Raw genomic sequence first — 72089 nt, forward strand, 5'->3', positions numbered from 1 at the left:
GGTAACAGGAAGGCAGACCTGCCCTATTGGGATAGTGGAACCGTCGGTGACTCCTCAGAAAGGCTTGGTTGGCTGAAGCTGATTGTATGGCACTTGGAGATTGTTGAATGTCTCAATGGACAGGACATTGAGCCCTGCTCCACCATCGATGAGGGTCCTGGTGACTTGCACATTGTTGATGATTGGGGAGCAAAGCATCGGGAGGACTCCGGCTATGGCCGTGCACTTGAGCTGATCCACTGACCACCTGAGAGGGCGTGTGGCTTCAAGCTTGGGGAGGACTGCATTCACCTCGCGAGCAAACTGCTTGAAGATGCGCTGAGAGGCCGGGGCCTGAGCGCCGCCCAAGATACAAGCGATCGCGCACGGCTCCTGGAAGCCCCCAGCCCCCTCGTCCTGATGGGGGTCTTCATTCCTCCTCGGCTGTGGTGGAAGAGGAGGGAGGCCTGCATTTCCTTGTGGGCGATCCTCGCAAGGCTGATCCCTCCAACCTCCCTCGCGAGGCTGGTCCCGTCAGCGGTCCTCGCAAGGTCGGTCACGCCACCCTTGGCGAGGGCCATAGTCTTCCCATCGTCCTCCACTTCTTCCTCCTCCTTGGACATAGCCCGGTCACTGCGCTCGGGGCGTCGTCCGGCACGCACGTCTCGCACGGCCCTGAGCTCTTGGCATTCATTGGTGTTGTGGGTGTGGAGGTCATGGTACACGCAGTACCGGCTGCCCTTGGATGACTTAGGCTGATCCCTTCCTCGCTTGGTATCCGGCTCTGCTGCAAGCACGGCAGCCCCCTTGCACTTCACGTCCTTGACCTTGGGCTTCTACTCCTCTGGGTCGGCAGCCGGCAGTTCAAGGAGGGAAAGGCGTCCTTCCTCAGCCCTGGCACACTTGGTCGCCAAATTGAACAGCTCCAGGGAGGTGCACAGGTCTTCATGGATCGCAAGCTCCTCTTTCATCTTGACGTCACGCACGCCGTCGGAGAAGGCTGATATGATGGCCTCCTCAGACACCCTGGGGATCTTGAGGCGAGCGTTGTTGAAACGCTGGATGAACTTCTGCAGGGTTTCTCCTGGCTGCTGCTTGATGCGGTGCAAGTCTCTCATGGCCAGGGGCCAGTCGCGGGTGCCTTGGAAGTTGGCGATAAAGCGGGTGCGCATCTCGTCCCAGGAGGAAATCGTGCTGGGAGCCAGGTTCAGGAGCCAGGTGCGGGCACCGTCCTTGAACGTCGTAGGAAACCAGTTCGCCATGACCTTCTCGTCCCCGTTGGTGGCTTCAATGCCCAGCTCATAGAGCTGGAGGAACTCCGCAGGGTTAGCCGTGCCATCGTAGCGCGGGGGTATATCTGGCTTGAACTTTCCCGGCCAGGCCACGCTGCGCAGCTGGGTGGTGAAGGCACGGCATCCTGCAGTGGCCACGGGAGGCCTTTGGCGACGGAGAGCTTGATCTTGGAAGTCTCTGTGCGCTGCCGCCAGGAGCAGCGCGGGGTCTTGACATGCTGGAGCAGGAGCGCGGTCATGATGGGCCGGTGCGGGGATCACACGGGCAGCTTCTTGGGGACGAGGGATCTATTGGCAGCTCTTCTTTTGCTGTGCTGGCAGCTCTTCTCTTGCTGTGCTGGCGCCGGACGGAGCGGGTCCCGTCCAGGGGCCACGCGCCTTGGGGCCAAGGCGCCTTCTTGAGGGGGAGGCGGCTGAGGCGCCCCCGGAGCTTCATTGCCCGCGCAGGGTGGGGCGCGGTGCAGTGAGAGGGATGGCGCAGGGGAGACCCCAGCGGCGCTGACGAGCTCGGTGATGCGGGCGAGCCACTCGTCGTAGAGTTCGTCGACGGGACGGTAGTGCAGGAGCTCCCACACCAGGAGCAGCGCGGCGTGCGCGTCCGCCGGAGCGCGACGGGCGTGGGACGAGGAACCGGCCAGAGTCAGCGACGGGGTGGCGGTGCGGCCTTCTCGCCGCCCCGAAGGATGCAGGGACGACGCCTGCTGCTCGTTCCCCGCTGGGCCGGTGGGCGCGCTGACGGCAGGCGACGGGGAACGGCGGGGGCATCCGCCGACGGGGGCCGTCTGGGCGACGCAAGTGGCGAGAGCGGCCCAGCGCTCGGCGCGTGCTCGACGAGCAACTGACATGGATGCAACGGACGGCGAAACACAAGGCGGCGGAAGGCGGATTCCGGCGCACCCCTACCTGGCACGCCAAATGTCGGATTTTGGGTTCCGGCAGACCCTCAAGGTTCGAACTCTGGGGTGTGCATGGAGATCTCACCTCCTACCTACTCAAGTCTCGTCGTCTTGCAAGTATCTAAACTACACGAAGAACAACACAAGGGACACGAAGTTTATATTAGTTCGGGCCACCATTGTGGTGTAATACCCTACTCTAGTTTGTGGCGTGGTGGATGGACTCAAGGGCTGATGATGAACAATACAAGGGAAGAACTGCCTCGTGAGGGGAGGAGTTCTTGTGTTGGTGGTTCTGGCTAAGGTTCGATTGGTCGATCTTCGGATGAGATGATCCAATGTCGTCCCCTGCCTTGAGAGTGGCCAGTCCTATTTATAGAGAGAGGCCTTGGTCCTCTTCCCAAATATTGAGCGGGAAGGGCGCCAACAATTGGCCATTTTGAAGGGGAACATCTAGTACACTTATCCTGGCTAAAGTCGGTCCTCTCCTGCCAAGGACTCTGACGGTGACGCCGGCTTGGGCTCCACGATGACCTCCATCCTGCCGTTCTGCTGGTCTTGGTCTTGTTGCACCGAAATGGTTGCCTTTGCTTGATACTCTCGCCTGCGCTTGCCCCCTTTGCACCAAAGAGGAAACAAGGACTCTGCGCAGGCCGGTGCCCGCCTGGCGCCCGCCTGGCTTCGGTCCTCATGGCTTACGTCACGGGCACCTCGTGAGGTACCCTGCCTTGATCTCTCCGCCTCCTCGCGAGCCAGCCTGACGAGGCTATGCCCGAGGAAGCTTTCTGTCATCCGCCCCGCGAGGCTTGGCCCCTCACGAGGGTCTTGAGCTTGCGTCGATGAAGATGGGCCGTACTGGGCCACTCCTTGAGCCACGCCGCAGGCCGGAGGCAGTCAAGTCTGGGTACCCCCATTCCCAGAACGCCGACAAATCCCTTCATGGTTACTTGCAAAAGTGAGATGTGATAGAGATAGATATTAGTAAAGTAAATATTCTTGGTATTTTTGGTTTATAGATTGGAAAGTAAAAGATTGCAAAATATTAGATCGGAAACTAATAAGATGGAAAAGAGAACTTGTATGATGGAAAATAGAACTTATATGATGGAAAAGATATCAGGGGCCATAGGTTTCACTAGTGGCTTCTCTCAAGATAGCAAATAATACGGTGGGTGAACAAATTACTGCCAAGCAATTGATAGAAGAGCGCATAATTATGACGATATCTAAGGCAATGATCATGAACATAGGTATCACGTCCTTCTCAAGTGGACTGAAAAGATTCTGCATCTACTACTATTACTCCACACATCAACCGCTATCCAACATGCATCTAGAGTATTAAGTTCATAAAGAATGGAGTAACTCATTAAGTGAGATGACATGATGTAGAGGAATTAACTCAAGCAATATGATGAAAACCCCATCTTTTTATCCTCGATGGCAACAATACAATACGTGCCTTGCTGCCCCTACTATCACTGGGAAAGGACACCGCAAGATTGGACCCAAAGCTAAGCACTTCTCCGGTTGCAAGAAAAAACAATCTTGGAGGCCAAAATAAATCGATAATTCAAAGAGACTTGCAAAGATATCAAATCATGTATAAAAGAATTCAGAGAAGATTCAAATAATATTCATAGATAATCTGATCATAAATCCACAATTCATTGGATCTCGGCAAACACACCGCAAAAAGAATATTACATGGAATAGGTCTCCAAAAACATCGAGGAGAACATGATATTGAGAATCAAAGAGAGAGATGTAACGCACCGAGACCAATGCGCCAGGTGTCTTCCAGTTATTCGCTGTCATTGCCTTGTCATTTGCTTGCGTGTTGCATCTTGCCATGTCATCATGTGCATTTCATCTGCATGTTTTTCAAAACTTGCATCCGTCTGGATCCTCCCAGTTCTCTCCGTTGTCCGTTCTGAGCACAGACACACTCGCACGCACCCGTCACACCTCCCAGATCTTGTTTTGTGAGCCGCAGAAAAATGTTCTCGTAATGGGCCGAGAGTTGACGAGTGGTCTGGGTACATCACCGGTAGACCGCCTGTCAAATTTCGTTCCATTTGGACGTCGTTTGATGCCCTAACAGTTATCCACATTAACCGTCCGACCACTTCCTCTTTGCAGCCCAGCACCCCTCCACACAGCTCACCTAGCCCATCTAAACCACCTCCATGTCCTTCGCCGTTGGATCACTATCATGTGGGCAAAAACCGCACCTCATTTGGACTCTCCTAACTCCCTCTACCTCTATAAACGTCCTCCCCCTCCATTTTTCGGACCAAAACCCTAGCCTCTCTCGCTCTCAGCCGCTGAACGTGTCCGCCCACCATCGAACATGCCCGTGTCGCCGCCTGCAGCCACTCCCGCGCCGCTACTTGTCCTCCCCGCGCCTCCCACCACCGCGGCCCGCCGAAGCCCACAGCGGGCCCACGCGGCCCGTCCGCCCCTCCGTCGCGAGCCCGCAACATGTCCCGAGCCGCCCGCGTCCCTGCGCCGCTCTTCTCTGCAGCCACCGCTGCTGCGCCGGACCTCGCCTCCCACTAGCAAACCATCGCCGCGCGCCACCGCCCACACTGACCTCGCCTCACCGCCGCCCGTCGCCGACACCCCTCCGCCCGAGCTCCTCCCGAGCCTCGTCGGGCCCTGCTCCCCCCGCTGCCGCATCACCGGGCACCGCCGATCCGCATCCGGCCAGCCTCCACCACGCGACGTGCCGCCACCACTTCCCCCCTCGTCGTCGGCCTCCGCCGCCATCGCGTCCAGTCACCGTCGCCGTCTCCGGCGAGATCCGGCCAGGGTTCAATCAGATCCACCAACCCTGCAGACCAAACGCCCCCGCTGTCCCGGATCTCTCGTCCTGGGACCTCCTCATCCCAAGTTTCACGAGGTGGTTTTTTCACCAAGTCCCTGGCGTTTTAAATATTATGTGTGCATCTTGCCATGATCATAACTTTGTGCATTTTGATCCGTTTTGCTTGTATGATATGTCAAAATGTTCATATCTTGATGATCTTCTTGAGGGTTGTATTTGCATTCATGTTACTGTTCATCTTGATGTCTTAATATTTGTTGCAAAACTGCTAAGTGATATAAACTACTGAAAACTACTGCATGTGAACATCATGTATGCATTTTGTGGGTGTTGTAACTTTGTCTCTGTTGATCCTATGATGATGATCTTGATATGGGCATGTTCTGGTCTTCGTGCTCTAGATGCTGATCTCATTAGCTTGATTGTTTGAGTTCATGTAGATATCTTAATCCCTGTTGCAAAAGTGCATGTTGCTGTTAACTGCTGAAAATTGTTATAACTTGTCATTTTGTAATTTTTATATCTTTTTGTGCGATTTTGTTTTGAGCATTATGTCTACATGCTTTAGGAGCCCAATCATGCCATATTTATAGTGGTGCAATCCAGGTATTTTTATATGCTCTGTGGTGAGTGAAACAAGGTTGTGAAGTGGGCTACTTGCTGTTAATGTTCTGCCTAGTCTGAATCTGTCATATCATGTTGCTATGTTTGCTTGATGCTACCAATTAATCCATGCATAATACGGAGATGATTAGTGACATGTTTTGATGTACTTGTTATTCTCTAACATGCCACGCCTTTTAATGCGTCTTATATGTCCTGTAGCATATGTTTTAACTGCCATGAACATGCCTATATAATGTTCTAGTTTTCTGTTAACTTCAAGATGCCATGTTGTGAGCTTGTTATTAATTGATCCATGCCACTTTTGGAGATACTCCAGTCATATGTTTTGAAGTATGCTATGATCACTTTGTTCGCATGCCATGTTTGATAATTTTGGACTTTATATGCCTCTGTTCCATGCTTTCAAACATGCTATCATAATGTTGTTGTTTTACACTTGTTGAAACTGTTTCAACATTCAATCTTGTCTTGTTGGTTCCTACTAATCCATGAGCCATATGCATATGATTCCTTGATGTTATTTGCTCTTTGTTATGTGTACGATGATGCAATTCCATTGGTTGCTATGTATAGTGATGTATCGTCTTTGTTTCATGCCTCCAACATGCCATCATATTAACTCTGCTCATGTATATGCTCCTGTGTTATAAAGCTGCATTTTGCATTGATCATATTGGTTTAATCTTGATGCCTATGAACCTGAACCTTAATGATATTTGAAGTATGTTATATTTAATTGAAGCACATGTCAAGTTTGTGCTCATATGATTTATGTAGCATGTTGGTTTGATGATTGCAAAGTGCCTAGTTGCTGTTTTGGGCAGATTGTTGTTATATCTTGTTTGGAGTGTATGTGTTGCACCGTTGCTCTATTTTGAGCATGCTCTATATGAAAATTTCTTAGAATTGCATGTAGTTTCATATTATCTTATTTAATACATGCTTTGAGTGTGTTTTCTTGATGTTTGAATGCATTTTGCATCAATGCCATGTTTAACTTGTTTTGCTCATATCTTCTAGGCCGTAGCTCCGAATTAAATGAACTTCATGTGTAACTTGACCATATTTTCACGTAGATCATCTTCGTGCATCTTAACTTGCTGTTTAACAACTCTAACATAAGGTTTATTAAGATCTGGATAAATTTTGAAATTTGCATATGAGGACTTACCGGAATTGTTATATGTTGTTTCCAACCTCATTTAAACTTCCTTTGATGTGTTGATCTTGTATGCATCATCTCTTTCCATGAGTAGCATCATGTAGCCTTGTCATGCATCATACTTGGTTGTGCATCATGCCATGTTTATGTGTTGTGTGTTTACCTTGTTGTTTGCTTCTTTCCGATTGTGCTCCTTCTGGATAGTTCCTGTTTCGTTGCGATCGTGAGGATTCGTTCGACTATGCTTGGTTCGTCTTCGCTCGTTCATCTTCTTCATGGACTCGATCTTCTTCATAGAGGGAATTCAGGCAAGATGACCCTTACCCTAGATCTCACGACTATCATTGCTATGCTAGTTGTCTCAATGCTATTGCTATGCCCCGCTACCTACCACTTGTTTATCGAGCCTCCCAAATCGCCATGACCGCCTCTAACCTTTTTCAACCTTCCTAGAAAACCATTGTTTGGCTATGTTACCGCTTTCCTCAGCCCCTCTTATAGCCTTGCTAGTTGCAGGTGCAGTTGCGGGTTGTTCCATGTTGGGACATGGATATCTTGGGATATCACAATATCTCTTATTTTAATTAATGCATCTATATACTTGTTAAAGGGTGGAAGGCTCGGCCTTTTGCCTGGTATTTTGTTCCACTCTTGCTGCCCTAGTTTCCGTCTACCGGTGTTATGTTCCTTGATTTTGTGTCCCTAACACGGTGAGGGGTATGGGGCCCTCTTGACAGTTTGCTTTGAATAAAACTCCTCCAGCAAGGCCCAACCTTGGTTTTACCATTTGCCTAATAACAACTAAAACGTAAATAGGGGATTTTCTCTGGACCCCTAGTATTTCTTAACCCCCCCCCCCCCCCGCGCCATTGCTCCTCTGAGTGTTGGTCCGAACTGAGAAGCCTGCGGGGCCACCTCGGGGAAACTTGAGGGCTAATTTTACTCATAGCGTGTCTCATCCGGTGTGCCCTGAGAACAAGATATGCGCGGCTCCTATCAGGATTTATCGGCACATTCGGGTGGTCTTGCTGGTTTTGTTTTACCATTGTCGAAATGTCTTGTGCATCTGGATCCTGAGACTGGTCGGATGTCCCGCGATGGAGGATTGTATCCGCGGATCGTGAGCTTGTAATCTGCTAAGTTGGGACACCCTTGCAGGGTTTGATCTTTCGAAAGTCGTGCACACGGTTATGTGGTAGATGGGAGTTTTTAATATCTGGTTGTAGCGAACTTGACACTAGATTCGAATTAAAATACCCAACCACGTGTGTAACCATGATGGTCTCTTTTCGAGTGGGTCGAGAAGAGAACACGGTGGGGTTATGTTTGAACGTAAATAGTTGAAGATCACTTCTTGATCATTACTAGTTTGCAACCGTTCGCGTAGCTTCTCATCTCATTCTTGTACTTGTAAGTTAGCCACCATACATTGCTTAGTCGCTGCTGCAACCTCACTACTTTTCCATTTTCCATACCCACTAAGCTTTGCTAGTCTTGATACCCATGATAATGGGATTGCTGAGTCCTCGTGGCTCACAGCTTACTACAACAACAGTTGCAGGTACAGGTAATGCGATGATCATGACGTGAGAGCGATGCTTTCTTGTTTTGGAGTTCTTCTTCTGCTTCTTCTTCGTTTAGGGAATAGGTTCCTGGTCGGCAGCCTGGGCTAGCAGGGTGGATGTCATTGGAGTTTCTGTTTGTGTTTCATCCGTAGTTGGATGTTGCTCTTATGTATGATGTTGTTGTACTCATGTGGCATTGTATGCCTTTTGTATGTATCCCCAACTATTATGTGATGGTACGATGTAATGATATCCACCTTGCAAAAGCGTCTTCAATATGCACTTCTCTCCTTGGTTGGACCTTCAAGTTCCTTTAGGATAGGGTCGCATATTGGGCGTGACAAGAGAACAAGCCATCTAGCTACTAGCTATGAACCCGTAGGTCTGCGGTAAACTACGCACGCTTCATCAGAAGGGCAATGGTGTTGATGTAGAAGCCCTCCGTGATCGAATGCCCCTCTGGCAGGACGCCGAAAAAGGCCCCTAGATGGGATCTCACAGGTACAGAAGGTTGAGGCGGTGGAAAAGTGTTTTCGTAGCTCCCCCTGATGGTTTTGGGGTATAAGAGTATATATGGGCGAAATAATTAGGTCAGGAGACCCAGGAGGGGCCCACGGGGTAGGGAGCCTGCCCTCCACCCTCGTGGCTGCCTCGTAGCTCCTCCGACTCCATCTCCAAGTCTCCTAGTTTGCTTCTGGTCCAAGAAAGATCATCGTGAAAGTTTTATTCCGTTTGGTAATTCTTTTCTGCGAAACTCTAAAACAGGCAAAAAACAGAAACTGTAACTGGGCTCTAGGTTAATAGGTTAGTCCCAAAAATAATATAAAATAGCATATTAATGCATATAAAACATCCAAAATAGATAATATGATAACATGGAACAACCAAAAATTATAGATGCATTGGATACGTATCACTTATCTCCATTTTCTTGCATGACACGTCCACCTTGATGCTAGATGTCCCGCGTGTTGGCAAAAGGATGAACAAATCTCATGTCTGAAACAAAAGAGTGGAAGAACATAGATTCCCAATGACCGAGAAGGAGCAAGGAACCTTGCGGTGGAGCGTGTGCACTCATAATATTTTAAATTATTCAGCGATATCAAATCAACAAAATATCTCCATCTTCAACTGAAAGAGTATGAAACACATCATAATGGCCCACCTCACGCATTCACCATATTCCTTGGCCTCCGTGCGACACCTACTTATAGTATATCCAGCAGTCCGTCGCTTCTTGCTCCTTGTCCTGATATCCCGTGCGACACCTAGTTACAGTATAACTGAAAGAGTACTTGACTTTGAGCAAAGGGTCTCCCTAAGCACGCATTAATTTCCTGGGCATGCTTCTTTGTACTCAATGTTGCGTGCACTTTGAGCATGTTGGCAACTCCACTGCTAGCTTGGTGGCTCATCTTGCAATTGACGCTAACCCATTGCAGCACACCTGCAAGGCCTAGAGATTAATTTGAGAACAGGTACCTCATGGTTTAATTTGACAGACATGACTTATAAGTTGACAGAGGTCATATCACTTCTTTTGGAAACATGTCGTAAAGTAACGCGATAGACCTTCGATTAACATGTCTTCAAAAAACAAAAAATGTCAAAAATTACAAAACAAAAGACCTCGAGGTTCAACTAATATGACGGATGACAGAGGTCATATCACTTTTTTTAGAAACATGTCGTAAAGTAATGCAATAGACCTTCGATTAACATGTGTTCAAAAAACAAAAAATGTCGAAAATTACAAAACAAAGGCCTCAAGGTTCAACTAATAGGATGGAACACTGTAATGGTTTATTTAAACCTTTATAGTGAACCATCCAACTATTTAATATCGAGTCCACTTCCCATCTGATCACCCATCTGATGACTACTCCAGCCTCAGCACAGTTAACTTCAGAGTTCTGTTAGATGAGCTAGCGGTAGGGAAGTTGGTCCTTGCTGATATAGAATGCCTCTTTGTATGCTTTATGGCCCACCCAGATGGCCTCCTGTTACCACCCAATGGCCAACCACTTCCCCCATGAATGTAGAAGCTTCCCTCCCTCATTTAGCTGCTTCCCGCATTTTCCCATGTTTTTTGACACCTGCCCCCCTATAGAACCACCTCGCGCCGACCAATTCCTCTCCAAACACCTAGCGAGGCGGTTGAGCCGAACAAGTCTAGATTTGTTTCCAGTGGATTCGTTGATGTGGCACCGTAAGGTGTGATAGGTGACTATGGCAAAATAATTGACTACCATGTTGGCATAAATTAACATGGGGCCCACTTTGTCAGCATGCTAGATGGATGAAGTAACGCAAGACAACACTACAAAAAAGACATATCCGTGACATTTTGGGCCAAAAAAAAATTTGTCATGCTTATGACACTTCTATGACGATAATTATGACAAAACCCGGTATCATCATAGATGTGGTGGGCTCCTACTTCTATGACAAAAAATCATGACAAAAATGGGGTTTTCGTCCTGGGCGGGCCGGAGAGTAGCTGCATGGCATTATTTGGGCCGTCCATGATGCAAAAAATTGTGGTAGAAGCGAGGGCGAGGAAAATATCGGGGAGTTCCCGGTTACGGTGGGTGGTCGGGGCCGAGTGATGCATGGAGGTTTCCGCTTTTCTCTTGTGTATGCGCATATGTGCGAGGTGTTGGCTAACTGAGCCCGAGCAATCGCACGTTACTGAACCCGAGCGATCGATCCCTTGGCTGTTAACTAAACCCGAGCGATTCATTCGCTGCTGACTGAACCCGAGCGAGTCCTTCGCTGCTGCTGCTAACTGATCCCGAGCGACCGATCACTGCTGCTGCTTACTGAAGCGGACCGAGCCCCCGGGCGAGACGTAGTCAGCCGGTGTTGGGTTGCCTCTCGATGAACAATGACTGTTGCTACCGTGCACGCGGTACGTAGAACGAGTCGAGACATGGTGAATGAAGCTGGTTGGTTGGCTGTGGATGAACAATTCCAGGGGGTGTTGGATGAATAGGAACCCGTGGTAGTAGGCCATTGCCGCTAGATGAATAGGACCCCGAGGAGGCCGCCGCACGCCACCGGTTGGGTGTGGATGAATAGGACCCCGTGGAGGCTCTATGAGCAGCAGCCTGTGGAGGCTCGATGAACAGTAATCATGGATGAATATTAGCCCGTGGAGGCTGGAGGAGATCGATGGTGGATGAACAGTAGCCCGTGGAGGCTGGGGCGAGGAACTAGATGGTGGATGAATAAGAGCCCTTTTCGACTGTAGGCGCTCCAACACAAGTCCGTTTCCTCCATTTTGCGGTACGCCACACCCTTCCCGGTCAACAGGACCCCGTTTCGACCGTAGGCACTCCAACACAAGTCTGTTTCCTCCGTTTTGTGGTACGCCAGATCCTTCCTGACAAACGGAACCCAGTTTTAACCGTACGCAATCGAACAGAAGGCCCGTTTCCTCCGTCCTGCGGTACGCTAGACCACATTTTGGTAGTTTCGCCCAAGCCGGTTAGCTCCTGATGAAAATGACGCCGTTGCTACCATTCGCTGCCTCTCCATGTACACGAGCCCTGGTCGTATGTATGCGCGAGTAGGCGTTCGAGACCCTGCCCATATGTATGTACGTTGTCATATTTTTTCGCATCTGGTTGTACGTACGTGTAACAAGTTTAGAAGGGACTGCTTGAACTTCTACGTCGGGGGCATGCTGAGTCTTCCTCTGCCGCCAACTCGATGCCATCTACTACTACACGTGTTGCTACTTCCTCGACCACGATTCATCATTGCAGAGAGATAGAACGACCAGTATGTACGTACACGTTCACGACAATGATACATACGCTTCGACCGGGTGTGTCCCAGCTCTCAGGGAAGAAAAGGATGCACTTCCTTCCATGCGAAGATATAGCTGGTGGGTCCCAACTGTCAAGGGGAGGAATCATTTTTATTTTGCGAGTAATAAGGAGGCACTTCCTTTGTTTCGAAGATGTAGCTGGTGGGTCTAGCTGTCAGCCTCACAGCCTAAAGTCCACTTTTGATGGTTGTCATTCGTTGACCTTGTTGATCACGAGGTGGCGAGAGCATCAAGGCGGTGGACGATGGCGAGGCCTAGGAAGAGAAGGACAAGGAGCCAGAGAAGATGAGGTGGGTGGATGCCCACGCGGAGGGGGTATGAGGGTCACTGGTTCGGCTGTGACGTAAGTCCGCCATAGCCGGAGAATAACAGGGGGTATGGGTTAGTAGAGGGAAGGTCTGGCTAGTCGTAGTATGGTCAGTCCGTGAGGCCTGCGCGGTAGCACAACCGGCCACGGGAGGCTGGAGCAGGTGGGACGGCGGGCCTGGTTTGGGTGGCTGGAGCAAGAAGACCAGAGGTTGAAGACGCAGCACGGCCGTTGATTTAACATCCAATGGTCAGTGCAACTAGAATCGTTTTGACTAAGTTGACAAAGCCCGTACGCGTCAACTTAGTTGGCCCACAAGTCAACCTCAAATCTGGTGGGTCCCAGCTAGCAGGCGGGAATCATTTTCTTGCTTGTAATAAGGTGGCACTTCCTTGTGTGTGACGATTTCTTCTGGGTTTTTTAATTTCTTCTTTTTTCAGATAGAATAAAACGAAAACAATTTAGCATCTTTGGTACAATCTATATTTTCGCAAAATGGATCATAATAAAGCTGGTGGGTCCCAGCTGTCAGGGAGAGGTAACTTTTTATCCACATAATAAAGGAAACACTTACCTGCGTGCGAAGATGTAGCTCGTGGCTCAAACCTGCCAGGGGGAGAAATCATCTGTTTTCACATAATATGGAGGGACCTACTCGCGTGCGGCCATGGGCCATGCGGATCCCTACTGTCACCCACTCCACGTTCATGCCTCTTCCGATGGCTGTCGTTTGTTGACAAAGTTGACCACACCGCGCCGAGAGAACCAACGCGGTGGATGGTGGCGAGGCCTAGGAAGGGAACGACCCGGAGCCGGCGAAGACACTACAGTGGATGCCCATGCGGAGGGGAGTACGAGGGTTCACTGGTTCGGTTGTGGTGTGAGGCTGTCGTCGCTGGAGAATAACATGAGGTGTTGGTAAGTAGAGGAACGGCCTGGATGGTGATGGGAGTAGGGTGAACCGGTGAGGCCTGCGCGGCAGCACAACCGACCACAGGAGGCAGTACCGCCGGCGGTGGTTTGGGCGGCTGAAGCATGAATATCTGAGATTGAAGAAGCACCACAGCCGTTAGATGGACATCCAATGGCCACTGCTAATAGAACCGTGTGTTGACTATAAGTTGACAAAGCCTTACGTATGCGTCAACTTAGTGGACCCACAATTGACCATAACATCTATGGCAGAGAACATATAGCCCATTTGTGATTTTTTATAATGTACGTCCCATTTTCTAATTCTAATGGAATTTACTCAGCCCATTTACCGTTTGTTAAAATTACAGCCCATTTTCTAGCCAGGACTTTGTTAATAATTTCAGCCAACTGCTGAAAAAAAATTCAACAAAATTGCCAACATTTTGATGGGATCCGAAATATTTTTTTAACCCGAAATTTATAGTCAGATTAAATATAGTTTCAAAATAAATTTGTATTAGGTAAAAAAATGCAATGAAATTTTGCGTGCAAGAAGTAATGAAATTAAAAAATATACCTTTTTTGAGAAGAATAAAAAAATGTACCTGTTCGGTGCACTTTTTATATTTACAACCAACTTTTTTAATTGCAGCCCATTTACTTGGCAAGTCTAATGCGGCCCTGAGAATAACAAGTTGACTGGGGTTGGGTATTTTGCAAAAAAAGAATAGCTGGTCTAGCCATTTTCACATTTAAATATTAATATTTGGGCTGGATATTTGGTCGACATAAAATAATAGCCTGGGCCCGACGGGCCACAACCCGCCTAGTTGATACCCTGCTCCTCTGAACAACAACAAAAACATCGCTCAGGAAAAACTCTGCTCACACCTCAAAAACACAAATACTACTCGAGCTGCTGGGTCCCAGCTGTCGGCCGCTCCTCGTGCAATTCTCTCGTTAATTGACTATAGCGGTTGACACTGGTGTGGGACCGTGATGTCAGGAATCTAGGAGGAAGCAAAAAAAATTATAGTTGTATATATTAATAAGGAGGCACTTGTGTACATGCGATTATGGCCCTGGTGGGATCCACTGTCATCCTCTCCAATTAAAGTCATCTCCTGATTCCTCGTGTTTGTTGACCATGTTCACAACGCGAGGCGGCAGCGCCACGGTGAGTGCAATAACTCGAAGGACGACGGAGAGAGCCTTGCGGGCCCTACGGATGGTCTGATATAGCGTCGTTGCTCATTCAGGAAGCCAGGATCATAGGGCCACATGTCCGCAATGGCATTGTCGTTTGCTTGTTCAGTGGTGATTCATCCTTCCATGAGTCGGTGCTTGTTGAGGAAACGGAGGTCGCAACACAGGTCCTCCTGCGCTAGTAGCTCTTCCGCCATTAGGGCGCTGAAGTGCAGCCGCACCTACTCTATGGTGAACACGACATGAACCGGCTTGGGCGGTCGCACCAGCTCCTGGTCGGAATCCACGTTCATCGTCTAATTGTCGTCGCTCAGCTCGGCGAGCTTGCTCGCGAGCCAGCATGTCCGGCTGCTAGACCAAACCGCTGCCGAAAACAAGTCTGACCGCCCTGGCCCACCCAGACTGCCTCCCTCACCCGCGCGCGCTTTCCTCCCAAAACGGTCAACGCCACCAGTATCGCTTCTCGGTGCATGCGGTTGCTCTGTGTTAAACCGACACAACTGTCATCCGTCCGTCCATCTACTGCCCACATTCATGATAGGCGGTTGCCGAGGCAGCTACTCTGGCGCCACCCGTCTGTCCCTCTGCCGCCCACCATTGCTATATAGACTGTTGCGACGGCCATAACCGTAGTTTGCATATAAGTTTTGTCTGAAGTCAAAGTATCTCTACTTTGACCAATCTTATAGAAAAAGTTTCAACATTCACAATGCAAAATCAACTGACTTGAAATATATCTAATATGCGAAGTAAAAAAGGAATAGAGGGAGTACAAAAAGTTTGAGAAGCTTTTTAGCGTTCCTATACATTGCAATCAAACACACATGCCTGACAATTCATAGAGAACACTCAAAACAATCAATGATGATGCATCTCAGCGATCCACATGTCAGAGCCAATATTTACTTCACAACTAAATAATAAAGAAAAATCGATCAATGTTGCTGACAGCAAAGGGCATCCCATTCAAAAATATCAAATACATGTCTTCTTGCTAACATCAATGAGCAAAGCTTGACCAGGTTGCCCCATTCCAAAATGTCAAATGCACTTTGTTTTGCGTACATCAATGAGCAAACTTTGACAAGGTTTTCCCATTCCTAAATATCAAATGCCTACGATTTTTCAATGGGCAGGGTTTGCCATCAGTTCGGACATTGACATGGCACCGCGTGCTAAATAAACCAGTTGTTCTTTTTGTGCAGTTCCACCAAAATCAACCAAATTCGCGTGTAGCTTGTATGATTTCGCCTTTATATGTTGCAATGCCTTGAACATATCGACGCCTCCTTTCTTGTGATGGAAATGAATGATTCAAGAATATTTGATGTATTCAAGAACATTTTGTGCGGTTCCCATTGAAATCAAGATGAGCACCCCTGTTTGCATAAATACAAAAAAGTGATTAGTATAAAGCAAACTGTATTATGAATTGACAGTTTAAATAGGCAACCTACATGATCCATGCAGAGCACACATTTAAAACAACATTGTATTGGCCATCACAGCAACAAAGCTGGAGATCCGTGAGTCCTTCTAAGTTGGAGTTAGTTTGTTCTTGTGGGCAATAATGTAACCATCCATCAACTGCTTCCTTCTGATAAGAAGATAGGCTTGGTTTCTTCATCCTGGCATAATCGGAACTAGGCACTTCACGTACTCCATATTCTTCTTCAGAAGAGGATGATCCTGTTGTGCAAAGACAAGAGGACAACTAAATGATAGCATCCCTGTTTGCTCGAACAAAAGGAAAGGAAATATTTAAAACAGCACACATGAAGCACTTCATGACAATAGCTAAATAGTAGCACAACAAAAATAGAGATGACAAAGCTCAATCATATGGATGAAATCCGTGGGCCAGTACCATCCTTTGTCAGGAGGATTATTGTGTAGAGCATATAGATGAAGCACTTCTCGAAAACCATCTGTTGTTATATATTGTGGTTGCCATGCTTACTATATACTCCTCGATTTGTTTAATATTTCCAACATCTTCTTGTGCACTTCCACTAAAATATATGCCATCTTCAAATAAGATCCATGTTTACACAAGTAGACATAATTACATAGGAGTATTACATTAAGAGTGGCTCCAGATCAATGGCAAAACAATTGCTCGTTCCAGCCATAGCAATAAATTAAGATGCAAAACTATATCATTACTTGTGTCATCACAGTTCCAGTGCTTCATTACAGCACCATGAGTTGATTTTTGTTTTTCTTCCGCTTGTTCTTCCCCTTCATAACTTGGTTCAATAACACACAAGCTTCGCCTTCAATGTAAGATTTCGCATGTCAATTAGGGAGCACAAGTATAGCACTAAACAACGATATTAATTTTTTGATGATAGTAGCAAAATATAGGCCAACAGTTGTGAAATATCATTATCTTACCTCAATGGGATATTACGGTGCACATACAGATTGGAAGTCTTGTCTCCATTTGTGCAGTTCACTAAAATCAAGCAACATTACCGTATAAGTATCACAACATATGAAAGCACACTGCACAATCATGTGAAAGAAGGCTAGTACTGACCTCTCATGATGCGGAATTCAAACTCACAAGAAGATCTGAAACAAATTTGCCAACATGGATAGGAAGTCAGATCTCCCCTTGTGCAGTTCCACTCAGATCAAGCAATCAACCAATGTTTTCGGTGTGACATTTTGGTTGAACTGCACAAAACACTCTTAAAAAAGTGTTTTGTGCAGCGCAACAAAAGGTCGCAATAGCAACAAGGAGAAGTAGATAACCTTGTTTACACAGAGGTGCAAAGGAAACAACTAATGGTCAATAGCGGTGGATGACATAGAAGCCCCCAAAAAGAAGCATCTAACTTATCTAAACGGGAAAGAAATTAATACAGTAGCATTTCTCAAACAGTGGCATTGATTCATATTAACAGATGGATTATAATAACAATAAAATTTGTTAAACATGTAATTTGCTTTTAACTATGGCATTGCTTCAATTTTCCAGCGGCATTATTAGAGGGTGTTTGTTTACAGGGACTTTTTGGTGTAGGGACTAAAAAAGTCCCTTTTAGTCCCATCTAAAGCAAACATGAGGGACTTTTAGGGACTAGAAGTGGGCATTTGGGACTGAAGAAAGAAGACCCAGAGGGACAGTCCTTTTGTGAGTTTTTCCAATAGTTACCCCTGCTCCGCATCGCACCTTATCTCTATTAATTCGTTACTAGGGGTAACATGGTCTTTTAGCAAGTAATTTAATATTCTCTAGTACATGTTTAGTCCCTGGAACCAAACAGGTAGGGACAAGGGACTTTTTAGTTGGGACTAAAAAAATTCCTAGGACTCTTTAACCAAACAGGGCCTTAGATTAACAACAGCTAAAGAGTTGTATGGCACAGTGGATGCACCAGCGCCATGTGCATCTATCGATGTACAAAGGGGTGATGCACAGTCTGTTGCAACAAAGAACAAACAACCAAGGAGAATATTTGTGTTGGTCCCTGTTTTGTTATCTTTAGACACCTTTCCCTATGTGAGGGCTGCAAATCTAGTCCTACTCATACTCAACAGCCTTGTCCCCCACCAACAGAAAGATCAGTTTGTTACAAATGTGTGTACTGCATTTTTCATTGTTTTTCCTTTTCGATAGAAGTAGGTGCTGGATAGCCAGTCTGTACTACTTTTCCCCTTCCTTTCTTCTTTCAACCATGTCCTAGATTCATGCTATACAACTTTCCCCACTCATTTCATGTTTGACCCAACACCTAGTTTCGAGTGCAGAAGAGGAAAAAGCCCACATGCAGCTAGAGCAATGCATGTGGAATAAGTAAATTATACCTTAAGGTTCTCGGGGTGTGGCTCACATGGTGGCGGGAGGCCGATCTGTCCACACTATGTACGACAGCTAGGGAGAAGGGGTCGGAGGCCCTCCCACGCCGCCGCTGGGTGAAAGAGAACAGCTGCGCCGGTAGTGGATTCCCTCCCTCGACGACAACGACAACATTAAGCCTCCTTCCCTTCCCGGTGGACGGATCCTGCTGGCTCTTTGACCAGCAGTGAGGGGAGAGAGAGAGAGAGAGAGAGAGAGGCCAACCAAGTCTTATTTAGATCTTGAGAGGGTGAGAGTGTGAAGAGAGCAACTACAAATGCTCAGTCTCCAGCATGTATATATATATAGTGGAGAGAGAGTGTGAAGAGAGCAAACCCTAGAAAACAAGCACCGAGGCTGCAGTGTATATAGATGGAGTGGTTTCCTATTTAAATTGTGCATGAAACAGAACTCTTTATTTAACGTATTGAAGAAAAATACTAGTGGCAGTGCTAATACGTGAAGAAAATTTAACGCTCGAAGGAGTCAACTCGCAATTAACGTTGCACGCCTCTTGGTCGCGCTTACTAACGTTCACATGTGGTACACGACCCTCTGAAGTGAACAACAACTGAACCACACACGGTCAAAATATCGGAAAGGTGGGCTGCACCATCCTCCAATTTTAAATATATTGGGCACTTGTATTCGGCCTAAGTCAGTGTGCCACTGTATGTACTAAGGGTTACAACGGGTGCTAAGAAACTAGGGCGTATTGAGGGTAATTGACATGCCATTTATTTGTAGGGTCACTTGCAAATTGTGGAACTCTATTCTCCTCTTATTTAGTGGATGAGGCAAATCTTTTGCCTCCATTTCAGAAACAAACGAGAAATTCAATTTTAATTATTTAGTTTGTACACTTTGCTCTCTTCCAATAATTTTGGGCACTTGTATTCGACCTAAGTCAGTGTGCCACCGTATCACGTACTACTCCCTCCATCTAGGTGTAAATCACATTAGAAGGTGTAGCGGGACCAAGCTGCAAGTAGATTGGAGGAGAAGGAGAAACTTGACAGGTCCTTCCTCCAATCAAAGCCTTGATTTCTGTCTCTAAACGCAACAATTAATCACAACAATTAAGAGATGTCGTTTTAGCTACCATGCAGGGCCACGTATTAACTCGCATGCAAGACGACTTTGATTCCTCTACTGATCAACGCATAGTTGTGCTCCATGCATTGGGTTTCAAGGGGAGATAACAAGGCAGAGTAAGTAACACTGCTCGCTAACAATGAGGCTCGGAGGGGATTGAGATGCGAAGTTAATGGACGATGCCTAAACATTTTTGGAATATGTGATTTTTTTAAGATGACGTAACACCTAGACGGAGGGATTACTACTCCTTAGTCCAGGTTTGATGGAATATTCGTCACCTCTTCTCTTCTTATACGTACTCCATTTATCTCACTTCCTGTGGCTTCCCACTCGCACGATATTCCTATTCTATGAACATGTTTGTGTGTGTGTGTGTTTTAAGAATGTGTGTGTGTTAGAGAGAGAGACAGATCGACCTACTCCTATAGAGAGATGGTGGGTAGTGTATGATTTAGTCACGAGAGTCGGTGCATCCTCTCGTTTCCGGGCATCCGGTCGAGACAGCTGCCATGCCAGCTCCTGACCAGCCTAGCCCACCCAAAGCCTCTCCATCGCCCGCGTGTGCAGACCATTTGTTTCCGGGCATCCTGTCAGGACAGCTGCCATGCTCGCTCCTGACCAACCTGGCCCACCCAAAGCCCCTCCATCGCCCACACACGCTTCCCGCCTGAAATGGTCAGCGCTACTCCAGAGAATCGTTGCCACATTCATGCCCGGGCAGAGTGGACGCGACCTCTCACTAGCGCCTGCATTGAAAGGAGAAGCAGATTCAAGAGTGATGGTTGCTTCGTCCGTCCAACTTACTACTGGGTCTATGTGATTTGACGACCCATTATTCATTATTACTGAGGTGGTACGACTACTGGATGTCCCACATTTCGGAGAAAGGAGGTAGATTACATTTTTCTCCATTCTTACAACAGAGGAGTGCAAAAGTAGTGAAAACACGCAAGCTCAGTGATTACATGGCCCACCTCACACTATCACCATATTTTGTGGACACCGTGCGCCACCTATCTCTTTACATAGTAGTATAGTACATACTGTAATTTCTCAGCAAGATAAATTTGTACAATGCTATGAAGATTCCAGCTTCTGTTTCATGTATCTTGCGTCCAAGGTTGCCCCGTTGCAACATTTCATCAAATACAAAGGAGGCTAACATGCATTCTATTGCATCTCAATGATTGACAGATCATAGCCAATATGTACTCCCTCCGTTCCAAAATAAGTGTCTCAACTTTATGCAAACTTTAGTACAAAGTTGTACTGATACTAAATTTGACACTTATTTTGGAACAGAGACAACTAAAGAAAAATGATCCATGCATTCCCTAGCCCTTGAACCCTAAACCCTAATCAGCCTTCAATTTGCTGGTGACGTTGAACCTTCTGAAGAAATGAAGTTTGCAACCCTTTGACCATTGAATCATTTTGTGTAGTTTCACTAAAATCGAGATGAGCATCCCTGTGGCAAAGAAATTGAAGAAGTGTGATTAGAATAAGATTACTGGGACTAGTTGATGAGACATAAACTCATCACAAATACAGTAGAAGTCAGTAGAGGTACGTGCGGGGCAAAGAAGTGCAGAAATATCCACCTGCAGCGATATAGGCAGGTGGGGAAGTGCGGCAAGCCGACCATAAAGGAAGTTGTACCTGAGGGATGTCGGGATGTAGCTCAACCTAGAGGAGGACGGCGGGAGGCGGCAACTTCCCAAGTTGCGGCAGTGAGCAAGGGATGAAGGCAACCGCACCGACTTTGTGACAGAGAACGGCGGGGACCCCTGATCGGGATGTGCCGATAGTGGGTTTTCACCATCGGCGACGGCGACCGCATCTACACAAAGCACCCCTTCCCCCGGCGGACGTCATCCTCCTGGATGTTAGAGATGTGGCCATAGTCATTTTGTGCAAGAGAGTGTGAGGAGAGCAACCCCAACAAGCAACCGTGTAGGCTCGTCCTGGCTATGTATATAGTGGAGCAGTTTCTTTGTCTCTCCATGTGAACCTATTTATATTGCGTACATGCCACTGAAGAAAAAACTTTATTTATAAATGATGCGGCACTGTTCATGCGTGGTTCCCCACCCTCCATTATTTATAAGTGAGTAACTACTACTAGACGCGTCAAATTATCACGTGGGCTGCATCATTGTACAGAAATGAGCTCCACCGTATCACGTGTGTGGTTGGGGAAGATGCAAAAGACGCAAAGGGTGATACTAGTACTACGTGTGTGGGTGAGTGCACCTCTTCTCTTCGAGCATGGTTATTAAAAGTATAGCCCACTACTCTACCACGCAGTTATTATATGGGCAAAGAGTATGGGCAGTAATAGTGACTAATAAGCCATCAAATCACGATGCCCACCTTTCTCTATGTTTGACCGAGGAAGCACCCATCATTTCACTTCTCGTCTAATATCCATCCGCTGCTACCTCCGCAAATAAATAAAAATCCGCTTCTACCTTCGCAGCATGGTTAATAAAATAGCCATGTCAATCACGACATAGAAATATCATTCACTAATACAATAGGGCTCGCTCTAAGGCTGGTGATTTTTTTTACTTTGTCTCTATCTCTTTTTGTCTCATTTACTCATTTTACATAGGAGCATGTGTGGAGGATGGCTATTACTTTCGATGGGACTTCTTCATGGGGTTTAAGACTAAGAAGCTCTGAATTATTACCGATGCCCACCACTCTGAATCATGCCATCTATGATAGTACTCCCATTGCAACAATGAGGTCCAGTAGGTCTAGCACGTCCTATAAGAATAGTCTATCACACAAAACATACATCTTGTTGCCTGCTTCGTCATATAGTACGTATCACTGGTATGTACTACTAGTACTGGTATTACTCGTTCTCCTATAAACCTTGCACTTGGCATCTCAAAAATATTAACCTTGCGCTTTGCTCTTCGCCTCTTCGGGAAGTCAAGCAATAATGGTACTACTGTTTATTGTTCTGGCTATCTGATATCGAGTGAATTGCTGCAGGTCCACCACATGGGTGAGGGTCGAGCGAGGATTGAGGGGCGAGGGAGAGTGCGTACTAGTACGTCCATTTCAATATGGACTACATACGGAGCAAAATGAGTGAATCTACACTCTAAAATACGTCTATATACTTCAATGGAGTATGTACTACTAGTTCATACTGAAATCTACTAAAAGACATATACTTCAAACAATATGATAATTTCTCTAACCAAGGTAGGGACAAGGAGTAACAGAGGGAGTAGTAAAATTTTCTCCTCGTCCTGCGAGCCACCACGCACATGGGCGAGGGTGCAGGCGTAGGCGTAGTAACCAAGCTTCTCCTCGTCCTGCGACTCTGCGAGCCACCGCGCCCGTGGGCGGGGGAGACGGCGTACTAAGCAAGCTTCTCCTCGTTCTACGAGTTGATGGGACACATCAAAAGTAATACGTACAAAGCATCTCCTGTGTATAGAGCATTGTCTCTAAGGTAGGCCCCATTGCCTCTTTTTTAATATAACACGTCAAGTCGCAATTTGTTTCACCCATGGTACACGATTCTCCATCAAGTGGACAACCAGTACACGTGTCAAATTACCACGTGGGCTGCCTTTTCATACAGAAATGAGCTCCACCGTGTCCCGCGCGGGTGTGGTTGGGAAAGAGATAGGAGTACGTGCGCCGTGTGTGCACCTCTTCTCTTCGTGCACGCCCCCCACCTACGTGGGTTTGTGTGAGAGAGATACAAACCTAGACAGATGGCATGTGTGTTCGTGAGTGTTTGTTGGGGGCGATTTCGTGAATGTATTTGTGGGAATATGTGTCAATGATATCTCAAACAAAAATTTGACACATGCAATGTGTGTAAAATAGAGGCCTCTCTATATCATATATAGAGGGGGCGATCCACGAGAAGAGAGGGAGGGGCCATAGATATCGATAGAGTCGAAGATAGGATCAAGTGGGTGGGTGTGGGATTGATGAAGAGAGCCATCAAAATTGTGTGTGTGCAAGTCAAAGATATAGGGCGACTGACCTACCGAAATGTGAGAGAGCATGGGGCAAGTTTGTGTGTGGTAGGGAGACATGACTAGAGCGCTCGATGTATTGGTGTGTGTGTGTGAGGGGGGCATGCAGAGACCTAACTAGAGAGGTAGATCGACTCGTATATGTGTTGAGAAGGAGCGACCCATCTATTTCCTGAGGGAGATCGGTCGGCATACATGCATAAGTGAAGGACGGGAAATAGGTTGGGACAGAGAGAGAGAGAGAGAGAGAGGATAGAGAGAGGGAGAGGGGTAGAGTGTTGTATGGGTGGTGGAGTTGGTTCTCGAAGATGGTGGGATAGGCCTACTAGACAAACTGAGGGTAGAACTACAATATTATCAATGAGTTGGGATGTGTTTTTGTGTGTGCGTGTGCGTGATAGATGTGCCAGGAGGCATCAATGGATGAAGAAGGGAGACCATGTGTTTGGTAAATAGACCTAACTAGATCGGTAGATCAATTGTTGTGTGTCGGAGGAAGGGAGACACATAACTAATGAGGTAGATCGATTGGTGTGTGGGGAAAACGAGTTATAATGACCTAGCTAGCTATATGTATAGCGGGAGATCGATTGGTGTACATCCATTTGTTAGAGGCAAATAAGAGCCAGCGAGATGGATAGATAGAGAGAATGGAGCTAGGAGGTGGTTCGAGAGGCCTACTAGCTAGATAGGGGGAGGAGTGTGTGATTGTGAGATCAATAAAAAGGTGGGCGAGAGTTTACACGTGTGTGGGACCGTATGAGAGACACGAGGCATGGACACAGAAAGGAGCAGATGGATGGTGCGTGTGTATGTGGTAGGCAGACATCGCTAGAGAGGTTTATCGATCGGTGTGTGTCGGAAAGGAGTTGTGGAGACCGTGGGAGAACGACCTAAAGAAAAAATGTCTATGCACGATGGACAGAATGTTGAGGGAGGAGAAGGGCGAGGAGGGCGTGTGCATGCACGAGAGAAAGTTAGTGCCAGCTACAAAGGTTAGAGGATTGTGTGGGTGTAACAGACTAACAAAGATCATAATTTGATATCAAAGTGAATTCATATATTTGAATAAGAGATCATAGTGTTATAAACCTATGTGTGCATGAATATAGCCGTGATACGTGTGGTGTGGTTTTGGACATGTTATACTATAATGTGATAATGCGTGGGGTTTGCAACTCACAGCTAAATATCGAACAATCTAAACCATACTATATATCGAACAATCTCACATTTTATTAGAATTTGAGATAATGTGTGGTGTTTGTAGCTCACAACTAAAATGTCAAACAATCTAAACCATGCTATATATTGAAAAATCTCACATTTTATTTGAATTTGTGATGATGTGTGGCGTTTGTAACTCAAGCTAAATACGTAGGCATGGGGGGCGGGGCACCATACATTATGTGATAAACACATTATACGTATGAGACATGGTTTAGATTATGAAGATCTAGATAGAGCTTGAAATGTACTGTGATTTGAAATCAGCATAAAGTGGATTCAAAAAATGGAGTTCAAGTTCATATAGTACACATAGTTCATATCTAACTTGACAGTAATCATGTGGTGTGCTGTGAAGATAATATACAAATGATGGTTTAACTTGACAATAATGATGATTGTAGATCTTATTAAACTAGAGTAACGAATTCAAATGGTTTAACTTGACAACAATCATGATTGTAGATCTTATTCAAATAGAAAAACGAATTAAAATTTAGTTCATATTGAAGCGATAGTATATACGTTTGGAATGCACTAAAACATTCATTTGAGTAGTAGGTTGCATTTATTATACACATAGCGAAATATATTAATTGAACATAACATGAATTCAAAGTTTTGAACTGCATTTGTAGTGCGAATTGATTTGGTACAGTACACGGGACTAGACTCTCTTGCGTGGTGCGAATTGATTTCTTTTTGTTTTTGCATCGAGGGAAGTGCGAATTGATTTGGTACAGTACACATTAGGCTTGTGCGGAAATTTCAACCTACGTCTTGTTACCCCAAAATATTTAAGACATGTCTTTGTCTCGTTGTGCTCCAAAAACTCCCTCCATCTAAACCATCACATTGCTATCCCAAAATTACACCGTGCGCAAAAACTCCCACCTCCTGCGAAATCCTGACATGTGAAATGCCCATGATACCCCTGAAACAAAAGAACCGCCTAGCTCAAATCGGTGGGGGTACTTTCATAACTGACCCCACATTTTGGACAAGCGCGTCCCTAAGCCATGGTTCTCCCTCCCTTCCCATCCGCCCACCCATTCATACACCGAGGCCACAAAAACCCGTGAAGCCCCACACCCTCCGTTCACCACCCAGCGGGAGCCTCTTCCCCGACGATGTCATCCATAGCAACACCTCGACGTCCCTCATCCACCGCATCGGTTCAGCCACCCCGTCCTCCACCCCCAAGGAGTTGCCCCGATGTTCCCCTCATCTTTCTCTCCACCTCCATTCCCACACCACCGTCTTCACCTGCACCACTGGAAGAGCAACATCATCACTGATTCCTCAGATGAAGCTGAGGCCTAATATGCGCCACGAAAGAGGTTCTACACTAATCACCGCATTTTCTTCTTGATTCAATCTCACGGTGTTATCGATGGTCGGTCCTGAGCCAACATGGCACGGCTCCATCCACGGCGGCGTCGCCGGCCACATCCTCCATGGCGTCGATCCCTCGGCGGCGAGTCCACATCGGTAGGAGCTGCTGCTGCTTTGGCTCTCGCTCGCACTGCTACTCTACTCTTGCTCTCAATCCCCTGCCTGGTTTGCTCTTGCTCTTGCTCTTGCTCGCGCTGCTGCTCTCGCTCTTGCTCTTGCTTGCGTTGCTGCTCTCGCTCTTGCTTGCATTGTTGCTCTCGCTCTTGCTCTTTCTTGCGTTCCTGCTCTACTCTTGCATGCATTGTTGCTGCACGAGCAGCAGATATTGCTCTTGCTCGAGCCCCTGCAGCTGCTACCCGAGATGCTGCTACACGACCAGCTGCCCCGACTCTCGCACGTGCTGCTGCTCCGGGCGTTGCTACTACTACTGCTTTTCTGCTACTAGTGCGTTTGGTTTCGACAGTAAAATTCAGTTTCGACAGCAAAATTTAGTTTCAACAGTTAAATTCAATTTCGACAGTTAAATTCAGTTTTGGCAGTTAAGTTCATAGATGAGCGGCTGATGTATTTTACATCTAACACTTCGTGGTTATGTATTTTACGTCATCTATTGGAGATGCTATTAGATTTCCACTCAGGTTAATGTTGTCTCTCTTGTCTTGTTTCAGTCTCGCCGTCGTACAACTCACTGGAGCTGCTCCAACGACGAAACCCTCACTACTGGAAACTGGGAATTTGCCATCAGCCAGCTCTTTGCCATCTGCCAGCTGATGGCAAAGAACGTCTTTACCATCTGCTTATAAAAAACAGATGGCAAAGAACTGACAGACGGCAAAGAACATGGTTGCCATCAGCCAATTCTTTGCCATCTGCTAGTGGATGGCAAATAATCTTTGCCATCTGCCAGCAGATGGCAAAGAGGTGGGTAGGGGTCCAGTGCTGTAGCGGCCTATCAACCCACCTCTTTGCCATCTGCCAGCAGATGGCAAAGAATCTTTTCCGTTTGTTGACAGATGGCAAAGAAGTGGGTGGGGGCCCAATGGATAACGGCGCTGTAACGGCCAGTAGCCCCACCTCTTTGCCATCTGCCAGCCGCTGGCTAATGGCAAAGATATGGGCCTTTGCCATCCGCTGGCTGATGGCAAAGAGGCCTCTTCTTCTAAAAAAAATTCTCCTCCCCTCTCTCCCAGCCCGGCCCCACCCCTCTCTCTCTCTCTCCCAGCCCGGCCCCACCCCTCTCTCTCTACCCACCTCACCCACCCCACCACCTTGCCTAAAAAACACCCACCACCGCAGCTGCGCGCCCCAGCCGTCGGACGACGTGCAGCACCGCCGCCGGCCCGCCACCGCCCAGCACCGCCGCCGGCCCGCCCCTCCCCGCCACCGCAGCCCTCCCCGCCCCTCCCCGCCACCACATCCCGCCCCTGCGCCCGTCCCTCCACCGTTCCAGGCGCGGCGCCGCCCCCGGCCACCGCGGCCCTCCCGGCCACCGCGGCGTGCCCCCTTCCCGCAGCCCTCCCATCCACCAAGCCAGGCCATGGCGCCGCCCCCTTCCCGCGGCCCTCCCTGCCACGGTGCCCTGGTACGTTTCCTCAATTTGTGCGTGTTTCGGCCGGTTGAAATCCATGAGCAACCCTGGAGCACGGCGCGCGGTTCGATTTGGTTCGGTTGTGTTAGGGGCGCTAACAGGTTGGTCGATTGGCGCGCCATGTTGGGGCTCCGATAGATTCCAACATTAGGGGCGCTGTTTTGGTCTTCTGAAGACGGAGATCAGCAGGGAGTATTTCTGAGATGGATGAGTTGCTTCTACTTTCAGAAGATAAGGATTTGCTCTGTAGTTTGTGCTGGCGTTCTAGTTCCCAAATGTTGATTGTAAATTTTTACTATGGATTCTCTACTAGATAGCATGGGGAAAATGTTTCTGGACAATTTGATCCCGAGTATACTTGCATCCGAACAAACATTTTGACTTAATCATACTTGAACAAAAACACCACTGATTATCGATTACTCAGAAATGACAATTTAACTTTCTGCAAAGAAATATAAAATTAAAGAATGATTTAAAGTGCATCACGAATCAGTTTTTCAATGCAATTTAATCTTGCGGCTCTCATCCAAGCCTGATTACCTTGTGCTCCGGTGGTGTGGACTGAATCAAAACAGTATACCATCAGATAAAAAAATAACCAAAATGAAGCTGCATTTGTCTCTGTAAATCTTCCATATGCATAGCAGGAGGCCTAGTCTGGAAACAAAATACATTCAGTCTAAACTTTGCAACGATCTTGAGTTTCTCCGAAGTGTCATGACAGCAGTGACCCTGGGCGTTGAACTGAAATTCCAACAAGCTTTAGCTGCTCGGGCGAGCCATGGCAGTTGTGGTCCTGGGCACCACCAGCTGAACTTGAGTATGGTTGACAAACGAGGCAGCAGCGGTTGCGCGACACAGGGGGAAATCTCCAGCGCCAGTTCCCTTCAAGCCATCCACCTAGCCAACCTAACAGCTTCCCATGGCATGCAGGCAAAACAACCTGCTAAAACCACTCTAATCATGCTTAGGGGGTCGTTTAAATGGTATTGAAAAGGTTAGGGGGTTAAGTAACTGGTTTTGGACTTCATGGGGTGGAGTGGCCGGTTTGTGAAACCTCAGGGGGTCATATGTACTTCTTTTGGAATCCGTGAGCAAGTTCCGAGTGCCATCGCGTGCTCCGCCCCATGCTGTTTTCGAGTGCGACGGGGATCTGGTTTCCTGTCGGTGCTGTGCTGCGAGGACTATGAATGCCGCACCAGTTCTACGTTTCCGTGATGGACTTGGTTTGGATCCGGATGTGAGGTGCTTTTCTCTGTCCATCCGTTCAGGGGGCAGTTTATTTTAGGGGATTTAGCGAGGCTTTGGCCTGGATTTCAGGTTTTTTAGTGCGAATTTTCCAGCATCTCTGAAATCCCGGACACCAAGTTCCAGGCCAGTTGCAGGATTCATGGATGCAAACAGTTGTGGGTTGTATAGGCCGGCAGTCACATGATCCAAAATCAGGGATGAAATCCTCATAAGTAAGTAGTACGTGCATTAGGAACCTTGTATATATAAACTGAATGAATTGGTTCATTTAATATATAGGTGATTTATTTATAGCAACACACATCACACCTCCATTAATTAGTTGTTACTTCCTTCCTTAATTTTAGTAGGTACTAGGTGATAAGATAACATTCAGTCTGCTGTTTTCTGAAACTGGTAGCTAGAGACATGATCCCTGCACTAGTTACAAGGTTCTGCACTGCATTGGGAAATGTTTTTGTTTTTGTTTGATCACATGCCTCGGCATGCATGCTTGATCATACATACGATACGACTGACTGCCCCAACTAAGATAATCGGCGCGTCGAGTCTCTCGTAACTCGTATGCCTATTCTGTATGTGATCAAAAGATTTTATTACTATATAGTAAGTAGAAGTGTTTCTGACCTGGTGATCTTCCTGGGATTTGCCTCAATGTTTGGCTGTTTGGTGGGCCGCAAGCTAATGGGAAGTTGTTCGCCATGGTCCATGGTATTTGTGGTTTAGGTTTAGTTGAAACCGGGTGACAGTCTAGCCCGACCCATTTTTTAGAAATAGAAAGCATACAGTCGCCGGTGTGGTTTTTTTTGGACATACAAGTGTCCTCTATTTATTTCTCAGGAAATGTGAATGATACCGAATTGGAAAACAATCAAGTACTAAATAGACACTCCCTATTTATTTGTGAATTATGAGTTAGGTCATATATTTTCCAATTTTGTTATGAAAAACATCATATATATTTGCGTTGATCGGGTGGATTTAAATGTGCAGTTGTTTCATCGCTGTGAGGGTCTGGTGTTCAACGACCTTCCCGTGCATTCGAGAGCTCCGCCCCTGCGTTCGTGGGTGAGAACAAATGACATCTCCTCCTATCCCCCTTCATTTGCTCTGTTCCAGTCTTCATGCCGATGAAACTTGCTAGCTATAGGTGTATTCAATCATCAGTATGTGTGACCACTATGCGTCTCCCGTTCGAAAGGGTTACATCTATAAATATGCATTCATTTGCATATTTATAACCGTAATTCTTTCGAATTGTCCAACGTTATCCATGGATAGCCCAAGTATGTGTAGATTGGGTTCGTTTTCCCATATGCTCTGCTCTGGATCCGATGCAAAATTTCGTCAGTGCCTCTCTGTTGTTCTCCGGGTACACGTCCTCTCTGCTTGTTGCCGAGACGTGTATTAGGAGAACAGCGGGGAGGTGCTGCCAAAATTTTGTGTCGGATCCGGAGCAGAGCATGGGAAAACGAACCCAATCTACACATACTCGGGTGGGATTAGGACCTATCTTTAACTATTAGCGTCTAGGTTGCATGGACGTAATAAAACTGAGAAACTCTATTAACTGATGAATATGGTTTGCTGAGTTATGTATGTATTTCTTGTGTGTCCAGTAGCTAGGCAAGATGAGTGATCGTGCGTGGATGTACACCGGTAACCCTAGTCAGAAAGACATGACCCCTGAATGGATGACAAAAACCAAGGGTTTTATCAGAGCCGCATTTGCAAATGGATAGAAAACAACCTGGTGCCCCTGTTTCGAGTGTGACAACTATCGTAAGATGTCAGAGTTTGAAATGATCAAACACCTGCAGAAGTGGGGTTTTACGCCCGGTTATACGATGTGGACATTTCATGGTGAGTCTGCCCAATGTTCCAGAGCTGAGGAGGGCCGTCGTCGCACCGACGAGCATGGTACCGGGATGGAAGACATGGTGCAAGACTTTGATGATGCTCGGGATTTGGATGATGAGATGGAGGAATCTGCAAAGGCCTTCAATGATATGTTGGAGTCTTCGAAGCGTCCTCTCCATGAGCACACCAAGCTTTGTCAGCTGGATGCCATCGCACAAGTAATGGCTCTGAAGGCTCAATTCAACTTGGGCAGAGAATGCTATGACGCGATAGTGACACTATTTGGATGCTTTCTACCCAAAGGCCATATAATGCCTGCAAACCTGTACTAGTCGGACAAAATCCTCCGTGTACTTAAGATGCCCTATGAGAAGATAGATGCCTGTGAGAATGGATGTGCCTTATTTAGGCTCCAGTATGCGTACTTGAACTATTGTCCCATTTGCAAGTCTTCCAGGTATGTTGAGGTAGACAACGGTATGGGTGAGAAGAGTCAGACCAAAATCCCCATTAACGTTCTTCGGTATATGCCAATCATACCAAGACTTCAATGTCTATTCATGGTCGAAGAGACGGCCAGACAGATGACATGGCACAAATTGGGAAAAAGAACCGAACGGGATGCAGATGGGAATCTGATGATGGTACACACATCGGATGGTGTTGCATGGAAACACTTCGATGCATTGCATGATGAAAAAGCGGCAGATCCAAGGAATCCTCGAGTAGCCGTCAGCACGGATGGGTTCAATGTGTTTGGTATGATGGCAGCCCAATACAGTTGTTGGCCTGTATTTTTCATTCCACTCAATCTCCCCCCCGGACAGATTATGCAAAGAAAGAACATTTTCCTGATGTTGATAATTTCGGGGCCCAACTATCCGGGGAAGAATATGAATGTGTACATGCAGCCGCTTAAGGATGAACTGCAAGAAGCTTGGGATAATGGGATCAAGACATACGACGCCGCTACAAAAAAAACTTCCTAATGCGTGTGTGGTACATGTACTCGATGCATGACTTGCCGGTGTATGCGCTATTCGTTGGCTGGTGTGTGCATGGAAGGTTCCCGTGCCCCACATGCAAGGCAGCTCTTGAGTTTCGTCAGCTGCAGGCGGGTGGCAAGTATTCTTGCTTCGACATGCATAGACAGTTCCTGGATCCTCACTATAAGTTCATAAAAGACAAGAAGAACTTCATCAAAGGTAGAGATGTCAAAAACTCTGCACCACCTGCATTGACAGGCCAACAGACCCTGGATCAGTTAAACACTCTCGAGCCGGATCCAGAGCGTCCAGGGTATTTCAAGGGGTATAATACGGAACACGCCTGGACCCACAAGACATGCTTGTGGGATCTGCCGTACTTCAAAGACCTCCTTTGCCCACACAACATCAACGTGATGCACACTGAAAAGAATGTCGGCGAGGCCCTCTTTGGTACATTGTTCGGCATAGAGGGGAAAACGAAGGATAATCCTAAGGCTAGAGTCGATCAGGAGGCTCTATGTGATAGACCGCTACAAAACATGAAACAACCAAAAGGAAAGAATAACTGGGCGAAGCCAAAGTCATGGTTCAATCTTGGAAGGCCGGTTATAAGGAAAATACTCCTGTGGGTGAAAAAGGAGTTGATGTTCCCCGATGGGTATGCATCGAATCTAAAGAGGGCAGCGAGCCTTGAAAAATTGAAAATATTTGGTCTCAAGAGTCATGATTGGCACATATGGCTTGAGCGGGCAATGCCGGTGATGTTGCGTGGCTTTATCCCTGAGGATGAATGGCTAGTACTGGCAGAGCTGAGCTATTTCTTCCATGTTCTATGTGCGAAAGAATTATCGCCTGGCTTGCTAGAAGAAATGGAAGAGTTGGCACCGGAGTTGATCTGCAAGTTGGAGAAGATCTTTCCACCTGGCTTCTTTAATCCAATGCAGCATTTGATTTTGCATCTCCCGACCGAGGCACGATTGGGGGGGCCGTGCAGAATCGTTGGTGCTACGCAACTGAGAGGATGCAGAAGACGCTTCGAGCAAAATGTAAAAATAAACGTCGAATTGAAGCATCGATGGCCGAGGCATTCATTACTGAGGAGGCGGCAGACTTTGTGACAGCACACTACAAAGCGAAAAATCGTCATTTGCATAATCCGAAGCCTCGGTACAATGTTGGCGACCCTAAAAAGGGTGGATCCAACCTCAGCCTATTCAAAGGGAAGCTTGCACCAGCCGGTGCTTATACTCCCTTGTTGTTGGACAACGACGAAAGGCGGACCATTACGTTGTATATCTTGAACAATCTAACAGAAGTGCGGCCATACATCAAGTAAGTTCTCGGTACATTGTTTTGCAACCTCTACTTCATTTGAACTGCTCTTATTCCTGGATATTTGATACAGTCGATACGTCGCCAAATTCTCGTATGGAGCGGTTATCCAAAAGGATTCTGTCGAAGAGTATGAGCTTCTGGCAATGCATGGAGGCGGCTATCCTGGTTTCATCTCTTGGTTCAAACAAACGGTAATTTCCATTAGACCATTTCATTTCTTCTTCTAATTTCTGGCTAATGCCACAACCCTTTCATATTAAACTTGTAGGCTAGTTCAGAGTCTATGGACGCCGAATTGAGACAAGTCGCTAATGGTTTTGACTATAAGGTCCATTCATTTGACAAATATGACATCAACGGGTATCACTTTCGTACCTATGGCAAAGAGCTATCTATGGCCGACCGAAAGTCTACAAATTGTTGTGTCTCCACTATCGGCGAAGGAGATACCGAGTATTATGGAAGAGTTGAAGCAATTTATGGACTTCTATTCTATGGTGCAAACCCACCGAACGTCGTAGTCTTCAAATGTCATTGGTTCCAGCCGAAAGAGAGTAGAAGGACCCATGAACATCTAGGGCTAGTCGAAATCAAACAAAGTACCCATTTGGATGTTCCCGATGTCTATATTACGGCTCAACACGCAACCCAAGTTTTCTATCTACCATGGGCCTGCCAAAGTGATCCAAATCTCGAAGGTTGGGATGTCGTTTATGAAGTGCCGCCATGTGTTAGACCACCTCCCCCCAATGAAGAGGATTACGAACCTCACGTTAATACAGACACATATGAAGGAGAATTGTTCCAAGAAACACGTCTTTCCAAAAAACGTTTCAAGAACCGCTCACCTCATAACATTCAAGTAGACAACGGCAGTGAATCCGAGCCTGAGCAGGAACAAGAAGAGACGGAACAAGAAGAGGTTACTGCTGCGGATGACCTGTCAATGCTTGACCGATTACATGCAGGAGGCCTTCCAGATGTTGATGAATTTATTGATGATGATGATGATGAGCACATCATTACTGATAGTGATGAGGATGATGCATTTATTGACCCCGAAGAATATATAGACGATGATGATGCATTTATTAATGATGACGATTGTCGGGGAAACAGATCCACGAATACCTATGGGGCCGGCGGACCGAGCCCCTTTCGGTTCGGCGGGGGGCGGAGGTCGCATGAAGAGCAGATTGAGGCGAGGCACACGAGCAGTTTACCCAGCTTCGGAGCTCTCCGGAGAGATAATACTCCTACTGCTGCTTGTCTGATTGTATTGTGTTCTTGCTCGAGTGCGTTGAGTGCTACAGTACACACGAGGCCGAGCGTGAGTGTTCTCTGGTTCCCCACCAAAGTGAACCCCCCTTACGTTACGCATGGGCCTCCTTTTATATGCTCAAGGGGTCACCGACAGGTGGCAACGCAGAGAAGGGTAAAAGTGGAAAAGGGGTTGCGGTTGGTACAACCACCTGCACAGTGCATCCTACCTAACCCTAATGGCATGGGACAAAGGCATTGAATGCCCGTCTGCGTCGCCCAAACAGTGTAAAAAGGGACCGTCGGGGGCGCCACCGCTCGCCATGATGGCAGTCTTGTCAGCTTCGCATGCCACCGCGCACTGCTGGCTGCACAGCCTCTCGCCACGCGCGCCTGGAAAGGCCCCCAGGGCGACACGTTGGTGGATGTGCTGGAGCGTGGGTACAGAGTGGTAGCCTGCCGCAGCAAGCGCCTTGCCGCGGCCGTTGTCTTGTCGGGTCCGGAAGCTTGTCGCTCACCGGGCCTTGCCAGGACGCGCGGCGCGTCGCGGCAAGTTCCTTGAAATGCCTTGGTTGGCCTTCCCGGCAAGCTCCTCTTGCCGGGGCCTTGTCTCTTGAGCTTAAATACTTTGTTCTTGAATGGCTCCAAAGGAACCACGGAGGACCTTGGCGGTCACCCGGCAAGCCTTGCCGCGGGGTGCTGCAACTGCCTATGCACAAGTTCGGGATACTAGGGTACCCCTACTCTAGTACACCGACAGGAGCCCCCGAGCCTGGGCCACACACGATGCCGAGCGTTGTTGGGCCAGGCCCAAAACAGGGCACGGGCACACGCGTCCTGGGTTATGCCGAATCTTGCTCCGTATCCACCGCACCCTCTTCGAACAACACACGTTGAATGCGGCATCGTGGGAGAGATCGTGGGTGGTTTCTTTATTCGGAAGGGCGAAACGTCCGCCCCCTCCCTCTTTATAAGCAGGGGAAACAGGGGCAGTTCACCCACTTTGCCGGTTGCTACTCCATTCTCGTAAATCTCCGCCACTCCCCTCCTTCTTCTCAAAGCCGAAAGAGAGCAGCGCTCCGCCCCTCATTGCCACCGATGCCACCGACGCCGTCGATCTCCCTCGCCACCTCCGCCATGGCTCCGAAAGCCGACAAGGGGAAGGGCGTGAAATCGGTCGTGGCGCTGTGGCTCGCGGCGCTGCGGAAGGAGCAGGCCGTCTTCCCCCCTCAACTTGACGCAAAAGAGATGAGGGAGTACTACTACCTCTTCTAGTCGATGGAGACGCGAGCGCATCCGCGCACGAAGGTACTCCCGGCCACCGCTTCGAGATTAGCTCCGAACGGGTACCCCTTCTTCGCGCTGTTCTTCTACTGTGGGCTCTGCCCGCCCTTTTCTGAATTCTTCTGTGACATCATGAACACCTACGGGTTCCGCCTCCTTGACTTCACCCCCAATGCCGTTTTGACCATGGCAGTTTTCGCACATCTGTGCGAAAACTTTGTCGGAGTCCACCCAAATGTGGAGGGTCAAGAGAGGAGAGCCCCTTCTTCATGCCCCGGGTCAAGAGAGGAGAGCCCCTTGCCAGAGGAATCGCTTGGATCTTGAGAACTGGCAAGAAGGACGCCTATCTGGAGGGAGAGCTCCGCAGCAAATGGGAAGAGTGGAGGGCAGAGTGGTGTTGGATCGTCGAGGAGAACCCGCAGCCTTTCACTGCCTTGCGCCAAGCCCCAGTAGTGCGCGGCAATGATTGGAGCAATGTGGCCCCGGAGGACGACAGGCTAAAGATTGCCGTCACCCGGATCCTTCGCCTCAGGCTTGCCGGGCTCACTGTAGGCGCAGTTGGCGCAGACTTTCTTCGCTGCCGCATCGCCCCCCTGCAGGAGAGGAGGAGACCAGCCTGGGAGTTCCAAAACTCGGCGGATATCATGAGGCTGCGCCCGGGCCTCAATTTCAACTTCACGGTCTAGGAATTGGACGCAATGCTTCTGGAGCTGTTCAAGCGCGACCCTCAGCACCCATTTATGTTGCCGCGGAGTGTCGTTCCGCTGTGCAACAATTCTTCACTCGACCGCATCCGCGCGATGATGCCGTTGTGCGACTCACGCGGAATCGTCCCGACCTGGCAAGAGCCCGCCGACGATGTCGTGCGAGATTTCTTTGACGGCTTGGTCGAAGTGCCGGTCCGCACTGACGAACAGAAGAGCCTCACCCGTGACACCACCGATGCGGAGATGCAGCGCATCGCCACCAGGCTGGAAGAGGCGGCGGCAGCTGCTGCCGCGGGTGAGTTTGGATTCACCTTGGAGGAGGCTGAGGCAGTGGAGGCGGCAAGTCTTGCCGAGCGCGAGGAGTTTGCCAGCGAGGAAGGGCTTGCCGGGCCTGAAGATGAGCCGAGCAAGCCCGCCGAGGGCGCGGGCGACCCGTTGCAGATCGGCTCTTTCTCCTCCCCACCTTCAGCCAGCTCACTGCATGCGGAGCCCCCAGCCCCACCAAGAAGGCGTCTCCGCAGGGCCGGGGACGTGGCAGGGCGGCAGACGAGTCAACAGCCGTCGCAGCGCACGACGCGCTCGACCGCGGCAAGCACTGTTGCCGCGGGAGCACCTCACGCCGCTGCGGCAACCGGAGCGGGATCTTCCCGGTCCACCGCGCCTGCTCCTGCCAAGCGGGCAAGGGAGCCTACTCCTCCGCCTCGCCGCACCGGAGGTGAGCCGGACTTCGATCTCTCCGCGCTCAGCTCCGACGACAAAGAAGAAGAGTAAGATCCCCTTGTTGTATTTATAATCCTTCGATCTTTGTTGTCTTTGTCTTGTATCTGATTTGCCGTACTCTGAACTCATGCCTTTTCAGGACTCTGGCCCAGAGAGCGGCAAAGAGAGCCAAGGCTCCGGTGATTGTCATCGAGGACGACCCCGCCACGACGGCAGAGGACATGTCCGAGACCACCTTGTCGGACCCGGCAATCATTTCTCAAAGCAGCCCCTAGCGCAGCCCACCACGTAAGTACATAGTTTACTTCCTGCTTTCAGGCGTGCGTGGGTGCTCTTCTTTTGCTGATATCTGTCTATTGGTTCGTGTAGGAGCAGAGCAGCCTCACCAGGAGGGCCCGTAGGCCGCTCCCGAAGCGCTATCTGCTTCGACTATGCCGCCGAGGGAGAATTCCCCGGCAAGGGAGCGTTCCCCGGCAAGGGAGAATTCTCCGGCAAGGGAGAATTCTCCGGCAAGGGGCAGTTCTCCGGCGGGGGACAGCGCCAGTGATCCTCCGATGGTGGAGACCACGACTGCAGATCCCAGCACAGGTACCCGTTTTGCTTGAAAACTTCCCTTGGGTTCTTCTTCTTCTGATTTTCTTTTTGAATATTCGCTTGACTTCTCTCCCTTCTTCGGTCGTCAGATCCACCTGCCACAGAGCCAATGGAAACCGAGGCCGCCAGTGAGGAGAACGCACGCGGCAACAATGACGACGCCGCCGCCACCGAAGAAGAGGCCGGCGCCGATGATCCCGCTGGCGAAGAGGCCTCCAAGGCTGCCACCGCGGAAGCTGGCGAGGAATCTGGCGATCGCACTGATGGCCCCGAGGCCGCAGGAGCGTCAGGCGCTGCACCGACCGCTGATCCCTCTGCCGTTGCCGCAGCGCCAGGCTCCGAAGAGCCCCAGCCCGGTGCCTACTTGAAGGCCGGCGATGGCGTCTTCATCAAGCTCCCCTGGGCGTCGAGCTCCAGGGCGCCGGTCGAAGGAGAAATCTTCGACGAAGAGGTGCTCGCCTGCGCTGGGCTAGCGCTTGTCGACGCGCCAAGCAGCAGCAGTGACGAGCCTGAGGAGGAGCGGCTGCTGCTCAAGCTGCTGTCTCTTTACCGCGCCCGCCAAGCCAAACTGGCGTCCCGAGAGGCGCTTGTCGCGAAGGCGGGGGTAGATATTGAGAAGCGCGCAGAGGAGCTTTGGGGTCTCAGGCAGGAGGCGCTCCGGTCTCTGGCGGAGGAGCGGGAGCAACTTCTCGAGGAGCGGAAAGCCTTCCTCCTCGAGAAGGCTGAAGTTGAAGAGAAGCAACGGCTTGTCGCCGAGAATCTATTTGCGCAAGAAGGAGAGTTGGTGCAGCGCAAGGTGAACCTTGACAGCCACGAGGAGGAGCTTGTCGCGCGGGAGCAAGCAATTGGCGGGGCGCTCAAGGAAGCAAAGGATGCTGCCGCAGCTGCCGAGGCCGCCAAGAAGGAGCTGGAAACAAAGGTGGGGCAGCTGGAAGCAGATCTCAGGGCGAGTGGCGAGGAGCTTGCCGCGCTCAAAAGTGAGCGTGAGAAGGATGCTGCCGCTCATGGTGAACTGCAGGGCCTTCTCGCTGAGAGGAGCAAGGAGCTCAACGCCGCCAAGGATTCCAATGCGGATCTCGAGTTGAAGTTGGCCACTTTGACTCAGACGCTGGACGGCGCCAGGGAGCGGGAGGTGGCCTTGTCGGAGAAGATCAAGGTCGACGAGGCGCTGCTGGCGAGTGCTGCTGCCGCCCACAACGCCTTCAGCGAGACAGTGGAGCATTGGACTAAAGGTCTTGTGGATGCTGCCGCAGCCATCGACGGGGAGCTGGCACAGCTGGGGATGGAGGATTTTGGGTATCCCTCCGACGAGCATCTCCAACCCAGCGCCAAGCTCAGCCTGTTCTTCAAAGGCGTGGTGACGGCCCTCCAGCGACTCCGGGGGAGGATCCCAAAGCAGCTGGCCTACGAGTTGCGCAGGATTTGCGCGGGGGCTCTCCAGAAGGTGCTGATGAAGGTGGCCTTCCGCAATCCAGGCCTCAACCTCACCAATGTCCTCAAATCCTTGCCGCCGGACGCTGATCTGGATGCGCTCAAGGCCCTTGTCGCACCCATTGTGGACAAGGTGAGCGAGATCAAGAGGGTTGAGGGCGATTGCATAGATTAGGCCGCCCGTTTTCTCTTTCTCTTTGTCGCTGCTGGTCATGTTACGAGAACATCTATTAGAGCCGCGACATGTTATTTCCTTTACTAGATTCCTTCCTTTCTATGTTTTTACCCTACGCTTTTAGGGAACTTGTCGGCGCAGGCACCCGAGCCGCGAGCGCTGAGTGCGGGACGTCAGCAGCCTGCTGGCGGTGCCGCTTCCAACAAGAAACCTTGTCGCGACTAGCTGCAGCACACTTAAGTTGTTGAGCGGACTCGAAACAAAGTAAGGGTGCAACTAGCTACGAGTTGGTTCCTCCGCGCACAGGTTTTCCATACAAAGCACGGTCGTTCGAGGAAGATAACTTAAAAAATTAAAACTAATTGCTCAAACTTTGGCAACTTAGCTTTTCTGTCGTTTGCTTCCCGACAAGGCGAAACTTCCTTAAACGATGCCTGGTCCACACCATTATCTTCTCCTTTCCCTCCCGGCAAACTTGTGTGCGAGGGAACCTTCCTTTCCATTGTTGAAAAAAAGAAAGAAGAGAAAAAAAAGATATGGAGCCTTTCGGCTTGTTATTGCTTACCGGGGGTAGGTGCTGCACAAAGTGTCAGATAACGCATGTAAGGAACAATATAATGCATGAAATTGACAAGATGTGTGGAGCACATGAGCTTTACTTATGCACGGGATCTGCGCCCGGCTTTATACAAAGGATTACATGCAACATCGGCAAGACTTGTACAAAAGGTGGTTGCCGGAACAGGTTCCGGCAACCGCGCCCTACGGGTAAAACTTATGAAGATGCTCAATGTTCCAGGAGTTGCTCACCGGAATGCCATCTTCGGTCTCAAGGCGGACAGCGCCAGGCCTAGTGACTCGTTTCACCCGATAAGGGCCTTCCCACTTCGGCGTCAACTTGTTGGATTTCTTGGCGGACTGAACGCGCCGAAGAACAAGGTCGCCTTCCTTGAAACTTCTGGCTTTAACTTTGCGGCTATGGTAGCGGCGCAAAGCTTGCTGGTACCGAGCAGCTCGTACAGCAGCCTGAAGACGGTCCTCCTCAAGGAGCAGCGCGTCATCTTGTCGCAGCTGCTCTTGCTCAAGCTCATCATAAGCGAGCACTCGAGGTGATCCGTATACAAGTTCCGTGGGGAGAACTGCCTCTGCTCCATAGACTAGAGCGAAAGGTGTCTGGCCAGTGGCTCGATTTGGCGTCGTCCTGATCGACTAAAGAACCACCGGCAGCTCCTCAAACCAGTTCTTTCCACACTTGTGCAGCCTGTCGAAAGTTCTGGTCTTGAGCTCGCGCAGCACTTCAGCATTTGCCCTCTCTGCTTGACCGTTGCTTCTCGGATGAGCAACAGAGGCGAAGCAGACCTTGGCGCCAAGATCTTGGACGTACTGCATGAAGGTGCGGCTCGTGAATTGCGTGCCATTGTCGGTGATGATCCTGTTAGGGATCCCGAAATGGCAAACAATCGACCTGAAGAACTTGACTGCTGACTGTGCTGTCACCTTCCTCACTAGTTCCACTTCCGGCCACTTTGTGAACTTGTCGATTGCAATGTACAAGTACTCAAAGCTCCCGACAGCTCGGGGAAAGGGGCCAAGGATGTCGAGCCCCCAGACTGAAAATGGCCAAGATAAAGGGATCGTCTGAAGAGCTTGAGCTGGCTGGTGTATCTGCTTGGAATGGAACTGGCACGCTTCACACTTGGTTACTTGTGCAGTTGCATCCTGGAGGGCTGTCGGCCAAAAGAAACCTTGCCGAAACGCTTTGCCGGCAAGTGCTCTTGCGCCAATGTGGTGACCACATATGCCTCCATGTATCTCTGCCAACAGCTCCTGTCCGTCCTCCTGGTGAATACACTTCAATTTCACCCCGTTGAGTCTCCTTCTGTACAGTGTGTTGTCGACAAACTGGTACATACTTGACTGCCGGGCTACTCTTTCCGCTTCTTCTTGTTCTTTGGGAAGTTCTCCTGTCTGAAGGAAATGAACAATCTGATGTGCCCATGCTGGAGCTTGCGGCTCGACAACAAGGACTAAAGGCACATCTGCTGCTGTGGGAACATCCGCTTCTACGGCAAGAACCTGCGGCTCTGCCGGAGCTTGATGTCCCCCGGCAAGTTTGCCGGAGCAAAGCTTGCCGGGAGCGTCTGCTTCAACGGAACAAACCCCATGGCTTGCCGGAGCAGACTGCTCCTCAACATCTTTGGTGTTGATCTTGAGGACCTTCTTGGTGGCGGCTTCGGGGAGCTCTGCCGGAAAATAGTCACCAGAAATCAACTTCCTCTTCTTGCTCTGTCCAGTTGATGGCGTTACGGATGGTTGAGTCAGCTTGTGCACAAAGATCCCTGGTTCCACAGGTAACTTCAGTGCGGCGCACTTTGACGGGACATCGGCAATGTCGTTCTGAGCTATTGGAACATGTTCCATCTGCAGACCGTCAAAGTGCTCTTCTAGCTTTCTCACTTCATCAACATAAGCTTCCATTAACGGACTCTGGTAATTCTTGTTCACTTGGCGGACGACAAGTTGTGAGTCACCCCTGACAATGAGCTTCTTGATCCCAAGGTCTGCTGCGATCTTGAGACCGGCAAGCAATCCTTCATACTCTGCAGTATTGTTCGTTGCTTGCTCCTTGGGAAAGTGCATCTGGATTACGTACTTGAGGTGCTCTCCGGTGGGTGCCACAAGTAGCACGCCCGCACCAGCGCCTTGCAGCGAGAAGGCACCATCAAAGTACATCAGCCACTCTTTGCTTGCTTCCTTGACGGGGATGCTCGTTTCTGGAATCTCTTCATCTGGTGTTGGCGTCCATTCTGCTATGAATTCTGCCAATGCTCTGCTTTGGATAGTTGAAGTGCTCTCAAACTTGAGGCCAAAGCTCGACAGTTCCAGTGCCCACTCGACAATCCTGCCTGTTGCTTCGGGATTTTGCAGTATCCTCTTCAGCGGAAAACGAGTGACGACTGTGATCTCATGTGCTTGGAAGTAATGGCGCAGCTTTCTCGAGGCCATGAGGAGGCCGAAAAGCAATTTCTGCACACCAGAGTACCTTGATCTAGCCCCCTGCAGAAGGGAACTGACAAAGTAAACTGGGCGCTGCACCATTCTCTTCTGCATCTTCTCATGCTCCTGCGTAGATCCATCCTTATCGGGACCAGAGCTTGCCGGTGAAGTCCCTTGCTTGTCGCTGGATGCACCTGCCGTGGTTTCTGGCTCATCATCCGCCTCCCTCTCCGCCACTAACGCAACACTAACCACTTGATTGGTTGCCGCTATATACAACAACAACTTCTCTTGTGGTTTAGGTGCGACAAGTGTTGGAGTGGAGGACAGGTATCTCTTCAAGTCCTGCAGCGCAGCCTCCACCTCCGGAGTCCATTTCATTGGACCTGGCTTTTTCAAAATTTTGAAAAATGGCAGGGCGCGCTCAGCAGACCTAGAGTTAAACCTACTGAGAGCAGCTACGCAACCGGCAAGTCTTCGTACATCCTTGACGCGCTTTGGTGCTTCAATCTGCTCAATGGCCTTGATCTTGTCGGGATTGGCTTCAATTCCCCGCTGAGACACGAAGAACCCGAGAAGCTTGCCGGAAGGGACTCCAAACACACACTTCTCGGGGTTAAGCTTGAGGTTGATCTTGCGCAGATTTGCAAAGGTTTCGTCTAAATCTTGAACCAGAGTTGCTTTGCCCTTGCTCTTGACCACTATGTCATCCATGTAGGCTTCCACATTTCTGTGCATTTGCGGTTCAAAAGCGTCATGGACTACCCTTGCAAATGTTGAACCAGCATTCTTTAAACCGAAGGGCATCCGTACGAAATAGTATGTGCCACATGGGGTGATGAATGCGGTCTTCTCCTCATCCTCTTCTGCCATGAAGATCTGATGATATCCTGAGTACGCATCAAGAAATGAAAGCAAGTCACATCCGGCCGTGGAGTCAACAATCTGGTCGATGCGCGGCAAGGGAAATGGGTCTTTGGGGCAAGCTTTATTAACATCGGTAAAGTCAATACAAAGCCTCCATTTCCCGTTTGCCTTACGCACGACTACAGGATTGGCCAACCACGTAGGATGGGGCACTCCTCTGACAAGGCCTGCTGCTTCCAATTTCTTGATTTCTTCTGCAATGAATTCTTGGCGCTCCAATGCCTGTTTCCTGACTTTCTGCCTGACGGGTCGCGCATGAGGACAAACGGCAAGATGGTGCTCGATTACTTTCCTGGGAACACCGGGGATGTCAGACGGTTGCCATGCAAACACGTCGACGTTCGCCCGCAGGAAAGCAACGAGCGCGCTTTCCTATTTAGGGTCGAGAGTGGCGCTGATGGTGAAGGTACCACCAGTGCCGTCCTCCTTGGCGGACACCTTCTTGGTTTCTGGTGGAGCTCCCATTGTCTTCTTACACTTGCCGGTGGATCTCGATGGTGCGTCCTCGACGGTAGCGCAGCACTCCGAAGAGGTGTGCTTGCCGGAGTGGGCATCAGAGCTCTTGCCGGACTTGGTCTTCTTCTTCGCCCCGGGAGCTTCAGCGGCAAGTGACTTGCGATCTGTTGTGGCTGCTGCTTCCGGTAGATCTTGTCGGCGCAGATAAGGGCATCCTTCTTGTCGCCAGGGACGGAGATGACACTTATCGGGCCTGGCATCTTCAGTACATTGTATGCATAGTGAAAGGCTGCCATGAACTTGGCGAGTGCTGGACGGCCAAGTATCCCATTGTAAGGCAATGGAAAGTCAGCAACGTCAAAAGTGATCCTCTCAGTTTTGAAGTTCAACTCGCTGCCAAATGTTACTGGCAATGTGATTTTTCCCTTCGGCTTGCTCCTCCCCGGATTGATTCCTTGGAACGTGCCGGTCTCTTCGAGCTCGCTATCAGGGATCTGGAGTTTATGGAGCACCGCGGAGGAGATCAGGTTCAAGCCGGCCCCGCCGTCAACTAGCATCTTGGTGACCTTGAGGTTGCGAATAGTTGGTGAAACCAACATCGGCAAGCACCCGACCGTAGTTATGCGATCAGGGTGGTCCTCAATATCAAAGATGATAGGCGTGCTGGACCATTTCAGAGGCTTGCGTGACTCGATGGGTGGTTCTGCTGCATTGACTTCCCGCACCCACTGCTTGAGCTGGCGGTGTGAAGTATGCAGAGAAGCACCACCGTCAACGCACAGGAACTCTGTGGCTTTCTGGAACTCCTGCTCATCGGTCTCATCTTCATCCATATCTTCATCGTCGTTGTCATCTTCATCCTTGTCGCGGCCGCGGGGAGGTCTGTCTCCTTGCCGCTGCTTGGCCTTGCCGCGGCGTCCTCCTCGGCCGGGATGTTTCTTGCTAGCTCCTCCAGCACCTTCCTGGGCTTTCTCCTTGTCGTGCCGCTCGTATTCAGCCTTTTGCTGCTCAACAAGCTGCTCGACCTTCTTACAGCTCTAGAGGTCATGGCCCTTGGTGCGGTGGATATTGCAGTATTGCTTGTTGGTGCCGTCCTGCTTGTCGGCGATCGCCACATCTGCGGCAACCTCCTTGCCGGAGCTACCAGCTTTGGGCTTCTTGCCGGACTGCTCAACGACCAGCACCTCTTTGCCTCTCTTCTTCCTGTTGTTCCGCCGCCGGTTCTTCCTTGCCGGGGCAGTCTCCTCACTATCAGATCCTGTTGCTCCTGTATTCTCTCCGGGGAGTTTCCTCCCTTCTTCAGCACGTGCACACTTGTCGGCCAGGGCATATAGCTCACTGACATCTCGGATCTTGCACATCGCCATCTCCTCCTGCATCCTGCGGTTTCGCACGTTTTGATGGAACGCGCTGATTACCGCAGCAGGGTGGACATCTGGGATGTTGTGCTGTACACGGCTGAATCTCTGAATGTACTTGCGCAGGGGCTCTCCTTCCTTCTGGGCGAGCAGATGAAGGTCACTCTCTTGGCCATGAGGCTTGTGGCCGCCTGTAAAGGCGCCGAAAAACTGATGGCATAGATCTTCCCAGGAGGATATGGAGTTGTCCGGCAAGTGCATGAGCCAGGATCTGACATTGGGCTTGAGCACCAACGGGAAGTAGTTGGCAAGGATCTTGTCGTCCCGCCCCCCAGCAGCTTGCACCGCGATGGTGTAGATGCTGAGGAACTCCGACGGATGCGACTTGCTGTCGTACTTCTCTGGTACATCTGGCTTGAAATTCTTTGTACTGGGCCACTGGACTTGCCGCAGCTCACGAGTGAACGCAGGGCAACCTACCACATATGGCAAGTCGCCTGGTTCCCTTGGCGCATGCACGTCAACAGAGGGCCCATCGCGCTTGTCGGATTGACGTCGCGCTTCTCTCCGGTGCTCGATGCGAGTACGAGCGTCTTCTTGCTGTCGTTCGTGAAGAACTTGGCGCTGATCGCGACGAGCTCGTGGATCTGATGATGCGGTGGAGTCGCTGTCGAGGTGGATCCGATGAGTCGGCGATCTTGGCCTTCGGGATGGAGAGTGCATGGTGGTCGCACCCCCACCGGTTTCGTCGCCACCGGCTCGTGCCTGGCAGTCCTGCCATGGCCGTGATGCACTTGGCTGCCGCGGAGTGTCGCTGTTGGCAAAGCCGATGAGACTCTGAATGGTGGCCCTCCATTGGTTGATCTTGTCTTCCGCTGGAGGGTAATCCAGGAGCAGTTGAGCTCGCGCCAAAGCTTCTGCTGCAGTGGTGGGCGGCAGTGGCGAACGGTGCGAGGAGCGGGATATGCTCGGACTTCTAACTATGTTAGAAGGAGCAGCATCCCGTCCAGGCGACCATGTCTCGCTCGTGCCAGCATGTTGGCGTGCATGCTGGTCTTGAGCACCCCGAGATCCACCAGCTCGATCTTGGCCCAACAAACGTATGGTACTGCGAGTACCTTGACGCTGTCGGTCCTGTGCCTCCTGAGATGGGCGAGGAACATGTACGGACACTGAGGTCTGTGCAGCCTTGTCCTTGGACCTGGCAGCATCGTAAGCTTCCTCGTCAACGTCCGTTCTTCCGCCGGCGTCCACTCCACCACCCATTTGCTCCAGTGGTGGTGGAAGTGATGTGGACGGAGCAGCTTCCGCCGAAGTCTTCTTCTTCGGTGGCATGTCGATGAAGATAATGAAGATCTAGCTCGTGTGGACGCCGGATCAGGTTCACACAACCTCGACGCCCCCTACCTGGCGCGATAAAGATGTCGGGGAAACTGATCCACGAACACCTATGGGGCCGGCGGACCGAGCCCCTTTCGGTTCGGCGGGGGGCGGAGGTCGCACAAAGAGCAGATCGAGGTGAGGCACACGAGCAGTTTACCCAGCTTCGGAGCTCTCCGGAGAGATAATACTCCTACTGCTGCTTGTCTGATTTTATTGTGTTCTTGCTCGAGTGCGCTGAGTGCTACAGTACACACGAGGCCGAGCGTGAGTGTTCTCTGGTTCCCCACTGAAGCGAACCCCCCTTACGTTGCGCATGGGCCTCCTTTTATATGCTCAAGGGGTCACCGACAGGTGGCAACGCAGAGAAGGGTAAAAGTGGAAAAGGGGTTGCGGTTGGTACAACCACCTGCACAGTGCATCCTACCTAACCCTGACGGTAGGGGACAAAGGCATTGAATGCCCGTCTGCGTCGCCCAAACAGTGTAAAAAGGGACCGTCAGGGGCGCCACCGCTCGCCACGATGGCAGTCTTGTCAGCTTCGCATGCCACCGCGCACCGCTGGCTGCACAGCCTCTCGCCACGCGCGCCTGGAAAGGCCCCCAGGGCGACACGTTGGTGGATGTGCTGGAGCGTGGGTACAGAGTGGTAGCCTGCCGCGGCAAGCGCCTTGCCGCGGCCGTTGTCTTGTCGGGTCCGGAAGCTTGTCGCTCACCGGGCCTTGCCGGGACGCGCGGCGCGTCGCGGCAAGTTCCTTGAAATGCCTTGGTTGGCCTTCCCGGCAAGCTCCTCTTGCCGGGGCCTTGTCTTAAATACTTTGTTCTTGAATGGCTCCAAAGGAACCACGGAGGACCTTGGCGGTCACCCGGCAAGCCTTGCCGCAGGGTGCTGCAACTGCCTGTGCACAAGTCGGGATACTAGGGTACCCCTACTCTAGTACACCGACAACGATGAAGATTAATATTATAGTTCATGTCAGGTATTCCATTATTATTATATACATATATATTATTAATTAGTTCAAGTTTTAACCTAGCTAGCTCTAAAATGAGCTATACTTAGCATTTATTCCTCCAAAATGAATTTGTATGCTTAGCTAGCTCAAAAATGACATAACAACCTTAATTAGCTCAAAACTGACTTTAACCTAGGATGGCTCTAAAATGAGCTATACTTAGCATTTATTCCTCTAAAATGAATTTATATACATATTATTATTCATGTCAGGTATTCATTTTTTATGTTGTACTAATTTCGTTTACTCTTTGTCATTCCAGGTGTTGACAGATGGTGGGCGCAAATCGAGAGCGCTCTGGGGCTCCTACCTCGGTGCGTGGTGGGAGGGGTAGTTCCATTCCCCCCATAGCCTCCAGAGAGCGCTAGATCTCAGTTTGCAGAGTCCAGCGACGGTCGCTTCTTCTTCGGCCGGGAGAGGTCGGGGTGGTAAGAAGAAGGAGAAGGCTGCTAGAGGTGGATGTGGCGTCGGGAGAGGTAGGAAGGCTGCTACGCCTTCCTTGCTGCCACCCCCAGCTGAGTCACCCGACCACAGGGCTGCTCCGTCTGAGATCGAGCCATCTGAGGTGGACCCGTCTATGGCAGACACGCCTACGGCCGACGAGCCTCGGGCCGACGACGAGCCTCGGGCCGCCGAGCCTCGGGCTGCCGAGTCTTCGCCCCACGAGACTCCAGAGCTCAGACGGGGTCACGCTGAGTCGGAGCTGAGCCCATGGGAGGACTGGACGGAGTCGAGTGCACATGGTTGTGTTCAGGGTGGAGACTATAGTCCTGATAGCTATAGCGAGGGTGAGTGGGTTGAGGGGCGCAAAGTCTACCAGCGTGGTCGTACAAAGCTCCCGCCCACCCTGGCGACCCCCGACCAGAGGTGGTTGATTGCGCCTAACGGGGAGAAGTAAGTGTTTTTAACCTTTTGCCTTGACGTTTCTTCGAATATCTAATGCGTTGGCCTTGTCATACTGCAGTTCTTGGACACACGAAGATGGTGTCCGCAGGCCCAACACTGTGCTTGGTGTGATTTGTCGCCAGTGCTTCCCGGGGTGGGTCATGTTGCCCGGTGAGGGCCGGGTTCCAGAGCTAGGAATGACCTGGGAGCACTACTTGGCTGCCCCGGCCCCGCCGGAGCATAGGGTCGGCGATGTCGAGTGCGACACGGTGGCTGACATTGTGATCGCCACGTTTTGGGTAATTTCTCCTTTGCCATTTACGTTGTGTTTTCTTCTTTGATTGCATACCTTCTACATGTGTTTTCTTGTTTGATTGTAGACCTTCTAATCCGTGTTTTCTTGTTTGATTGCAGAACTTCTACAGGTGTGCTGAGGGACACGAGGAGGCCGTGGCTCGGGTTATCGACGCCGAGTGCAGGCGCCTACTTGGAAACTTTCAGCACGAGGCTCGAACGCAGGCTGTTAGACTACTTAGCACAGACTGGTATTAGGAGGAGAAAAGAGAAGTGCCGTGACAAGTATCTGAGTAAGGAGAAGTACATGAAGGTAATTACCTATTCTTAAGGCCTTGTACTTAGTTTCCTTGATTTGATTCATAGGCGTAGCGCTCAAATTTCTCTTGGTTAACTTAGGTGCCTCCGAGATGGTGCGCGGACAAGATGGACTGCTGGGAGGTGTCGATCATCAGCGTGTCCCAAGTGTTTTGCTTAATAGAGTTTTGTTGTGATGCCATGTTGTATCTACACATATCATGCATAATGTGTGTATGTTTGAAATGCATTGTATGTGTGGGATTTGACACCTAGTCGTGTGCCTTTGGTAGCCTTCCATACAGGGAAATGCCTCCTAGTGCTTCCACTGAGCCATGGTAGTTCGCTACTGCTCCGGAACACATGGATTGACCGGCATGTGTCCTTCTTTGCTCCTGTGTCTGTCCCTATGGGGAAATGTCACGCGGTGTATCACCGAAGTCCTTGTATCTTGCTACGACTTGTTTGCACTCGCTAATGACCGACACGTGCATTGCTGGGTCATGTATGCATGTCCCTGTACGTTTATGCCACCTTGGTTCTATGACTAGTCATGTCGGCCCGGGTTCTCTACCATATGGATACTAGCGACATAATCATATACTTAGCATTTTTTCCTCCAAAATGACTCAATATGCTTAGCTAGCTCAAAAATGACATAATAAGCTTAATTAGCTCCAAAATGACATATTTAACCTAGGATAGCTCTAAAATGACCTATACTTAGCATTTTTCCTCCAAAATGACTTAATATGCTTAGCTAGCTTAAAAATGTCATATTTAACCTAGGATAGCTCTAAAATGACCTATACTTAGCATCTTTTCCTCCAAAATGACTTAATATGCTTAGCTAGCTCTAAAATGATATAATATGCTTAAGAAATGACATATTTTAGGTCCTAAATGACTTCATATGCTTAGCTAGCTCCAAAATGACATAATAACCTTACTTAGCTTCAAAATGACCTATTCAACCTTGGCTAGCTCTAAAATGACCTATACTTAGCATTTTTTCCTCCAAAATGACTTAATATGCTTAGCTAGCTCAAAAATTACATAATAAGCTTAATTAGCTCCAAAATGACCTATTTAACCTAGGATAGCTCTAAAATGACCTATACTTAGCATTTTTTCCTCCAAAATGACTTAATATGCTTAGCTAGCTTCAAAATGACCTATACTTAGAATCTTTTCCTCCAAAATTAGTTAATATGCTTAACTAGCTCTAAAATGACATAATATGCTTAAGAAAAGACATAGTTTAGCTCCTAAATGACTTCACATGCTTAGCTAGCTCCAAAATGACATAATAAGCTTAATTAGCTCCAAAATGACATATTTAACCTAGGATAGCTCTAAAATGACCTATACTTAGCATTTTTTTCCTCCAAAATGACTTAATATGCTTAGCTAGCTTAAAACTGACCTATTTAACCTAGGATAGCTCTAAAATGACCTATACCTAGCATCTTTTCCTCCAAAATGACTTAATATGCTTAGCTAGCTCTAAAATGATATAGTATGCTTAAGAAATGACATATTTTAGCTCCTAAATGACTTCATATGCTTAGCTAGCTCCAAAATGACATAATAACCTTACTTAGCTTCAAAATGACCTATTCAACCTAGGCTAGCTCTAAAATGACCTATACTTAGCTTTTTTTCCTCCAAAATGACTTAATATGCTTAGCTAGCTCAAAAATTACATAATAAGCTTAATTAGCTCCAAAATGACCTATTTAACCTACGATAGCTCTAAAATGACCTATACTTAGCATTTTTTCCTCCAAAATGACTTAATATGCTTAGCTAGCTTCAAAATGACCTATACTTAGAATCTTTTCCTCCAAAATTAGTTAATATGCTTAACTAGCTCTAAAATGACATAATATGCTTAAGCAATGACATAGTTTAGCTCCTAAATGACTTCACATTCTTAGCTAGCTCCAAAATGACATAATAAGCTTAATTAGCTCCAAAATGACATATTTAACCTAGGATAGCTCTAAAATGACCTATACTTAGCATTTTTTTCCTCCAAAATGACTTAATATGCTTAGCTAACTCTAAAATGACATAATATGCTTAAGAAAGGACATATTTTAGCTCCTAAATGACTTCACATGCTTAGATAGCTCCAAAATGACATAATAAACTTACTTAGCTCTAGGATGACCTTAGCATGTTTTACACCAAAATGACTTAGTATGCTTAGCTAGCTCAAAAATGACATAATAACCATACTTAGCTCCAAAATGACCTATTTTACAGATATAAGTTGCATCATAATAATCTTCACATTTTAGTTGCATCATAATAATCTTCTTCTTCTAGTCTTCTTCTTCTAACTTTCTTCTTTCCCATTTTACAGATTTGCTTAAGATCACGGAAGCTTGGGTTGATGGAGTGCTTGTATTTAGTTTTTGTTTTGACCTTGTGAAACTTGCTACCTATGGATGAAACTGTGTAATATTGATGAAACTATGTATATGTACGGATGAACTTGCTACTATTGGTAACAAGTGTTGGATACATATGTGTTCATGACTATTGGTAATATGTGTTGAATATGCTATATTGGTCATATAAATATATTTGTGTTTGATTTCTATGAAAATGAATTGATATAAGAAAAACAAAATTAAATGGGGCAATATAGTCACTTTTCCATTTGCTGGCAGATGGCAAAGAGCTTTGCCATCAGCTGGCAGATGGCAAAGACGCCACATGCCATCTACATGTAACCTTTGGGCTGGCGTATTTGGGCAGCCTTTGCCATCTGCTGGCAGATGGCAAAGAGCCTGCAGCCTTTGCCATCTGCTGGCAGATGGCAAAGAGCCCAAAGCCTTTGACATCTGCTAGCAGATGGCAAAGTTTGCCGTTAGCCTTCTAACGGGGCTAACCCCGTTAAGAGGCTTTGTCATCTGCCAGTAGATGGCAAAGCCACAGGCTCTTTGCCATCAGCCAGCAGATGGCAAAGAAGCCTTTACCGGCAGGGTTTCAGACGAACTGTTTGCCATCTGCTAGCAGATGGCAAAGCCTTTGCCATCCGCCGACCATGCCTTTGCCATCTGCCATGGCAGATGGCAAAGTGACAGATTCCGGTAGTGCCTCCATCACAGCGGAGTAGTACCCCGGGCTCCATATCCAGATGCCTAAGATCTTCTTCCCCTCCTGCGACAGCCAAATCAGCCGGAGCATCCTCACCAACCATCCCAATCATGCTGAGATCGATATGGCTTCGCCAAAGAGGTTGTACACTTTGTTGCATCCCTTCTTGACTCTACATGTTATATATATTGTCCACTGAGCACACGTAGTAACATGAAATACGATTAGTTTTTTCTACTATATGACAAGTAGTGAGGTACCATGCAACTTAGCTATCCATGGCAGACTCTCTTAAACGCCATCATTATTTATCTCTGCGTGTTTGAGCTGTGCATTTGTAGACGGGCCTGGGAGTTGAGCTAGTAGGGCAGTGGCCTGGGTCCAAAGTAGTAGAAGTAGCATAAAAACATTTTTTGAGTGTAGGCTTTTCCCTGCTCAAGCCTGCCTACTAGAATTGCCAGTTCTTGAACGGAAAAGTGAAGGAAAAACATAGGAATTGAAAAGTTTCCTATGGTACTACTATTCATGCATTTGGTTCAAAGGAATGGAGCAAAGGAAAACTGTAGGATTCGTTCCTTTAGTGTCTCCTTGAAAGAAAAACCGTAGCATTTTTAATATCCACTTGTCCTCCTTTTCAAATTCCTATTCATGAAGCACAAGACTAAGAGATAGTAGCATAATAGCATTATAATCGTGCATTTTCTTGTGGTTTGACTTAATCTCACCATGCTTCTTTGCATCCTCTGATCTTCCAATTCTTGTGAACCAAACACCCAGATTGGCAGAAATCCTGTGTTTTTAAATTATTTGTGTTGCACGTGCATTCCTATCCTATTACTATGTATTTCCTATCCCTGCGTTTTTAGAATCCTCTAATTCAAATGAGACCTTACAGAATTACTTCTCTTACAGATAGTTTTCAAAGAAAACCTTGTGTGGTTTGTCCCGCTCCTGCTGCACCGTCGTCCACCCTAGCTCAGCTGCTTCAATGACAGAAGGTTCCACCACAGCAGGGATCCGGCCTCCAGACTGTCTTTCGTCGCCTCAAATCTTCTTCACCGCCACCGGCAGCCACGACAACTGCATTACCATCATCAACCAAGCAGATGATCTCGAGGACTACACGGGTCCGCAAGAGAGGTCACACTCTTTCGTGTCTACTTACGTTATACACCGCTTAATATCACATGCTACTTTATCGTCCTGTTCACTGATTAGACTCTGAGTCAGCTCTAAACTAATGCTCAAACTTGAGATTTTAAATGGTTGTGGGGTACATAATGGGGCTGCAATTAATAGTATCTATCTACTATCTAGTTAATCTCTGGTGTTACTATGACTTTCATGTTGGGTGGGAAACAAATAGTAAGGAAGCCATTATTTGTATTTTTTAACTGAAGCCGTTATCTGCCTGCTATCATTGGTTTTGGGTCTATCCACAGGTTGCTATCATCACTCTAGATTTCTGCCTGCACTCCTTACATAATCTCACTATGTTTTGTCCCTATGCATGTCAGTTGTTGTACACAATGGAACTCAACATGTAGAGCAAAAGAGACGAGCCTTGCGTGGCAATAAAATTTCATGCGGACGTCGCTCCATGGTGGGTGCAAAGGCAGCCCCCCTCCACCCATTTCAGATTGTAATCAAGAGGAAGATAACTGTTCCGAGGGGGATTCAGAAGGAGAAGAACACTCCTATTTACCCCTTGAGGTCTTCGCTCTAACTTCGCATGCTGATGTTGGTAATATCATTCATATGGTGCCTTGCATTGCTTACTTTATACATCAAATATGACATCTGCTTAGTTTAGACATGCTTTCTGTGAATGCCATCTGTTTAGTTTCTTTATCATATATGTGAATTATGCAACGCCATCTTGTTTAGCCAGGCATCATATATGTGAATTTTGCAATGCCATCCTGCTTAGCCAGTCATCTTATATGTGAATTATATCATGCCATCCCTTTTTTCATTATGTATTGCATTTTTCAACAATGTTAGTACATTCAACTACTCTTCATGTGGATCAGCCATTTGACACGGTGATGGAAAATTCTAGAGTGAAACCAAGGTCTACAGAGTAGAGTATGCTATCTGATGAAGTGCATATCTCGCTGGTTACGGATAGCTCCTCAGAGGAGGATTCAAAGACAGGTGACCGGTCCTACCCCCCCCCCCCAAGGTGTATGCTCTAACTTGGCAGGGTTATGTTGCTCATATCGTGTGTATGGTGTCTTGCATTGCTATGTCATTTGCTTAGTTTAGACATGCTTTGTGTGAATGCCATGTGTTTAGTGTCTAATTACCATATATGTGAATTATGCAATGCCATCTTGTTGCAAGACATTATATATGTGAATTATGCAATGCTATCTTGTTTTAAGGCATTATATATGTGAATTATGCAATGCCATGTGGTTTAGCCAATCATCATATATGTGAATAATATCATGTTATCCTTTTTTTGTATTACGTGTTCCATTTGCCAACAATTTTTGTATATTCAACTACTCTTCTTGTGCATCAGCCATTTGAAGCGGTGATGAAAGTATCTGGAGTGAAGACATGGTATTCAGAGCAGGCAATGCTACCTGCTGAAGCAGACATCTTGCTGGTTATAGATAGCTCCTCAAAGGAGGATTCAGAGACAGATGACCAGTCCAATTTCCCCTGAAGTCTATGCTCAAACTTGGCAGGGTTATATTACTCATGTCATGCATGTTGTCTTGCATTGTTTAGTTTTTACATCATATATGTGATTGCCATATTCTTACTTGCTTAGTATATAAATCATATATTTGAATTATATCATGCCATCATGTTTACATAGACAGCATTTATCTGAATTATGGCATGCCAACCCATTTAATAAAGACATCATATAGTTATATCATATCATCCTATTTAGTGTTTACAGTCATGATATTTTGAATTATGTCATTCTATCCGTGAATTATATCATGCTATCATGTTTCCATAGGTGGCATGTATGTGAATTATGGCATGCCAACCTATTTAATACATACATTATATAGTTATATCATGCCATCCTGTTTTACATAGTCATCATATTTTGAACTATGTCTTTCCATCCTTTTTAGTTAGCCATCATATATGTGAAATTGTGGCATGCTATCCTATTTAGTTAGCCATCATATATGTGAAATTGTGTCATGCTATCCTGTTTGGTTAGACAACATAAATGTGAATTATTTCATGCCATCTTTTATTCCCCACTATCCATTGCCATATCTATCATACAATGCCTGTAAATTCAATTACTTTTCTTGTTTACTAGCCATTTGAATTGGAGAGGGTGATGGTAGTATCTAAGGGAGTAACAACATGGTCTTCAAAAAATATAGTGCTACCAGTCGATGCAGATAGAACCATAATTGTACTTGCCCAAGAACCAGCCCCACCACACATAACCCAGACTCTCGCAGATTGTACCCATACCCAGTTGGACAGATAACCAGCTACACCCCTTCTAACCACATCCCCAGGAGATAGTAACCCAGTTCTAGTTGAAATAGCATTGTCTCCACCATAGAGCACCCAAACATGAGCTGTTGGGAAGGGAACTGCAGTGCCCAATGCACGAGGACCACCACTCCGAATCCCAACTCAACCCTTAAAGCAGAAGAAGAATTGTTCTCAGGTTAGGTTCTGTAGCTATGGTTCATACTCCTTTGCTCTTGCATCACTGTATTTACTCTTGCCAACTATTTTAAAATTTGAAGGATGGAATTGAAACTCCAATGGTGCAACATGTATGTTTTAAGCTTGTTTCTTTAACTGGTTTGCTATTGTAACTTGCTCTGTGTTGATTTCAGTTTGAATTGAATAAATTGTTATGTTCTCATGTCATGCACATTACAAGTGTTGTTATTGCTCTGTAGTTTCCCACACTTATATTTTGTCTATTCTGCTTTCTCTTGAACAAATATTATTTGAACTGTGTCTCTATCTTGATTTGGCAACAAAAATTAGAATGATATAGACCATACAGTGACCATGGTACATAGATATATGGTTGTTTCATGCTATTATCCTGTCCACTTTACTACTGAACTGATTTACCAAAATGAGTTTCATATACAGCATGGTAAACCTGTGATGTGTCTGCTTGTTTCTCTTCTAGAATGCGGGCAAAATATTGGAGAAGAGTACCCCGTTATGCAATGGTAAAGGAAGTAATGTAGGTAAGGTTCAAGATAGTGAGACATCCTTGTTGGTCTCCAAGCAAGCTGATAAAAACTATCTTGACGACAGTGAGACAACCCAATAGTCATGTCTTGATGTAGTGTTCGAGTTACTGGCCACTACTGCTGGAGCAAGCTCTTTGAACTCGCTGCCTGAATCGGTTCATCTTGTTGAGTCCCCACTTCAAGTTGAAAGACAATGATCAGATGTGATGCGACACGAAGCCGAAGGACTGAGGAAGTCCCTGTAGAATTCAGATGCATACTTTCTGGTGCAACAACAAGCGCTGGAGGATTTAAGCTCCAAACAAGAGAAAGTTAATAACCTTGCTAACCATCTTGCCAGCATTATAGGTACCCAGGATATTGTTTCTTGAGCTCTTCCGAAGTGGTTTCAGTTCTAGACTTGTTTTACTATGGTGTTTATTTGCACTGGTCGCCAACTTTGAAAACCAGTGTATGTGATATGCTGCTTTGTTCCCTATATTTGCACTAGTGGCAAATTTAATGCCCGATCGATGTAATATGTGTAATAGCCATGATAGCCTAGCATAGGTTGCTTGCTTATTTATTTCCTTGTGGTCTTGTTTATTTGTTTGCTTGTAGTCAGTGCAGTTCTTTTTCCACGGTTTGCTAGTGGCCGCAATAACCTATTTTTTAAAACTAGGCCACAATAACCATGGGATACATATTTACTATAGTGACCATGGGCATCCTACGAGCCGTAGACACAATGGGCCTTCTACGGGCCGTAGAAACAATGAGCCTTCTACGAGTCATAGAAACAATGGGACTTCTACGGGATGTAGCATCAATGGGCCTTCTACGGGCCGTATGATCGATTGGCCAAACATGGGTCAATAACAGACTGCATTATGGGCCGTAAACGGGCTAGAGTTGGAATCGTCCGTTCATGGGCCGACCATAACGGGCCATCGTTAAGCGGCCGTATTTGATGACACTATGAAAACGGCCCAATGGATTAACGAGCCACAAATGGGCCGACTGTAACAACGTGCTGAATTTGGCCCACAAGCAGAAAAGGCTAGTAACGGGTCATAGGTAACCGAATGCTGGAAATGAGCCCAAGAATAAATGGGCCCTGAGAAGGAGAAAAGATAACATGGGTTGGAAATGACCAATGGAATAATAGGCCAATAATGGGTATAAAGCGGTACACTGTTCATTACGGGCCAGTTTCATCATGGGTCGTTAATGGGCCAAGAGTTCCAAAGGGCCTCATATGGGCCGAAAGACGTCACGGGTCATACATGGGCCGGAAGTTACAACGAGCTGGAATCATATTGGATGTCCCAGATGAAGCTATTGGGTTTAATCCGGATAGGCCGTAACGGGCCGTGAGTTAGCAGGACATAAATGGGCTATATACGAACAGGCCGTTAGCAGGCTTTCGGTGGGCCAGCCCGCTACCTTTTGACCAAGTCAAATGGGCCGGCCTTTTCACCGGAATGGGCCTCTATTGGCCGTGCCATGTGTTGACGTATCATAGGCGCCTCCTGTCCAATGAGTAGATGACATTTGTCCCAACGGTGAGCCGACACGTGGTTCCTCTGGCCATTGAGAATTTTACACGTGGAAAATCCCCATTGGTCCGGGCTGTTAACGGGTTGTCGGATCCAAAACCAGACCCGATAGCTTAACGGCGACCCATTATGATGGATGCCACGTGTCAGTTACCCTTGATGAAAGAACTTCCATGACACGCCATTTATCTTCATGGAAGTGGACACTTCCGTGATGATAATTTTGGTAATGTCATGGAACACTTCTATGACAGCACATGTATGACTATCTTGATTCTGTCATAAAATCGTCATGGATGTACATGCATGACAGAAAATGTGACCTACTGTGACAAACATGTATCATCATGGAAGTGTATTTTTTGTAGTGCAAAATGGAGCGTGGAAGGCTGCGAATCAATTGGCTCACGTGTGATGACCACTGGAGCAATGCACTCAGATTGTACGTAAATAAATTCGTGCAAACACGGTCGAATTTCATTACATTTACATAAAATAACCAGTTTCCACGTGGAGTAGGTTTCTCGGATTCCATGCGGGTTAATGTAGGTGTTTAAATGTAGCGAGGAGGCTCGTTCAGCCGGGCGTGCCACGGGCGGCGCCCTCGCCCAGCGCGCCGCTTCAACGACGGACGCAGTGAGTGGTAGAGGCTACCATGTGCCGCCTTGATCGTGGACCTTAGTACATTAGTCATTTGATTCGTAGGAGTGAATCCTATAGGAATTTTTACTAGTATGGAATCATGTGTACTACTACAACATTTCATTGGAAATCTAGAATTCGCTCCAACTTTTTTTCACTTCCTTTCTTTCTCCTGTGGCATCAAACCCTCAATGCTAATACTCTTTTGTTTTTCCTATTCTAGTGTTTTAAGAATCCTACTACTTACTCTAAATGATGTGCGAATCAAAGAAAAGAAAGGGAGCGGTTACTTGCCCTAAATGATGTAGAGTTCCGTTCTCTTGGTCAATGTGAATTCTCTATATGTACAGTCTTTCACCGATTGAGGGAGTAGGTTGATCACTTGAGCATGAGCGTGTGTGTTGCGTCATGTGTTGTGTGCCGCATGGATGTGCGAGTGTTGTGTGCGTGCATGTGTACATGTGAGTGTTGCATGCATGCATGCATGCATGAGGCTTCTACTCCCTCCCATTGACATGTTCATATTTAAAGCTTCATTAAAACGTTGCATGCAAGAATTAAGATAAAACTCACTAGTGCATGTACAAGTTCTGGTCTTTTGTTCTTCACGCATGCACGCATGCATTCCAATTAATACGTTCGTAAACACAATTTTCTTGAGGAAAACGAGCCCATTTTTTAGCACTACTTTTGGAAAAACATCTTTGGGCACTCATCATTTACTACTACATTGGTTCATGATTTTTTTATTGACCTATATATAAAAACTGGAAGGAGGGATTAGGTACTAGTACTAGTAGTACTCCTACATAATGGGTGCCGGGTGCCTTGGACAATGGTTCTTGTTGTTGGATAGGATGAGAGTAGAGGCATAGGGATATTGTAGATAGGAAGTCTTGGCGACCCGTTATTCCCCATCTCAGTTAGATAGAACTACTTATTCACCTAGCCAGTGAAGTGACAATACACGCTGCAGTAGAAGGGACACTTAATTAATAAGCTAAGCCAGCATGTTGGTGTTACAATGCCTTACCCTGTACGATCATGTTTGCCAGTGTAGCACGCTTCCGCAAATATGCCTACGCACCTCTCTCTTCCATTAACTGACATATGGGACCTCTTGTGGTAGACCCACATGTCACGGGCTTAACTATTTACTCTCCGAAGGACGGAGGGCCACAGAGGGTAGTCCGGAATTATTAGGCCAGACGAAACTAAGACCCTGCTTTTTCGCTTGGCTCTGTTGGCATTGCGTTTACTCATTGGGAGAATTAACTTACCGAGAAAGAAGGGACTGCATGCAAGTGTGATGGTCAAGACTTGAAAGTGCGTTATATCGACTAGAGGAGGGTGAATAGGTGATTTTTATGAATTCTTTAGTGAGGAATTTACTGGTGAGGAAATTCCTAAATGAAGAACTACCTGCAGTGGAATAAGTACTCAGAAAGGAACATAACAGAACACAAGAATAGTCATCATGATGAAAAGAAGACAAGCACAGAGTACAGAAAGCGTAAACACAGGATAACACAAGGAACAAGACGATCAGACTGAAGAAATAGAACTGAGGAAATTGAGAAAGTATTCAGTCAAAGTCTTCAAACACATATGAACAAACACACAACAACATACATGAGGAAATGAAAGAGTTGAGGAGATAGAACCAGTTAGCTCGGTGAAGACAATGATTTGGTAGACCAGTTCCAACTGCTGTCTCAGTTGTACATCTAGTTGGAGTGGCTGAGTATTTAAACTCGAGGACACCCATTCCCGGACACACAGTCCTCACCCTATTCTCCTTGAGCTAAGGTCACACAGACCTCGCCCAATCACTCGTGGTAAGTCTTCAGGTGACTTCCGAACCTTCACAAACTCAGTCACTCGGCGATCCACAATTCCTCTTGGATGCTCTAGACCTTGACGCCTAACTGTCTGGAAGAAGCACAGTCTTCAAAGGAAGCAAGCGCTGGATCCATGCACGATCAATCTCTTCAGTGATGCTCAATCACTTTGGGGTTTTCTAGGTTTGGGTTTGGGATTTCCTCACTTGATGATTTTCGCTCAAAGTCCTCGGAGGATGGGTTGCTCTCAAATGACAAGTGTTAGTTTCTCTCGGAGAAGCCAACCAACTAGTGGTTGTAGGGGGGCGGCTATTTATAGCCTAGGGAGCAGCCCGACATGATAAGACATAAATGCCCTTATCTAATATGACCGTTAGGTGGGTAGATATTTTGGGACAGCTGGCGCATAGCATAGCAACGGTAGGAATATTGGGGTTCGAATTCCTCAGGGCTATCATGTTCCTCACTTGGTAGGCAATCCGCACTGGCGAATTCCTAACTCCTCAGTCAGAACAAATTCCTCAGAGACCAGAAGAACTTCATCTCTATCACTGAAGAATATGACTAAACTGTGCGAGATTTCCAATGGGTTCACTCAAAAGGGATTGGTAGGTGTAGGATTTTGAGTTGAGCATCACATGGAAATTTTTCCTTAGTATTTCCTCGACCCCCTTTAACAGTATGGTGTTTCCTATGATTCTAGAAAGAGAAAATGAAACAGTAAAAACAAAAGTCTTCACGCTTCATGTTCCTCGAATGATTACCAAGTCTTCAAGGTCACACCAATTTCTTCACTTTCAAAGTCTTCAGAAAGTCTTCAGAAATCCAAAGTCTTTAGTTGAAGAACTTCATTTTTAGGAGTCGACTTTCTCTGTAAATATAAAACTCCTCATAGACTTAAAGACCTGTGTACACTCACAAACGTATCAGTCTCTTAACCTATAAGTCTTCAATAGACCAAAGTCACTAAGGGGCACTAGATGCACTTACAATCTCCCCCTTTTTGGTGATTGATGACAATATAGGTTAAGTTTTCAATGGGGATAAACATGTGAAGTGTAAATGCTGATATTGAGGAATTTGATTGCAAGATATAGAAGAACTCCCCCTGAAGATGTGCATAGTGAGGAATTTGCTTTTGAAGCAATGCACACTTGAAGAGTATAATCATGGAGATCTCCCCCTATATCTTATAATTCATAGACGCATTTGACATATAATATGAGGAATTTGAAATGCATGATGAAATATGGTGACTGATGTAATTCAGCATGCGTCCATTAACATAAATGAGGAATAAGCATGCAGAAGAACACAGCAAAAGTATGAAGCCACCATAGAGTTTAAGATTACAACTTGATCCAGCAAAGTCATTAGAAGAGCGAGAGTTGTAACTTAGCAAAAAAAATGCCCATATATATAGACCCGCTTGAAGACTAACTCAAATTTCTCCCCCTTTGTCATCGAATGACCAAAAGGGTTGAAACTTAGGACTAACGCCCCTGAAGAGTATCATGAGGATGGAGGAGCGCCAGCGTTGTCAGGGTCTTGAGTCGTTGTAGGGCCTGCTGCAGTGTTGTCCAAGTCTTCATTCTCGTCCGTGGCACGTGATAAAGAATATGAGCTGGCCACAAGGGAAGGAACCTTGACCTTCTTGAATTTCTTCGGTGGAGGTGCAGACCAGTCAAAGTCTTCCTTGAAGCCCATTTGCTTCAGATCTTCTTCACCATATAGATGTGGCAGAATAGCCCAGATGCGATCAAACACTTCATGGAGTTAGTAGTGGTTTTTCTTCACTGCATTATGCGTAGAGGTCATGTTGTCAAGAATAGAGCCAAACTGACGCTTAACCCATTTGTGATTCCGATCGACCTTCTGGTGAAGACTTATAAGCAGTTCACGGTCAGTCATCACACGAGGAGAAGTAGCTTGAGGACTTGACTTTGGAGCATTGGCAGCAGAATCATGTGTGGCAGAGTCATCATTGGTGGAGTAGGATGCAGCTTTGCGGAACTGACCATCCAATGGACCAGTGCCTTCATCGATCACAGCTAATGACTTGCCCTTCTCATCAGACGAGGAAATTGTCCACTTGAGGACTTCAATTGGGGGCAAGTAGCTGAGGTGATTCTGAAAATCAGCCTTGTAGTTGAGTGAAGACCTTGTTCTGAGGAATCTCATGATCCACGACGCGTAAGGCTTCATCTCAAATGGAGAAAGTGCAACTTTCGCGAGAGTCCTCATGAAGAAATCATGGTAATTGATAGGAATACCATGCATGATGTTGAAGAGCATATTCTTCATCATCCCCACAATTTCTTCATCAGATGAATCATGACCTTTGATTGGACTGATAGTCTTCGTCAGAATGGGATATATAGTCCTGGACACATAGAGAAATTCCCTCATGAGGAATTTCGTCCTTTGGACTTGTCCAGGCTTCAGCGGATTCATGAGCACTTGCATATAGTGATCAGTAAGTTCAGGTTCATCATACAGACAGCGAGCGCCTTCTGGTGGAGGACTGATTGGCAAGGCACGAATCAATTCAGAGGTTGGTGCCTTGTAGTGAGTGTTTTCAGTCACCCAGTCCAACACCCATGAGTTGACGTCAGCAGCATTGCCTGTGATATGCAAAGTTGCGTAGAACTGAAGAATAAGCTCTTCATTCCAATCAACGATGTCAGTGCAGAAATTCAGCAAGCCTGCATCATGAAGCATACTGAGAACCAGCGTGAAGCAAGGCATAGATTCCATGTCTACGTGAGGAATGTGCTCATGATCGAAGACTTTGTCCTTGTCAAAGAGGACTGAGGAATTGAAGTTTGCCTGGCTGGCAGTCCAAAAACGCTTCCTTCTAAGACGAGCATTGTCATACGGGTTGAATTCAGTGAAGAATACGTGCTCGCCGAAGAAATCATCAGCCTTGAATTTTGGCTTCTTGGAGAAGGGATTCTTTGGCTTGGGTTGAGGAGTGTCTGTGATTTGCAATATCACCTCAGGAATCGCAATCTCAGGTTCCTCATGCTGAGGAATTTTAGTTTCTTCTGCATCTGCAGCCTGAGTCATCACTTCTTCGTTCACAGTTTTTTCAGCACTAGTGGCCGGAATGTCTTCATGAACAGATGGGGTTGCACGTGGTTCATCAGATCCCACTTGCACTTCAGTAGTGGCTGTGGACTGAGGAACAACTTGGAGAGGAGTGAACATTGGTGAGTTTGGATGTTGACTGTCCCAAAATTCATAATTGAGCACATGAGTTGTACATCCAATGTCCACATCCTCATCTTCCATTTCTTCAATACCTGGCTCTTCAGCAATAAACTGAGGCATATGTGAGGAAATGACAAGGGTTGAAGGGATCTCATCCACTTCAATTTCTTCGTCCAACTGTTCTGTCGAAGCAGCAGATGGAGTTTCTTCATCAGATTCCTTGGGAATCTCATATTCTTCACCAAAAGGAACAAGGTCCTTTGATGGCATTGATGAGACGGGAATGGCATCAATTGGATTATCAATTGAACTGATCAGAGTCTTCATCTTCTTCGGAGCTGAAGAATTTGATGAGGCTGATGCCTTCCTTTTCTTCATTGCTGCACGCTCTGCAGCCTTGGTCTTCTTCACATCAGATCTAGATGGAAGGATCGGAGTTGGTGTAGGCGCAGGAGGTGCATTTTCTTCAGGCGCAACTGTTGTAGTTACCCTGACTTGTTCACTTTCTTCAGAAGCATAACTAGCGGATGCCCTGCCAATATCATCAGCGGTTGGAATGGAGTCATCAGCCCTGGTACTCTCATTTTCTTCAGAAGCCATACTGACATCAGTGGTGATGGCATGTTCTTTAGTGGGCTGGGTAGATTCTTCAGCCTGAGGAATTTCAACATGCATCGGTGCAGAGGCAGTTGAAGAGAAAGTCTTCGTCAAATTGATGAACCAAACCTTTGCGCCCTTCCAATCAGCATGGTACCGATTGAAATCATCACTCAGTTGCTTGATTTCAGCTTGTACATCAATGAGTTGTTTGGGGGTAAGAGTGAGGACATTGTCCTTGAGGTAGTGCTGTTTCTTGTATTGCGCTTTCTTCAGCCTTCGTCCTTCTTCATATTTCCACTTTTCTTCCTCAATGAAGTGAGTGAGAACATGACTTTGACCAGGAGTGAGGTTCATCTCCGGCAAAGGTGTAGCGGGGTCCTTGTGCCATAAGTCAATGAAATCGAGGATCAGCTTGGGATCCAAAAGTAGTGTCACATTGCTGCCTTTGGCTCTAGCAGCCCTGGCTTGCCTGTCTCTGATGATTTCAGCAAGTTCATCATCATCCGGCTCATCATCATCAGAGGGCACTTGGAAAGTGACTTGCTTCTTGTGAGGACTTGGTCGAATACCTCGTCCAGCAGTGGCCTTTTTCTTTAGCAGTGAGGGACCAGCTGAGGAAGGTCGAGCAGCTAAGGAGCTTGCAGATGCTCCTAAGGCAATAGAGAAGCCTTGAGTCCTTTGGCACGTGGCAATATTCACAGGTGCCGAAGATTTTGTCGGAGCAGTCGAAGACTTTGTCGGAGGAGGAGGATCGGACTGAGGAATTAGCCGTGAGGGCTTTGAAGATGCTGGTCGTGAGGGCATTGCTAAGGAGCTTGGCCATGAGGGCATTGAAGGAGAAGCACTGGACTTGTGGGCAGGCTTCTTTGGCATAGCCTTCCTGGGCTTACTACCAGATGCCTCAGCAGCGTTAGGAGCAGCAGCAGAATCTTCATTGAATTTCCATACTGCTTCTTTTGCCTGCTTGGCTAGTTTGGCCTGGCGCCTAGCCCATTCAGTAGCATAGTCCTCACCGCGCTTGAGGCTGGTGGGATCTGCCAGTTGGCCAGGTCTCAATGGAGGTCTTGAGCATGGAGGGTTGAGCGCGAATTTCTTCATGTACTTGGGAGTAACATACATGTACTCCCTCCACTCTCGTGCCCATCTCCTCTCAATACGTTGGATGCGCACTTTGCGCTGATTCCTGTCCTCCTTGCCAAACTTGGCCTCATCAGGAGTGCAGTATCCAGCATAAATATCCTCAGGGATTTCAAACACTATGTTGACCTCAAGCCTTTTTCCTCCCTTCTGTGGCTTCTTGTCAGCCATTTTCTTCAGCTGAGGAATATGAACAACTGAAGTTTCTGAAGATGTATGCAACTTTTCTTCAAGGAAACACTGCAAATGAGTTAAGTTGATGACAACCTAGTGATTTAGCAGCGGACATTTGTACCTGTGAACAGAGTACAGTTGCGAGGAATTTGGAGAGGTCATATGCGTTCTCAGAAGGTTTTCAAAAAGAATAGGTTTGAGGAATTTTACCGACGAGTCTCGAAGAATTTCGCTAAGCATTCTTTATCTTAGGTTCCGGAGTTGTATAGATTTGAAAATCCACACAATTGAGGAATCTTGAAGAAAATCATTGCTTAGAGAAATGAATCAAGAACAGATAACATGTGAGGTGTTTTAGTGTGTGAAGATTTGAAGAATAAACACCTTTGAAGATTTTTAGGAAACCACATGTATCAAAGAAGGCAATAAAAGTAACTTTTAATTACCCGAAGTGAAGAACACGACGAACTGGTAAGTGTTGAGATGAAGTTCGTCCATTCAGATCTTCCACGCCCTAACTCGGCAGAGGAAGACGACTACGGCGGAGGTAGAGTGAAGAAATCCACAACCGGCGCGAGTACGACAGCGATGAGGTCGAGGCAGTGAAGCTCTTCCTCACTAGCGATGATGAAGTAGTGGTGGCGCTTGGGTTTGGGAAGCTCGAGCGGGAGGGAGAGGTCGAGTGGAGTAAAAGAGAAGTGAGGAAGAGGCAGGGGTATTTATAGCAGAAGTGAAAAAATGTGCGCCCGAGGATTTTAGATGAACGTGCCCCTGGCTTTTCCCATTCACATGACATGTGTCACCCACGTACTGTGAGGTGGCGATCATGTAGGATCGTGGGTGAATAGATAAGTATTTGTCGTGAGAAGCGGAATGGTTTGAGCGGCAAAGCCGAAAATTTAGATAAGGTAAGTTTTAAGTTACCGTTCGCAATTTCTTCAGCTGTCAAGGATACAGTGAAGATTTTGAACGAGTTTCAAATCAGAATGCATATGAAGAATTTGTGAAAATATTAGATTGAGTTTAGCATAGAGGGGAAGGGTCCGATCACATTCACTTAGCGGAAAAAGTCAACTTAAAGAATTAGCAATAAGTGAATGCCGTAGAGGACATAAACTCATATATATATATATGTATATATATATATATGTATGTATATATATATATTCAACTAAAGACAAACGACAGAAATAGTGAAGACATTACAAGTTGAATAATTTGAAAAACTAAGGAATTTCAAAACTGAGGAAAAACTCAAATTGAAGATTTTCAACTTTTTGTGGTGGCGTAACCCACCGTATAAGAAAGTTGGCTTCAGACACTGCATACAACTGTCGTAGGGCTCTGAGAGTCAATTTCTTCATTAATTTCTTCACACTTAGAGGGTTAGTCTTCAGTGATTGAAGAAAAATGTTACTTCGTGTGTTGCGCATCTAAGTCACCAAGTCAGCATAACTGTTAGGATGAGTGTCCATTCCAGAGAACATTCGAAGATTCTAGGATATTTATCTCACACCGCAACTTGCTAAATCTCTTCTCATCCAAGGGCTTAGTGAAAATATTGGCCAGCTGATCTTCAGTTCTTGCATAGCAGATGGAGATATCGCCCTTCAACACATGATCACGAAGAAAATGATGACGAATATGGATGTGCTTTGTCTTCGAGTGCTGAACTGGGTTGCGAGAAATCTTGATAGCGCTCTCATTATCACAGTAGAGAGGCACATTGTTCACGTTGATGCCATAGTCATTGATAGTTTGCTTCATCCATAGTAGTTGAGCACAGCACGATCCAACAGCAATGTACTCAGCTTTAGAAGTGGAGAGAGATACGCAGTTCTGTTTCTTCGAGGACCAACAGACCAAAGATCGTCCGAGGAAATGGCATGTGCCTGATGTTGACTTGCGGTCCACGCGATCGCCAGCATAGTCAGAGTCTGAATATCCAACGAGATCAAATGAAGAGCCCTTGGGATACCATAATCCAAGTGTTGGTGTGTGAGCTAGATATCGAAGAATATGCTTCACAGCCTTATGGTGTGATTCCTTCGGTGTAGCTTGAAATCGGGCACACATGCAAACACTAAGCATAATATCTGGCCTAGATGCACATAGGTACAATAAAGAGCCAATCATGGAGCGGTATACCTTTTGATCAAAGTCTTGACCATTTTCATTAGTGCATAGATGGCCATTTGTGGGCATTGGAATTTTGACCCCTTTGCAATCTTGCATGCCGAATTTCCTCAATACATCTTTGAGGTATTTCTCCTACGATATGAATATACCATTGCACTGTTGACGAATTTGAAGACTAAAAAGAATTTCAACTCTCCCATCATAGACATTTGATATTCTTCACTCATCATATAGGCAAATTCATCACTATAGCGTTGGTCAGTACAGCCAAAGATAATATCATCAACATATATTTCGCATACAAACAATTCACCATCATAAGATTTTGTGAAAAGGGTTGGGTCGAGTGAACCGGGTTTGAAGCCTTTCTTCATGAAGAATTCCTTCAAAGTGTCATACCACGCCTGAGGGGCTTGCTTGAGGCCATACAGGGCCTTGTTGAGTTTGAAGACTTTGTCAGATTCTTTGGATCTTCAAAACCTGGGGGTTGAGCAACATATACTTCTTCCTCAATCTTACCATTGAGGAATGCACTTTTCACATCCATTTGTTGTAAGATAATATCATGATGGTTAGCATAAGCAAGTAATATGCGAATAGCCTCAAGTCTAGCAACAGGTGCAAAAGTTTCATCGAAATCAATTCCTTCAACTTGTGTGTAGCCTTGAGCTACAAGCCATGCCTTATTCCTCACCACAAGGCCATTCTCATCTTGCTTGTTGCGATAGATCCACTTTGTGCCAATGATGTTATGCTTGCGAGGATCTGGACGTTTGACCAGTTCCCAGACATTGTTGAGCTCAAACTGATGTAATTCTTCTTGCATAGCCTGAATCCACCCAGGCTCCAGAAATGCTTCATCTACCTTAGTGGGCTCTGAGATAGAGACAAAAGCAAAGTTCCCACAAAAGTTAGATAAATGTGAAGATTTTGAGCGAGTGAGAGGACCTTGTGCTTCAATGTCATCAATGATCTTCTCAATTTGCACTTCGTTAGCAATGCGAGGATGAGTGGGTTGTCTTCGAGGAATTTGATTAGTATTTCCTTCAGGAGCATTTTCTTCAGCACCATTTTCTTCAGGTGCGCCAGCTCGGTGATCATCATTATCAGGAATGAATTCTTCAGCAGATTCTTCGGTAGGAATGACATCCTCAGTAGCCTTGAACTTGATAGAATTTTCAGGTGCTGGTTCATCTATCACAGAAGGTAGGTGCTCTCTTTGCGAGCCATTAGTTTCATCAAACTGCACATCTACAGTTTCAACAACTTTGTGAAGAACGCTGTTGAAAACTCTGTAGGTGTGCGAGTCCTTTCCATAACCAAGCATAAAACCTTCATGTGCTTTCGGTGAGAATTTAGAACTGTGATGAGGATCTCTAATACAACATTTTGCACCGAAGACTTTGAAATAACTCACATCTGGCTTTTTGTCAGTGAGGAGTTCATAAGCAGTTTTCTTGAAGAATTTGTGAAGATATACCCTGTTGATGACATGGCACGCAGTATCAATTGCCTCAATCCAGAAGTGACGAGGCGTCTTGTATTCATCAAGCATAGTGTGAGCCATTTCCGCGAGGGTTCTGTTCTTGCGCTCCATGACGCCATTCTGCTGAGGAGTATAAGGAGCAGATAACTCATGAGTAATACCAAGTTCATCAAGATAGCCATCAAGACCGGAATTCTTGAACTCGGTCCCATTGTCAGTTCTGATGTGCTTGATCTTCACACCAAAGTTGGTTGAAGCCCTCGAGGAAAATCGTTTGAAGACTTCGTACACTTCATGTTTGTAAGTGACAATGTGCACCCATGTGTAATGAGAATAATCATAAACAATAACAAATCCATATTGAGATGCATCATTAAGAATTGAAAAATAGTGGTTAGGACCAAAGAGATCCATGTGAAGCAATTCAAATGGACGAGTGGTAGTCATGACAGTGTTCGCTGGATGCTTGGCCTTTGTCATCTTTCCAGCTTCACAAGCTCTGCATAAGTGATCCTTGAGGAATTTGACATTCTCAATGCCAATGACATGCTTCTTCTTCGCAAGCGTGTGCATATTCCTCATGCCAGCATGACCAAGTCGTCGATGCCATAGCCAGCCTTTTGAAGCTTTTGCAAGTAAGCACACGGCTGGTTGTGGTCCTGTAGAGAAATCAATAATATACAGATCTCCTCTCCTAAAGCCTTTGAAGACTTTGGAATGGTCAGCTTCCATGATCACAACACAACGATATCTTCCAAAGAAAACAACCATATCAAGAACAGAAAGCATTGAGACAGTCATGAGGTTGTATCCTAAGGACTCGATAAGCATGACTTTGTCCATGTGTCGATCCTTTGAGATCGCAACCTTACCTAGACCCAATACCGGACTTTTGCCTTTGTCAGCGAAGATGATATGCTTCAGATGTGACGGTGATAAAGGAGCATCCATCAATAGATTCTTGTCACCCGTCATGTGATTTGTACATCCACTATCAAGGACCCACTCGTTTGCTTTGGGCTGATCATCCTGCAGATGAATTAGTGCAACTTACGAACTCATATACTTCATCAGTGAAGAATATGACATCAATATCATCAGTTCAACTTCATCAAGGAATAGCACATATAAATCAGTATGAGGATCTGAGAAATGAAAATTAATTTCTTCATGATTAGCCTGCTCCTTTCAGGACACTCAGGTCTCTAGCAAATTATTCAGTCGTTTTGAGCACGATTGGAGACCTGACCCTGCATAAGAGATTAGTTCTTTTTCTTCACCACCCATATCTTAAGGGGTGGCAAAGAGTTCATCACTCTGCGAGCACCATATGAGAAAGGTGGCATAGAAGCTAGTCCACTTCGTTTCACATAAGAGGGGTTAGGGTAAGCATATGAGTAAGTAGAGAAATTCTTCGGGGACTTATGAACATAATAATTTGAAGAATAATGCTCATATTCATAGCCCTTAGCTCTACCCTGCGAAACAGAAGGGTTAGCACGATGATGATCATATGAGGAATTTGGTCCTTTTGAGGAATTTGATCCATATAAGGAATTTGGTCCATATGAAGAATTTGATCTGGGGTTCCTGTTCTTCACAGGTGGTGTCATGAGCACATTCACCTGAAGACTTTCAAGATTACTTTTGGGAACCCAAATTTTCTTCATAGGAGAACCGTTCCTACAGTTAGTGCCAACATATCTAGCAAATACTTCACCATTCTAATTTTTGAACAGTTTATAGTTCGAGTCAAATGACTCATCAGAAGAATGAGGAGATTCACATGTAAAGCCGGATAGATTGGATGGATCAACTGGAGGTCCCTTTGGAGCAACCCATGAGGTTTTGGGGTACTGCTCAGGCTTCCAATATGTTCCATCAGTATTGAGTTTCCTCTCAAAGGCAATACCCTCTTTCCTAGGGTTTCTGTTGAGGATCTGCTTTTTGAGCACATCACAAAGAATCTAATGCCCTTTGAGGCTTTTGTACATGTCTATTATGTACAATTCCTTCAGCCCTGCATCATTAGTAGTACTAGCAATGTCCTCAGATGAGGAATTAGTGATAGCAGAGACAGGTGCAGAATTTGTAACATTTGAAGCATTTGAACATTCACGTGAAGAATTAGCAAATTCACGTTCTATGCACTTTAGACATGGAGGAACAAATTCTTCCTGAGTAGCGCTGATTTGTTGAGCAAGTAATGAATCTCGATCCTTCTGAAGATCTTCATAACTCACTCTTAGCTTCTCAAGATCTTGCTTTCTTTGAAGAAATTCATAAGAAAGCTTCTCGTGATCAGATAAGAGAGTGTTATGATGACTTTGAAGGTTGTCAAACTTAGACTGAAGTCTCTGAAGATTTTCAGTTAAGTCTTTAGTGCGGTCCATTTCATCACCCAACATATCATCACTTTTGTCTAGCATGTTTTGAAGCTTTTCAATAGCCTTTTGTTGTTTCACAGCAATCTTAGCAAGTTTAGAGTAGCTGGGCTTAAGATTTTCATCAGATTCATTCTCACTTGATTCAGAGGAGGGGTATTTAGTTACCTTAGCACCCTTTGCCATGAAGCAATAGGTGGGAGCGTATTCATCATTGCCTTCATCAGCGTTGTTGGTGTTGCCATTTTCTTCAGAGTTGAAGATAGACTTGCTGACAAATGCGGTAGCAAGATCTAGACTTGCTATGCCTAACTCAGACTCCTTGGATGCCTCCTCTTCCTCATGATCCTCAGATTCAGCCTCAGAATCCATTTCCTTGCCAATGAATGCCCGAGCCTTCTTGGAGCTGCTCTTCTTGTGAGATGAAGACTTTGAGGATTTTCATGATGAAGACTTTGAAGATTTCTTCTTCTTATTGGCATCATCAGAACTGCAATCCTTGTATTTCTTCTTCTTTAATTCCTTGTCCCACTGAGGACAATCTTGAATGTAGTGACCGGGTTTCTTGCATTTGTGGCACGCCTTCTCTTGTAGTCACTAGATGAGG

General features: G+C 47.1%; 1 protein-coding gene across 2 annotated transcripts; it reads left to right on the forward strand.

Annotated features, from left to right (window-relative positions):
* The first annotated feature begins 27855 nt into the window (after positions 1-27855).
* LOC123160385 (uncharacterized) lies at positions 27856-49516 on the forward strand. Of its 2 annotated transcripts, none has more exons than XM_044578208.1 (5): positions 27856-30107; positions 47790-48421; positions 48492-48711; positions 48827-49019; positions 49106-49516. In XM_044578208.1, exons 2-4 carry the CDS (start codon positions 48105-48107, stop codon positions 48962-48964), a joined length of 675 nt encoding a protein of 224 aa, XP_044434143.1. In that variant the 5' UTR covers positions 27856-30107; positions 47790-48104; the 3' UTR covers positions 48965-49019; positions 49106-49516. The 2 variants fall into 2 exon arrangements, with proteins under 2 accessions (XP_044434143.1, XP_044434141.1); XM_044578206.1 differs by lacking the exon at positions 27856-30107 and adding an exon at positions 47257-47491.
* The last annotated feature ends 22573 nt before the right edge of the window (positions 49517-72089 follow it).

Source organism: Triticum aestivum, chromosome 7B (genome assembly GCF_018294505.1).
Source record: "Triticum aestivum cultivar Chinese Spring chromosome 7B, IWGSC CS RefSeq v2.1, whole genome shotgun sequence".
NCBI lineage: Eukaryota > Viridiplantae > Streptophyta > Magnoliopsida > Poales > Poaceae > Triticum > Triticum aestivum.

Coding starts and splice junctions, on each gene's coding strand:
- LOC123160385 (XM_044578208.1), top strand. CDS start 48,105: ATGGCAGACACGCCTACGGCCGACGAGCCTCGGGCCGACGACGAGCCT. Junction 48,422..48,491: donor ATTGCGCCTAACGGGGAGAA/GTAAGTGTTTTT, acceptor GTCATACTGCAG/TTCTTGGACACACGAAGATG. Junction 48,712..48,826: donor TTGTGATCGCCACGTTTTGG/GTAATTTCTCCT, acceptor GTTTGATTGCAG/AACTTCTACAGGTGTGCTGA.